Below are 72,089 nucleotides of genomic sequence, written 5' to 3'. Positions count from 1 at the left end.
CTTCAGTCATTTTTAAAGGGAGAACAAAATGCTCAAGGGAGGAAATAATGGAAAAAATAGAGGAACACTGATTGAAGAAAAGATCAATCAGAGACTGCCTCACCAGGGGATCTACCTCATATGTAGCCACTAAATCCAAGCACTATTGCTGATGCCAAGTAATGCTTACTGGCAGGAACTTGGCTCTGCCAGAAACATACTGATACAGAGGAGGATACTTGCACTTGTCCATCAGTCTGAAAATAAGGACCCCAAAGAAGGAGCTAGCACTGAAGGAACTGAAAGGGTCTGCAAACCCATTGGAAAAATAAAATTATCAACTAACCAAACACTCCACATCTCCCAGGGTCTAAAACACCAACCAATGATTTTCACATACAGACCCATGGCCCCAGGTGCATATGCAGTAGAGGTTAGGATAGCAGATGATAGGGGTGCGGGAAGGCAGTAACGTTTGAAATATAAATGCAGAAAATATCCATTTTTTAAAAAAAAATTAAAAATTAAACTAAAATTATTATGATAATTTTTATTCTTAGCCTCATGAAAATACATTTGAAAATGAGCCATTCTTCTCACAAATGTGATTTGAATTTGCACCCAAATGCAGAATAGGTAAATTACACATGAAATGACTATTACCCAAAGAACTAATTTTTGAATCCTACCAATCTAGCTATAATACACACTGTCCAAGTTGGATAGAAGAGTTATAACACTGTCTAGAAGCATATAACTAATGATGATTTTCCAATGTTAGAAGCAACAGGAGACATCTGAACAAATGGAAAGGCATAATATAATTATGGGTACAAAAATTTATTTTGCCCACATTCAACTATAGGTTTTTGGAGTCAGTGAAATATCAAGGTCACAGTAGTACCTTCTAGGAAGCTTGATAAATGCTCATACACCTAAGTTATCTATAAGCTCTGCTACTGCATATGGAAGTGCAAAAAGCACTAAAAATAAACTCTATGTTCAAAAAGCAAAAAGAAAGCATTTTGCATATTTACATAATTAGCAAACTATAAAATTTTTAGAAAGTAGATCAAACTTAAATATTTCAAAATAAATGAAAGTATTTAAAAATCACATGGTGTTCTATAAAATACTGACAACACTTATATTCTTGTGCATTGGTTAAAATGAATTTAATTTAAAAATAAAACTTACAGGAAAAGGTATATACAAATATATATATTGCAAAGACATTTTTGCAGGAAGCTATAAATTTGTAGAATAAGGAGTGCAAGAAAGAAATGATATGATTAGATATTATACTTTCAAAGAAGAAGTAGAAATAATTTATAAAGAAATAGTGTGTGTACTTTGGGGCTAAACTAGCTAATGCTGCTGGGTAATACTGCTGGGTAAGTGAATTTGCAGTCTGTAAGAATACCTTAAATACTAAAAATTATTAACAAATATTTATGTATAATGTACAATTTTCAGCAGGTTTTCCTGATGAACTGTATTAGTCTCAGAGTAAGTGTTCTCCTTGAGGGCTTTGGTTTGATGCACCTGTCTCCCCACACTGCAAAAACACCAAATTGACAGGTTAAAGATATACACATAACATGTGTACTCCAAAATGTGTGTCTGGTAATGTGCTACAATGTATGTGATTTCTATTGTAATATTAAATTCAGTGTTCTCTCTATTCCCCTGCAATTCATATTGTAATACTATTTACTAACTGAAACCAGGAAAGTGGGACATGAACATCTTTGTGACTGAAATAAAATATCCCCAACACACTCCAGAGTTTTAATGCTTTATTCCAGTTGATGAAGCTGTGTACAGACTGTCGAACTTTTGGAAGGAGGGTCCTAGAAGTGGGGTGAGATCACTAAGAGAAGTTCTATAAATGTTTTAACTTGGCCTTCGTTCCAACCACCATGGCATCTTTTCCCTCCACTATGATCTGCTGAGCTTTTGCCATAAACTTTACATCCATATCTTCCCCATCATTGTGGACTGATAGTCTCTGAAACTGTGAGCCAACACCAATGTTTCCTGTATCAAATTATTCAGTCATGTATTTGAGAACAGAGTAACTAAAATCAAATATAATCTTTTAGAACTATCTTCTATACGCAATCATCTCATAAAAAAAAGTATTTAATTTCTTAGTTAATAATTCTTTAGAAAAAGTAAAAGGAATGTATTTCTCTTTTGATTAGATATTTTCCTCAAAAAAGAGAGGAGGAAGAAATAAAATGCTTTCTATATTTGGCCACACAGCTTACAAATTATTTTTCAATTTAAATTAGCATTGCAGGACCAGTGCTGTTAATTGATTTGCTAAATTTCACACAGTAAGTACCACATACACATCAACATTTCTAAGGAACTTCTTAACAAAGTTTTAGAAAGGCTTCTTATCTTATCGGTAGTAGTTGACTAAATGAGTTTTTCAGAGGTAGAAGGGTAGATATTGAACCAAACAGTATCCTGGTCTGCCTAAATTATAGATCAGTAGCATTTGTTTTCCACAAGTCCTCTTTATTCATGATGTTGGGCAAGGCAGAACTCTCCAACTGATAAACAGATTAACTCCCAGTGGTAGTTATAATTTTCTTAATGATAAAACCCTTTGGGGGCAAATTTATACATCATCTTCTTTGGCACTGAAATCTGCCCTAAACATTTCAAAGTGTGTGCTCATACTAACATAAGACCTGAAGCAATGCTTTACAAATATTGTGGCATCATTAAGCCAATTTAAATGTAGGCCACAGCTGTATAAAATTACATAGTGCAGAACATATGTATTAAGTATGGCCTGGATGGTCAACCTAATATTACTAACTGTACAAAGACATATTACCGCCCTTCTGGGTAGTATGAAAGAACGAATACTAACTGTGAAGACTTGTTTAAGGTTGTGTTTCAGGGTGCTTGGTAGTAATAATAGCATTATAGATTACTGGAAAAGGAATATAAGTGGAGATCATGAGTCCAAGGTCACACATGTGTAACTGAAAAGATAGAGGAAGGCAAGTAGAGGGCAAACAATACTTTGATGTAGACAGCCTTTATCACAATTGTGCTAAAGATCTAAATTACCTTGCTCTGACACTGACTTTATTGAAAATATATTATATAGAATGTTCTCTGATAAATAAATGATATTTCCATTTCATAAAATCTCCCTTAATAAGCAGATTTCAAGGTAAATAATTATAGAAGCTCAGACATAAGAAATAGCAAATGTGGTCTACAGATAGACTGAGAATCTCTAGATCACCAGGAATGTCAGTCAAGTCAGGGATCTGTGATCAATCCAGAATTTTCTACCCCATTGTAAATGGTGTCTTCCAAAGTTCTACTTAAAAAGGCTGGTTATATAACTGTGTATATTTGAATAGGATAAGAAAGTAATATAAACGGGAACTGCCAAGAGAAATGTTAGAAACAGAAAGATGTATAATTACTGAACTGAGGATGGACAGCCACAGAGTCTATTTAAAATTCCCCCAAATCGGGCCATAGTTAAATCTAAAGAAGAGAAGCTCTACCAAAGATCATATGTTTGGTACTCAGTTATGAGTTACTGGGATTTGTTTAAAGGGCAGCATCATAACAGCTCTGGTAGATTAAGAAATTAATCCCATGGTGTACTCATAAGTAAAGCAATGAAAGCTCAAGTTCGCCCTAGAGCATGACCTGAAAGTTAATGACATGTTTCTACTCCCCGTCTGTTTCAGTGACTTTATTTCCCTACTACCACAATGCAATAATCCTTTGCTACATGATTCTGCTTCTATAATGTTCTGCCAGATGTCAGCCTCACAGAAAAGCAAAAATACTAGTATGGACTGTGAATCTCAAAACCATGAAACAACATAAATCTTTGCTAAGAAATCTCCTCTCAGAGCTCTCTTAAGAAGGACATAGCAAGATAAATAATTATAGAAGCCTAAGCACTACAAAAATGCTTTAGGTTTCTTAAGCATTTGTCACAGTGACAAAATTAACAATGTCATGATTTCAAATCCTATGTTCTTATTTAGTCCACATCCAGACATATGAGAATGACACAACAATTATACATGGATTCCAACATTGCAAAGCATGACGAGACCAAGTTCTGGGCTAATCAAAACATGACTGAATTCTACAGTATCCTTGTAGACAGGGCATTAAAAAGAAGAGGACATGGTTTAGTGTTAAGCCAGAGAAGAAGTGGGTGAGAAATAAAACACAAAATCAAGAGAAATCTAGCTAAAGTTGAAGAGATGCTCTGAAAGAAGTTTAGCCCAAGCAGAAATCAATAAAGGCAATCATGTACAATCAACACTTATGTGGATTTAAGTCATATGATTCAGGAGCTCCAAACAGAGCTGAATTAGAGCAGGTGGAAGTACTTCGAGGAAGTGGAGGTGTGCCCATGCCTTACTTAAGAGAGATTTCACTGAGGTGACAGCAGCAGTCTTTTACAAGTTAGACAGGATGGGAAATGAGCCACCACTGAAGGAAAAAGTGAGCACAGCCTAATCTTGGCTTTAGAAAGCATTTGGAAAAACTCCTACTTAACCTGCATGCATCACTAGAAAGATTAAGAAAGAAATCTTGAAGGTTTTCTGTCAGGCTACCAAAGTTCTCCTTTTCCCCACTCACAGACTATTTACTTCTGCCCCAAATTTGTAAAGAATAACTTGACATCCATTAAGGGGGATGAAACCTTCATGAACCTCAGCCATATAAATACACCAGCTCAAACTTTCTGTAAGCATTATATGTGCATCTCAGTATTCATGCCCTGTTAATGGTGCAGGATCACCAACCCTACCTCAGCAAGGTCATTTGTTTTGTGTTTCCATTTTACCTTAGCAAGATTCCCTATAGTTTACATACAGTGCAAGAAAAAGAGATCAAAGTTCACAGCTTTTGTAACTCCAGTAAGAAGATAAAAGAGCATGGGGAATAGCTGACTTCTTATGATCCAAAAAAATAAAGTAATTTATATTTATGTATGTACCTTTATATTTCTCCCAACTGAATTTTACACATTTCTGTGACAAAGATCTACAAATCTGCAGTGAAATCCCTAATAAAGTATTTTATTATCTATATTACTTTTATTTTATTTTTTAATTTTTTAAAATATTATACATACAAATTATATAAACATTGTTGATATAGATATAAATATAGAGATAGATTTTGTTCATTTGATTGCTTGATTGTTTCTAGTCCTAGTCTGTTTCACTGATTCTATTTCCCAGCCACTATAAGGAGAATAATGTATTGCTACATGCATCTGGTTCTATGATATTCTACCAGACTTCAACATGCCACAACAATGCAACAATATAAATATGAACTATGATTCCAGAACCCATTAAACAAGGTAAGACTTTACTAAGAATTTTGTACACACACACACACACACACACACACATTATATATACATAGATATACATATATTTCAAGATGCAGTTACAAGTTCCTAGGGAAGGCCAGTGGAGCTTTGGAGTTTATTCTGCCAATTGCATTTTTATGACCACATTTTACAAGTGTATTAATGTATGGGGATCTAAATTGTTGACTGTATGTGTAAAACAGAAATTGATATTTTTATTTACAATTTTACATCATTAACTTGATCTTTTGGACAACCATACTAAATAAAATTCTAAGTTTTCTATATTAAATTTAAAATAATGTGCTATTGACAGTGTCCTTGATCTTAGAGAAGCTTTACAGCTTCATGATGTCCCAATCATAAATTTTTATCTTAGAACTTGGGCCACTGACATTGTCTTCTGAATTTTTTTTTCTATGCCAATGCATTCAAAGCTATTTCTCACTTTTTTCTCCTACATTTAGTGTCTCTGGTTTTATGTTGAGATTCTTGATCCACTTGAACTTGAGTGTGTCTACTCTGCAACAGGGCACCATCACTTGGAGAGTCAGAACACAGGCAATTTGAATGTGGTTACCACTGGTTAGAGTTACACCAAGGTATTTTATATCCTTTTATGGATATTATAAAGAGCATTTCCCCCCTAATCACTTTTCCGAGCATTTTATTGTTTGTATAAAGGAGAGCTACACATTTTTATTTTTTGAGATAATTATGTATTCATCTACTTTGCTGACAGAGTTAATCTGCTGTAGGGGTTCTCTGGTAGATTTTTTTTTGTGTTCACTTTTTTGTAATATCATATCATCTATGTAGAGCTATACTTTTACTTCTTTTTAATTTTTTTCTTTTAGTAATTTTATTTCTCTGACTAGAAATTCAAGTATTATCTTGAAGAAATATCACAAAAGTGGACAGCCTTGTGTTGTATCTAATTTTAATGGGATTGCTTTAAGTTTCTGTCCATTTAATATGATGTTGACTGTTGGTTTAATATTTATTGACTTTACTGTGTTATTAAGAATTTGCTATGCATCTCTGATCTCTTCAAGAATTTTAACATGAAGAGGTGTAACTTTTTATCAAACCACTTTCAGCATCTATTGAGATTGTCATCTTATTTTTTCTTTCAGTTTGTTTATAGAGTTGATTAGGTTCATAGGTTTTCATATATTGTACCATCCTTTCATTTTTGGGATCAAGCTTGATTGATCATATTGGGTGATTTTTAATGGGTTATTTTATTTGGTTCATATGTATGTCATTAATATTTTTTCATTAATGTTCAAGGAGAAATTAGAATGCAATATTCTTTTTTTGTTAGGTCTTTGTGTGGTTTGGGTAGCAGAGTGAATGTGGCCACAGAGAATGAGTTTGGCAACATTCTTTCTCTTTCTATTTTGTGAAATAGTTTGAGGAGTATTGGTATTATCCCTTCTTTGAAAGTTCAGCAGAATTCTGCACTAAAACCATCTGGTCCTGGACTTTCTTTTGTTGGAAGACTTTTCATGACAGGATATATTTACTTAAGAGTTATGAAAATGTTTAATTTCTTTACCTGATATTTATTCAACTTTAGTAAGTTGAATATATAATTAAAATTATATGTTTTATTGATATTTTCCAATTTTATGGAGTACAGACTTTTGAAGTAAGTCCATATCTGATTCTGTTTAAATTTTGGATACTGTCTCTCTGTTTCTTGGTCAGTTTGGCTAGGGGCTTGTTTATCTTTTTTAATTTTTCAAAGAATCAGTTCTTGATTTAATTTATTCATTTAATTGTTCTCTTTGTTTCTAATTTATTTATCTTAGTCTTAAATTCCATTATTTCATGTTATCTTCTCCTCTTGGATGTGCTTGATCCATTTTGAACTAGAGCTCTTATGTTGCTATTATGAGAAATTTTCAGGTTCTTTATGAAAACACTTCGTGCTATGAACATTCCTCTTAGCACTACTTTTTATGTGGGCCATATGTTTGGATGTGTTGGGTATTTACACTGAATTCTAGAAAATTCTCAATTACTTTTTTTCTTCCACAACTGAGTGATCATTGTGTACAGAGTAATCTATGTTTCCATGAATTTTGTAGGCTGTTATTTCTGTTGTTGTTGAAGTCCAGATGTAATCCATCGCAATCTGATAGAATGCAAGGGTCATTTCAATCTTCTTTTATGTACTGAGACTTGCTTTGTGACTGAGTATAAGGTCAATTTGGGAGAACAATCCATGAGGAGCAGAGAAGAGGTATACTATTTTGTGTCTGGAGAAATGTTGTACAGATATTTCTTCATCTACTTTTTGATTCATGACTTCAGTTAGTTTCACAATTTCTTTGGCATCATTGACTTGTCCATTAGTGAAAGTGTGATGTTGAAGTATTCCACTATTCATGTGTTGGATTCAATATGTAATTTAAGCCTTAATAATGTTACTTGTATGAATATGTATGTCCTTACATTTGAGGCACAGATGTTCATGACTGAGACAAACTTTTGGTGGACTTTTCCTTTGATGAATGTGAAGACTCCTTTCTTGTTTCTTTTGATTATTTTCATTGGAGAGTATACTTTATTAAATATTATAACATCTACTACAGCTTTTTTCTTTTGTTTGTTTGCATAAAATTCTTTATCTACATTTGTTTTCTGAGGTAATAGCTACCGCTGTTGCTGAGGTGTGTTTCTTGTAGATAGCAGAATAATTAAGCATCAACTTTTTTTTTGTCTTTTTAATAAGGAAATTTATTCCATTCATATTGAGAGTTATTAACCCACAATGGTTGTTTATTTTTGTTATTTTTGGTAGTGTGTGTGTACATTTATTTTTTTGTTTTACTAACATAAATGTGTGTGTGTTGCTGTTGTTGTTGTTGTTGTTGTTCTCTGTATGTTTGAGTTTTCCTTCTAGTATATTCATTATGGTTTGGTTATTGAAAAAGTATTGTTTTAATTTGACTTTGTTATGCAAATGACTTTTTTAATATCTGTGGTGATTGCAGTTTTGCTGTGTATAGTAATCTGGGTTGATGCTTGTGTTCTCTTAAAGTCTACAAGCCATCTGTCCAGGCACTTTTATCTTTTAGATTTTCTTTTAAGAAGTCAGCAGTAATTCCAACAGGTCTACCTTTGTATGTTACTTTACCCTTTGTTCACACAGCTTTTAATATTCTTTCATTGGTATGTACATTTAGTTTTTTTGATTATTAGGTGGAAGGATGATTTTATTTTTCTCTTGTTTAATGCTCTATAAGCTTCTTGAAATTTTGTTGTAATCTTTTCCTTTCGGTTAGGGAATTTTTTTTTTTCTATGATTTTGATGAAGATGGTTTCTGGGCCTTTGAGCTGGGAATCTTTTTTTTATTTTTAAGCAAACATTAAGTTTTATTTTACATTTAATAGAATCTGTGAAAGGCATAACATTTTCACATATTACAACACAAAAATTCAATGGACTCTTTTTTGCGGTGGGTCTTTTCATAGTGTTCCAAATCTCCTGGATGTTTTTTGTTAGAAACATTTTAGCTTCAATATTTTCTTTTTCTGTTGTATCAATTCTTTTCATTTTAGTCTATGCTCAAGTTTTTATCTTCTTTTGTGTTTTGTTAGTGATGTTTCTGTTTGTAGTTCCTGTTTTATTACCCTAGGTTGTCCATGTCCAAAATTTCTGCATTTGTGTTTTCTTTATTGCTCCTAATTCCATTTTCAGTTCTTAAACAGGATTATTCATTTCCTTCATATTTTAATTATATTTTCATACATTTATTTATATTGTTTAATCATTTTATATTCAAATGCCTCAATCATCTATATAAGATAGGATTGAAGGTAACCTCATAGTACTTCAGCAGTGTTAGTATAAACAGTGCTTGGGGTTAAAGGTAAAGTGAACTCTTGTGGTACAATAGAGACCAGACTATTGTTGAAATGTTCTTACTCTGTCCTTTGCCTGGTGTTCACAGGTATTGTCTGGATGATTATGATTTCAGCAGGACTGCTTTCATAGGCAGTGTGAACTGCAGGCCAGATAACAGAGGTAAAGGGAAAAAGACACAGTTTAGCTTAGTGATTTGATTTAATGCAATTCTCATTAAAATTGAAAAGTACATTTTTACCGATATTGAAAGACCAATTTTCAACTTAATACGGAATAACAAAAATCACAGAGGGCCAAAACAATTATGAACAATAAAAATACTTCTGGAGGAATATCCATCCCTAACTACAAGCTGTAATAGAGAGCAGTAGTGACAAAACAATAGACAGGTGAATTAATGGAATAGAATTGAAGACATTGAAATATACCCACATACCTATGGACATGTGATGTATGACAAAGAAGCCAAAATCATAGTGTTAAAGACATAAATAAAATGTCTTTAACAAGTGGTGCTGTTCCAGCTTGTAGTCTGCATGTAGAAAAAAGCAAATTGATCCATATTTATCACCCTGCAAAAGTCAAATCAAAGCGGATCAAAGACCTCCACATAAAAGTAGCTTCAATATATTTAATAAAGAGAAAGTGGAAAATAACCTTGAACACATTGGTACAGGAGACAATTTCCTGAACAGAACACCAATGACTTGTGCTCTTCTATCAGCAATTGACAAATAGGACCTAATGAAGTTGTAAAGCTTCAGTTATTCCAAATAACTTGAGAACTGTTCTTTCTTAATCTATGAAGAATTGAGTTGGAAATTTGACCAGGAGTAAAAAGACCTTTACCAATCTTATTTCCAATAGAGAGCCAATATGCAAAATATGCAAAGATCTCAGGAAGTTAGACTCCAGAAATCCAAATTACCCAATTAAAAATGGAGTGCAGAGCTAAGCAAAGGATTCTTAACTGACAAATCTTGAATGGATGAGAAGCACATAAGAAAACACTCAACATCCTTTGTCATCAGAGAAATGCAAATCAAAACAATCCTGCAATTCCACCTCACATTAATCAGAATGTTTAAAATAAAAAAACACAGGTGAATTCAAACGCTGGTGAGGTCAAAGAGAAAAAAAAAAATACTCTTCCATTGCTGGTGGGACTGCAACTGGTAAAACCTCTTTGGAAATCAAGCTGGGGTTTCCTAGAAAAATTGGAAATATTTTACCTGAAAACACAGCTATACCACTACTGGATATATATCCAAAAGATGCTCCAACATATAACAAGCACACATGCTATGTTCATAGCCGTCTTATTTATAATAGCCAGAATAGATACAGAAAATGTGGTACATTTACACAATAAAATTCTACTCAGCTATTAAAAACAACAACATCATAAAATTCACAGGACAATGAATGGAACTATAAAATATCATCCTGGGTGAGGTAACTCAGACACCAATAAAACATTTGCTATGTACTCACTGATAAGTGGATATTAGCCCAAACCCTTTTAATGCCCATGATACAACACACAGACCACATAAATCTTAGGAGAATGGAAGACCAGGGAATGGATGGTTCAGTCCTGCAATGAGGTTGTTACAGGTATACATGTCATGAAAGGTGGAGGTAGGAAAATTCTGGGTGGGAGGAGGGAGAGGAAGCACATAAGGGGTACTGGGGAGGGCCGGAGAGAAGTATATAAGGTCAGGAAATCGAATAAAAATATAGGGGATGAGGAACTAAGAATAGTCACTGGAGTATCCCAGAATTCAGGGACACCAAAGGCTCCCAGGATGCAGCTGGCTTGAATTTAGCAAAAATACTCAGAGAAAGAGAGAGATAGAATCTCTAGAGACCACCTCCAGTTGATTGACATGGCCTCTGAATGAGGGATGGGGCCACCCATCCATCTCAAAAATTTTAGTCCAGACATGTTCCTATCCAAATGAAGAACTGGGAGGAACTGGGGCAAAGACTGAAGGAAAGGCCATTTGGGAACTGCGGGATCCATCATGTCTACAGACACCAAACCTGAAACTTTTGCTGTTGCCAAGGTGCACTTTCTGACAGAAACTTTGTGTGACTGTTCCTTGGGAGGTTCAGCCAGCAGCTGTCCAATGCAAATGTGAAAACCTGGAGCTAACCATCAGACTGAGCTCCAGAACCCTGGTGATGGAGCTGGCAGAAGGACTTTTGGGGCAGAGGCATATTGCAAACCCATCTGCTGGCCTGAGCACCCAGTGCCCCAGAGGCAAAACCATAAAACAAGGAGTGTGCATGGAGTGATCTATGGCTTCAGATACATATGTAGCACAGGATGACTTGCATGACATCAACAGGAAGGGAAGCCCTTAGTCTGTTGAAGATTTGATGCTCCAGTATAGATATATGCTGGAGCAGTGGGGCAGGAGAGGATGGGTGAATGGGAGCTCCCTTATAGAGGCAAACAGGAGGGCGAAGAAAAAAGAGCATGTGGATATAAGATGGCACATTTGCGGAGGTGTAACTGAAAAGTGGGATGTCATTTGTGATATAAATTAATAGGATAATTTTTTTCACATACACACACACACTCACACCAAAAAAAAAAAAAAAAAAAAAAAAGTGCAGAACAGAGACTGGCCCATCTGCCATGCAGACCGCCAGCCCCTAGGTGTTGAGAGACTGGTGAGTGGGAGATCTGGGAGAGCAGGGAGCAGAGAGATGACTGCGGAGTGCACATGCGGGGCGCACCCTCCAACCTGCCTGATCCAGGGACCAGGAACAGAACTATGGAAACTCTGTTCCCACCCAGCGACTCTGAGGCATAGAACAGGCTGGGCCCATCTGCCACCTGGACCAGTGGAGATCCAGGGACACAGACCAGACACAAGGGAAAGGCGAGAACATATCACTGACAACAAAATGGAAAGAGGAAAGCGAAAGAGTATATCCCAAGGAAACCAAGACAACCTGGCAACACCAGAACCCAGTTCTCCCATAACAGCAAACATCGGAATTCCAAACACTCCAGTAAAAGTAGACGCAGACCTGAAATCATACCTCAAGATGCTGATAGAGATACTTAAACAAGAAAGGGAGAAAAAGCAAAAAAAAGATTCAGAAGCTTTTAAAGAGGAAACAAGAAAAACACTCAAAGAACTCAAAGAAGTAGAGGAAAACAGAACCAAAGAAATAAAAGAATGGAAGAGGGAAATTAAAACGGAAATTGACACAATAAAGAAAACACTAACAGAGATAACCCTAGAGGCAGAACACCAAAAAAAAAAAAAAAAAAAAAAAAAAAAAAAAAAAAAAAAAAAAAAAAATCAGGAGTCACAGAAACAAGCATTTTCAATAGATGACAAGAGATTGAAGAGAGAATCTCAGGGGTAGAAGACAACATTGCAAACATAGACAAAAAAGCCAGAGAAGATGCAAAAGAAAAAAAAGCTCCTAACCCAAAATGTCCAAGACACAATGAGAAGACCGAACCTAAGGATAATAGGAATAGAAGAGGGAGAAGAGTATCAACTAAGAGGCACAGTAAATATCTTCAACAAAATCGTAGAAGAAAACATCCCTACCTTCAAGAAGGAGATGAGCACGAGCATGAAAGAAGCCTTCAGAACTCCAAATAGGTTGGACCAGAAAAGAAATACCTCCCGATACATAATAGTCAAAACACCAAGTGCCCAAAGCAAAGAAAGAATACTAAAAGCAGTAAGGGAAAAGAGGTCAGGTAACATATAAACGCAGGCCAATCAGAATCACACCCGAATTCTCAACAGAGACTATGAAAGTTAGAAGAGCCTGGACAGACATTATACAGACCCTAAGAGAGCACAAGTGCCAGCCCAAGCTGCTATACCCAGAAAAACTATCAATCACCATCGATGGAGAGATGAAGATATTTCAAGACAAATCAAAATTTACACAATATCTGACCACAAACCCAGCACTACAACGAGCTATACGTGGAAAATCCAATACAATGAGGGAAAAATACAGCCTAGTAAAAACAAGAAAACTCCTAAACAACAAAACTAAAAGAAGAAAAAGACACAGACACAATTCAACCCACAAAAGCAATAATGGCAGGAAACAGAAACAACTATTCCTTGATATCCATTAACATAAATGGACTCAACTCCCCAATAAAGAGACATAGACTATCAGACTGGATACATAAACAAAATCCAGCCTTTTGCTGCATACAGGAATCTCATCTCAGAGACAAAGATAGACACTATCTCAGAGTAAAAGGGTGGGAAAAAAACTTCCAAAAAAACAGCCCCATGAAGCAAGCTGGAGTGGCTATTCTAATATCGAATAAAGTAAATTTCCAACCAAAAGTTATAAAAAACGATAAGGAAGGACACTTTTTACTCATTACCAGGGAAATCTGTCAGGAGGAACTCTCAATTCTTAACATATATGTTCCAAATAAAAAAGCACCCACATTCATAAAAGAAACCCTACTAAAGCTTAAAAAATACATTTCACACCACACAATAATTGTGGGAGACTTTAATACCCCACTCTCACCAATGGACAGATCAGGGAAACAGAAACTGAACAAGAACACTGCAAAACTAGCAGAGATTTTAAAACAACTAGAATTAATAGATATATATAGAACATATCATTCCAAAGTAAAAGAATACACATTCTTCTCAGCACCCCATGGCACCTTCTCGAAAATTAACCACATAATTGGACATAGAAAGAGCCTCAATCGATATAAGAAGATTGAAATACTCCCATGCATCCTCTCAGATCAACATGGTCTACAGCTGGTCTTTAACAACAACAAAGAATACAAAAAGCCTACATACACATGGAAACTAAACAATGCTCTGTTAAACGATAGCAGGGTCAAAGAAGAAATAAAGAAAGAAATTTAGGACTTTCTAGAATTCAACGAAAATCAAAACACAACATACCCAAACCTATGGGATGCAATGAAAGCAGTACTGAGAGGAAAACTCATAGCCCTAAGTGCTTCCAAAAAGAAACTGGAGAGAGCTTACATCAGCAACCTGACAGCACAGCTAAAAGCCCTAGAACAGAAGGAAGCAGATATACCCCAAAAGAGTAGATGGCATGAAATAATCAAAATTAGGGCAGAAATAGACCAAATACAAACAAAAAGAACCATTGAAAAAATCAACAAAACCAAGAGTTGGTTCTTTGAGAAAATCAACAAGATTGATATACCCCTAGCCAGACTAACTAGAGGGCAAAGAGAGAGTATCCAAATTAACAAAATCAGAAAGGAAAGTGGAGACATAAAACTGAAACTGAGGAAATTCAAGAAATCATTAGATCCTACTACAAAAACTTATACTCAAAAAAATTAGCAAATCTGGCAGAAATGGACAAATTCCTAGAGAGATACAAGATCCCAAAGTTAAACCAGGACCAAGTAAACCATCTAAATAACCCTATAACACCTAAAGAAATAGAAGAAATCATCAAAAGCCTCCCAACAAAAAAAAGCCCAGGTCCAGACAGGTTCAGTGCAGAATTTTATCAGACATTTATTGGGGATATAACACCAATACTCTCCAAATTATTCCAAAAGATAGAATCAGATGGAATGCTACCAAACTCATTTTTTGAGGCTACAATAACCCTAGTACCTAAACTACACAAAGACCCTACAAAGAAAGAGAACTTATTCCAATCTCACATATGAACATTGACGCAAAAATACTCAACAAAATCCTTGCAAACCGAATCCAAGAACACATCAAAATGATCATTCATCATGACCAAGTAGGCTTCATCCTGGGATGCAAGGATGGTTTAATATAAAAAAATCCATCAATGTAATCCACCATATAAACAAACTCAAAGAACAAAATCACATGGTCATCTCACTAGATGCTGAGAAAGCATTTGACAAAATCCAACACCCCTTCATGTTAAAAGTCCTGGAAACAACAGGAATCCAAGGTCAATACTTAAACATAATAAAAGCAATATAGCACAAACCAACAGCCAACATCACACTTAACGGTGAGAAACTTGAAGCAATCGCACTAAAATCAGAGCTCGACAAGGCTGCCCACTCTTCCCCTACCTATTCAACATAGTACTGGAAGTCCTGGCTGGAGCAATTCGACAGCAAAAGGAGATCAAGGGGATACAAATCGGAAAAGAAGAGATAAAATCATCACTCTTTGCCGATGACATGATAGTGTACTTAAGTGACCCCAAAAACTCCACCAGAGAATTTCTACAGCTGATAAACAAGTTCAGCAAAGTGGCTGAATACAAAATATACTCAAACAAATCAGTAGCATTCCTATACTCAAAGAACAAACGTGGAGAAAGATATTAAGGAAAAGGTAACCTTCACAATCGTCACAAAAACTATGAAATACCTTGGTGTGACTTTAACTAAGCAAGTGAAGGACCTGCACAACAAGAACTTCAAACCTCTAAAGAAGGAAATTGAGGAGGAGCTCAGAAAATGGAAAGATCTCCCATGCTCATGGATTAGAAAAATCAACATTTTAAAAATGGCCATCCTACTTAAAGCAATCAACAGATTTAACGCAATCCCCATAAAAATTCCAACACAGTTCTTCATGGAATTGGAGAGATCAATGTGCAATTTAATATGGAACAACAAAAGAACTAGAATAGTGAAATCCATCCTCAACAACAAGAAAACATCTGCGGGAATCACTATCCCTGACTTCAAGCTATATTACAAGGCAATTGTGCTGAAAACTGCATGGTACTGGTACAGAAATAGTCATGTGGATCAATGGAATAGAATAGAAGATCCAGAAATGAGCCCTCACATATATGGTCACCTGATTTTTGACAAAGGAGCCCCAAACATTCATTGGAAAAAGGACAGCCTATTCAACAAATGGTGCTGGCCCAACTGGCACTCAACAAAAGAATGAAAATAGACCCTTCCTTATCTCCTTGTACAAAGCTCAAGTGTAAGTGGATCAAAGATCTCCACATTAAACCAGATACACTGAAACTATTAGATGAGAAAGTAGGGAAAACTTTAGAACATATAGACACTGGAGAAAATTTTCTGAGCAAAACACCAATGACTCAAGCTCTAAGGTCAAAGATTGACAAATGGGACTTAATGAGATTGCAAAGTTTCTGTAAGGCTAAGGACATTGTCAAGAAAACAAAACGGCAGCCAAAAGAATGGGAAAAGATTTTTACCAACTCCACATCAGATAGAGGCCTAATATCCAAGGTGTACAAGGAACTCAAAATCTAGACACCAGAGAATCAAATAACCCTATTAAAAATGGGGTACAGAGCTAAAGAAATTATTCTCAGTTGAGGAATATCGAATGGCTGAGAAATATCTGAGGAAGAGCTAGACATCCTTATCCATCAGGGAAATGTAAATCAAAACAACCCTGAGATTCTACCTCACACCAGTCAGACTGGCCAAGATCAAAAACGCAGATGACAACAGATGCTGGCAAGGTTGCGGAGAAAGAGAAACCCTTTTCCACTGTTGGTGGGGTTACAAACTAATACAATCACACTGAAAATCAGTCTGGCGATACCTCAGAAAATTGGACATAACACTACCTGAAGACCCAGCTATTCCACTTCTGGGCATATACCCCAGAGACACCTTAGTATACAACAAAGATATATGCACCACAATGTTCATAGCAGCTCTACTTATAATAGCCAGAAGCTGGAAAGAACCCAGATGTCCTTCAGAAGATGAATGGATACAAAAATTGTGGTACATTTTACACAATGGAATACTACTCAGCCACCAGAAACAATGACTTGACCAAATTCTTAAGAAAATAGCTGCATCTAGAGAATATCATTCTGAGTAAGATAACCCAGTCACAAAAGAACAGACATAATATGTAGTCACTGATAATGGGATGCTAACCGCAGTGGCTCACAGTGCCCCAGAAACAACTCACAGACTATATGAAGTCCAAGAAATAAAGAAAATAAAACAAAACAAAACAAAAAAAATCTCTATACATCAAGAAAACTTTGACTATTTCCATGTTACATTTTGTTTTACATGTCCTTTATGCTCATTGTAACTATTAAGTTTTCAATGCATACTATCAAACCTTTAAAAAATCAAGTACTGACTAAAAAATATATTCATACAGTTTTATGTAAAATTATTTTAAAATCTGAAAAAAAGTACTGACAAAAATGTATTGTATAATTTTATGCAAACAATGCTTAAATCTGTACATTTATCTTTGTTTTGTAAATAATGTTGTTAAAAAAAAAACAATTGATAAATGTGTCCCCATGAAATTGAAATGCTTCTGTAAGGCAAAAAAACGCTGTCTATAGAACAAAACAGCAGCCTACAAACTGGGAAAATCTCTTTATAATATTGGTCATAAGGCAAACAACATATAATGAACTTAAGAATTTAGACCCCCAAAACCAAATAACCAGATTTTGAAAATGAGATACAGTCCCAAATAGAGAATTTTGAACAGAGGAATCTCAAACTGCCAATAATCACTTAAAGAAATGTTCAACATCTTTAGTCATCTAGGACATGCAAATTAAAACAGCTCTGAGATTGTACCTTACACCAATCATAATGGCTAAAATTAAAAACTCAAATGACAGGACATACTGGTGAAGATCTGGAGAAAGATGAGCATTCCTCCATTCCTGGGAATATTGCAAGGTAATACAATAACTTTGAAAATTAACCTGGAAGTTCCTCAATAAATAAGAAATAGTTCTACCTGAAGACCAAGCTATACTACTCCTGGGCATGCACCAAAAGGTGCTCTGCCATATCACGAGGAAATGTGTTCTACTATGATTACAGCAGCCTTATTAATAAGAGGCAGAAACTAGAAACAACTCACCTGTTCCTCAACTGAAGAATGCCCACAGAAAACAGGTTCCTTTGCACAATGGAATAGTATTCAACTATTAAAAAAAAGGACATCATAGATTTTGCAGGCAAATGGAAGCAAGTAGATAATACTATACTGAGAGGGTTAATCCAGTTTCAAAAGATCATGGTATGTATGCACTGATAATAGCCAAAAAGTACTGAATAACTAAGATACACCCTACAGACCTGAAGAAGTTGAAAAAGAAAGAAAGCTCATCTGAGGATGCTTAATACTACTTAGAATGGGGGACAAAATAATTGTGTGAGGCAGAAGGAGTGGGGGACCTTGGTGGGAATAGGGAGAGGAGAAGAGGGAGAGAATGCAGTGAAAAAGGGGAGATAAGTGAAAGGCCCAGAGGGCCAGAAGAATGAATGGACATATGCAGGTGCTTAGACTGGAGGTTGGAGAAAAATCCAGAAAGTCCCAGAGACACAGGATGAAAGTGACCTTGGCCAACATGCCCAATGTGGGGAAATGGAACCCGAAGGGACCAGGTCCTGAAGAGTAGTCAGACAGGTCCCCCAGTGAAGGGATAGGGACAGTAACCCATCTCCAAATCTTTCTATCCATTATTGTTCCTGTCTAAAAAAAATGTAGGAAGAAAAAAAAATGGATCAGAAAATGAAGAATTGGCCAGTCATGAGCCTACCCTGTAATACATTTCATGGGCTGCAGGGAATCCCCGATACTATTACTGATCCTATTTTGTTGTCTTGAAGACAGGAGCCTAACATGGCTGTCCTCTGAGAGGATGTGCCAGCTGCTGACTGATACAGAGGCAGATGCTCACAGACAAACATTTGGATGGAGGTTTGGGACCCCTATGAAAGAGTAACTGGAAGGACTGAATGAGCTGAAGGGGATGGCATTCCCATAGATTGACCAACAGTGTCAATTAATCTGGCTCCTCAGTTAATTTTTTATTTCCTGTATTTTCTATTAGGCATCAATTGTGTTGTACCAAATTTTTTTATCTATCATTTTATTCAGTTTAAAATATTGCAAAATTTTAGAAAAGTTTTTCCATTTCCTACATATTACCAAACATGAATGTTTCTTTTGTTATTAATCATTTGATTCCAGGTGAGGAGTCTAACAGGGCTGTGAACAGAGCTCTTCTTCAGCAGTCCCAGCCTCTTGACTCTCAGCCTTTGTAGACTGTTCTTCAAGAAATTCAAACTCTATTAACTCAACATGGAACCTCAACAGACTGTGCCCACACCTCCATTCTTGCAGTTTAAAATTTTTCTTTACTTACCACAGTTATCATCGACCTTAACAACTTAATTTCCCAAATTTCATGGATCCCCACTCTTATTACCTGATTTCTTTATTTCTTCATACACTGTGTGACATTTATGATTATTTGGGTGTGGGGGTGAGTGAATAACTTAGTCACTGACTCTTAGCCAGAGATTAAAAAAATGCAGCTATTACTTTAATATTTAACTTATTCATTTAATCAAAATGATAATTCTTTGTAAATCAAAATTTTATTATATCTGCATGATGATCACTTGTATGTGATCAGTCTCTTGTTGGCCTTAGAATCCTCTTTGGAGTTTTGAACACTGACTGACTCATATATCCTGTCTTATTTGTCTTGGGGTTTACTGAGCCTCTTAGGGATCTCATCATTTTTTTTATCTAACATTGTGATTTAACTGGATTTAGGTAACTTGACAGATACTAAACCTATGAGCATCATCTGTTCATTCTCAATAAATATTTCAACTGAATAAAATAGACTATCCTTATGTCAAAATAACCACAGAAAACCAAAATCATAGTAATTACATAAAGCATATTAATGTGAACATCTTAGAACAAGAAATCAAATTAAGCGAAAAATGAAAAACCAAACACACACACACACACACACACACACACACACACACACACACTCTCTCTCTCTCTCTCACACACACACTAGTTGTTAACTATATAGTTGTGTTAACTGTAACTTTTACCTGCAATCTCACAGCTTGAGAATTTGAGGAAAAAAGACTAAATTTAAGTCCAGCCTAGGCTGCAGAGAAAATTTCATGACAGTCCACTCTACATGATGTCCAGACCTTTTTTCAGTGAGAAAAGTAAAGAGAAGATTGAGGAAGAAATAACCAGCAATGAATAAAATAATACAGGGATTATGAGGTAAATTGTAAACAACTTGTAAGAATGCATTATTATACTATTAGTATTCAACTCTTGTTTAAATGAATTATTTTATAGTTAAAATAAGGATGTATTTGAAGTTAAATAAAATCTTTTTACATTTAACTTAAAGCAGGAGTTTACAAATCTGACAGGGAACATAGAAAAGTAAGAAACAGGAGAAATTTTGTGTGCCAGAAACACACAGACAGTATAGCTATGCCAGTATAAGGGCACAGAATCTTTGCCTTATGGAAATATTATCAACTCATATGTGAAGAAAAATATCATGTACAAAACTATAACTTCAGTATAGTAAACTCAAACAATATTAATAGAAGTGCTAGGAGAAATATTATGGTAGTATCTAAACATAAACATTCTCTGTAATTAATAGAACAATCAAAGAGAATGGAGGGAATTTGAAGTGTGCACTTAACCAGATAGGCCCATGGGCCATCTGCAGAGCAGGGCTTGTCTTAAGCACAGAAAACACACATCACCAAAGCACACACTTGACTGTAAAACAAATTTCAACAATCTTAGAATGATTGATATAATGTAAACCACAGTCATGGCCACAATGCACTTCACTCACAAATCAATAAGAAAGGCTACACAAAGAAACCACATGCAGTTGGAAATTAAGAAACACATACAAAATAACTTATGAGTCAAAAAGAAAACAGCAATAAAATGTTTGTAGTATATCCATTCCTTAAAATTGCAGAATTTACTGTATATTAAAAAAAGGAAAACTTACAAGAAGTCCCAATGTAAGCATGTGTTGGAAAAATGAAAGAATAGAACAAGATATGAACATTTATTAGAAGAGAGACAAAAAGTAAAAAATGTAATTTTTAAAAAAATATATAAAGAAATTAATCAAAGGTAAAGTACTATTACTTTAGGTTAGATGTATATATGTGTGTCCACAAATATAACCAGGCACACAAGTTCACACACCCACACACACACACACACACACACACACACACACAAAGAAAAAAGGAGAGATTCCCATTTGCATCTGTGTGTTCAATAACAAACCCCACATATGTGCATGCTTGACTTTGCATTTAGTTTTTCGTTGAACTTTTATCTCTCATAGTAAGAAATATTGTCATTATCCTCATTAGGTTTGTTCAACCATGGTATCATGTAAAATATTTTTTCCAACTACAGTATACATTTTGTTTTATTCTTTTATGCCTAACTTATTTGAATTTAGTAAATTCACCATAGTTTCAAGTCCTTGTATCTGCCCTCTGATAATGTACTAAATGGAATTATAATTTATATCAATTAATGTATACAACTAGTATTCTCACAGTCTACATTTTACTCTAGGTTGGCTGATCACAGTTTTTAATTTTCTACCTATTTTTTCTCTGATTTGGATATTTCTACACATTCTGATACATTCCCAATATCTTGTGTCTATCACAATGGTAGATGTCTTATAGAAGCATTCATTACATTAAAATGTTCTATACAATTTGTTTTCCTTTACACCCTTTTACCAACAACTGGTAAACATTCAATTGTTTTCTGGTTCAGCAATTTATCTTAGTTTACTAGAATATTACTAAATTAGGATACTTTTTTTTGTTTTTGCACTTGTCTAATTTTATCTGATAAACTACACTTAAAACAAACCCCCACCATTATACAAAATCTAGTCTGGTTCATTTAAATCCTGACTATCATTTACTTTTGCAGGTCCTTACAGAGAGCTTGACTCTTCCTCTGTTGAATAATAATTTTTAGCAGTCATAATTATAAATGAAACCCCCTTACATGTTCACATAATGGTTATTGAATGAACAAAACCAATTTTTATTTACTTCATTATATATAATAAAGAGACTCTGATCTACAAATTTGTGATGCTTGTTAATAATTCGCTACCAAATTTAATTGCCAAAAGAATGTCTGGCATCATATAAGCATCATCCATTCATAGGGTTATTACTTGGGATTTATAATATATTATGTTTAATTATTTGTGGCAAATTGATTGGACTCTGTAATCCATGATAGCATATAAAACTTGATTTTATTTTTCTGAGGATATCTGACAAGTAAATAAATGTATATATACATATCTACACACATCTACCCCTTAAACACCATCTCTGAATTCTCACACCTTGTCTATTCCCAGCCTCATGTCTTTACACTTGGTTTTATAATCCACTAAGTACAGTTAGTGGAGCACATATGTACACTAATGTTGTATCATCCACTGAAGCCAAAGAGAGCTCTTTAAATACACTCAATAAAGAGTAACTCTCAGTGTTCCCAAAACTATCCATATATTGACAATCACTATTCAGAATGGGCCTGAGTGTCATCCACTCTACATATTCTGAAACTTTGGCTGTACTGATCTTCTACTGGTCTTATGCTGGTAACTGTATCTGATGTGGATTAATGATTGCAATGTCTATAAGCAATTTCTATACTAGTTCCTATCCACTGGCTCTTACATTCTTGTCTCTACCACTTCTATATTATCCTCTATAGCTTGGTTGTGGTGAGATTAATATATATGTAGGATTTAGAGCTCACCATCTGTCTCTTATTCATGGCAATGTGGAATTATCAATATCTAGATTGAATTCTACACTCTGCAAAAATTAACCTTCTTTGACTTAGGTTAATAAAATGCTCACTTTATAGGTACACACACCCATTTAAGGGGTGACTTGACAACGTGGTCATCTAATGAAATGATAGCACCAGATACTAAATTTAGCCAATTAATATCCACCTACCTGCTATGGGTTTCTGACCTGAATTACAGTATTGAGCATTATTTCTCTTCGTGTAAAATCTAGTTGCATGTATCAAATCTAGTTACAATCCAAGTATTTATCCCATAACATGCCATTATTGCACCTGTTGGGTCATCTTGGTTATCAGAACAGTGCCACAGGATGCAGGTTTCAGCAAAGGGTGAGACTATGGATTTTATTTTTTTTCCCAAAGAGGCTTCAAAGCACCTTCCAGTTCTATGAAAACTAGCCAAAGCAACTTTCCTGCTTGGTTTAATATGTATGGGAAACCACAGTGTGTTTGGCAATAGAGATTTACCATGCAGGGAAAACTAATATCCAAGAGAAATACCAATAACCTGTGTTTTGGAAGAAGGTTGCTCTGAATCTTCCTAGACCAATAATTCCCAGGGAAATATTCTATGTTTTGTACTGTGAATTTAATTTAATAACTCAGGATTTTTGAGAAATGCATTGTCTGCACATGACAAGTAATTTGTTTTTAATTGCATTTTTAATGAGTTTGCAAATAAGGCAGTTTCTTAGATCTTTAATCAGCAACATTTTCTTCCATCATCTCTTATGATACCTGCTTAATCCTATGGTCTTCATTATTCCCAACTCCTCTTTCCTTTTATGTTATCTGCTGTACCCTCAGTTTACATTGGAAAAATTGGGTTGTGAGACATTAGCATTAGACGTGGCATTTTATATTTCCCTTCAATTGGGCTAGCATTCCCTTTTAAACTTTAAATGTCCACTACACAGTCACACCTAGAGGCTTAGTATTTCCACCTCCAGCATTCTACTCTACTTTCCTTTTATCTATCTTTCTTAACAAGGCTCTCAGAAGGTCCCTTATTACTTTCCTGGTTTATCTCTGGCTTCAAGTTACATGAGAGAGAACATGTGGTATTTGTCTTTTTGGGCCTTGGTTACTTCACTCAATATAACTCTTTTTTCCCAGTTATAGTCGTTTCCCTGCAGAGTTCACAAGCTCACATCATTTACAGTTGAGTAATACTCCATTGTTTTTATATTCTCTATTTTGTAAATCCACTTCTTTGTTGTTTATCTAGGTTTATTCCATTTATTATTTGCTTGAGAAAATCAGTGAGCATGAACGTTCACATTGGCACTAGTTACCACCATATCAACTGTCAATGGATTTATCCTTCCTGATTATCCACTCCAGCATATATTGTCATTTATAGCTCAGATGATAATGTTTCCAGATGGTGGTGAAATGGAATCTTTAACGGATTTTAGAGTCCATTTCCCTTATGGCCAATACAATATTTTCATGTATTTCCTAGTTATTTGCATTTCTTCTGAAAAGTTCTGTTCAATTCCATAATACATTTGTTATTTGATTTGATAATTTCTTAATAGTGAGCAGCTTTTGGTTCATTTTCTATTGAATAACTTACTTAAATGGGATTTTTATCAATGTGTGTTAAGGTATCTCTTGGAGAAATTAGTATTCAGTAACTAGTAGAAAGATGTAGCTCTCTTCAGTGTTCTAGTTTGCTTCTCTGTTTTGTAATGAAGCTAACTAAATGCAACTGAAATGTGGAGTGGGTGTATTTGAACTGAAAGTTCCAGGTAACTGAATTTATTGAGTGAAGGAAGGGCAGAAACTTAATGTAGGTGCCTACAGTAAAAACCATGGATGAACATAGCATATAGCATTGCTCTGATTTGCACATAGGCTCATGTTCAGCTAACTTTCTTATGGGACTTTTCTGGCCCACCTAATTATGGATAGTAATGACCATAGTGGGGAGTTTTGTCTATGGTAGCCATCCACCAAAAAAGCTATACAGACATGAGCACAGTTCAACAGATTTGAAGTAATGGTTTAACTAAATTTCTATACTGATGTAATTTGATTCATTCCAGGATCTCAGCCCTGTGGAATGGTGGTTTTTACACTTAGGGTACAGTTTCCAAAATCAATATAAAACATTCCTATGGAAATGTTCTCATTATTTGGTTTGTCTCCATGGCAATTCTGTGTCCCTTGAAGTAGACAATTAGCTTTCATACAAAGTAAGACAAAGGTTTTAGCTGAATGTCCAACACTAACATGAAATTGAGATCAGAAAGAAAAACACATGAAAGGATGGATATTTAATACAATAAGATTCAGAGAGAATACTAGGAGGTATTTCATCAACAGAAAGTCTCTTTCGGCTAAGAACAATGTTATTCATTGATATCAAATTTTGTGTATTGAAAGCTAGAAGTATAGAGCATCTTAAGGTAAGTGGAAAAAATAGAAATATGATGGATGTCTTCCAAAAAACTAAGTACTTTGGTTTCTCCTCTAGATGAGAAGCTATGGGCAATAGATAGCTACTGGAGAAAAGGAAGTAAGTTTTCTCAATAGAAGAGTATTCCCCTAATATGCTACATAATACTAAATTGTCAGCCATAAACACATGTATAAATGGGCAATACATGTGTGTGTGTGAAACATTAATAAATATAGAACAAAAAGATCATAAATTGATCTAAATACAGTATATCTATAAAAGTAATTTTCAAAATATTTAAAAAGTGTTATGGCATTTTTAAAATATTTATTTTGCATCTTAGAGGCTCTAGGTTCAATCCCAAGAATTAACAAAAATATTAACATCCAGAGGGAAAATATCAATATTATTTTGTATTTTAACTGAAAATGTTAAACAATTAAATAAAAGATTATAGGATTACAGAATAACTTTATAACTTTTTTGGCAACATAAAATACCACATTTTACGTTTTGCTTTTCCCTCTCAAAACCTTCCTGAATAACTCTCCCTTTTCCATTCAAATTCCTGATCTCTGCTTTTATGAATAATTATGAAATACATACATATATGTCTGTATATTATATCTCACAAAATATAGTTTGGTCAGTCCATATAATCTTACAAGTTATGTATGCTTTCATGAATGACTGGTACTGTACAACAACTCGATTTCCTCTTCCCTGTAGACTAACACTTCTACACCAAGATTTTCTCAGTTGCCTAAAGTTCATAGTTTGTGGTTGAGGCCTTAGTGCTCTTCCCATCCAATTTGGTGTGTATATTGGTGTCATCCTTACTGAGCTCCTGCTTTGGCAGTTGTGTTTAAAGATTTATGCATTTCACAAGTGTATTATAGTATTTATGTATATGAGTGTCTGTCAAAATGAATTTGCACATACTACATGCATGCCATACCCGCATAGGTCAGAGGAAATCTTTATATTCTCCTAGACTCAGAGTTACATGTAGTTTTGAGCAGCTGTGTTGTATACTTGGGACTGAATTCAGGTCTTCTGAAGGTGTGTTGAGTGCTCTAATCAGCTAACTAACTTATCTCTTCAAATTCAGAGAATTCTTGGTTTACTTTTAATTTACTAACAAACAAGTAGTCACTTCAGAAAAAATATAGTGCATTCAGTTCCACTATTGAAGACATATGAACTAATACTGGTCTGTCATCAAGCATTTCATCCTTAATCAGACCTGATGAACTCATGTGTCCAAGTGTACTTTTGTGAGTGTGCGTGCTTTCTGAATAGATTTTCTTTTATAAACTGTGTTCTCAGTTTTTAAAATATCATATATTTATTTAGTGTGGAGAAACATATAACATGTGTATGACACAAAAGACTTGTGGAGGTCAGAGAACACTTCACCAAGTTTTTTCCTTGTACAATGGTTGAAAGGTGAGGGATTTCAGCACTTCAGTTTTGACAAGTGTCTTTGTCTACAGATTACTCACTGCCTCATCTGGATGCTACCCCAAAATTAAGTATAAACAAGACAATTTTTGTTTCATATAAAAATTGTAAATTTTAAAACTTGTACCTGACATATTGGTATTATTTAGAAAAAACTTCAAAGTTTGTATATTTTATCTTATTTTTCCCATTTAATTTTTCTAAAACATCTTTTCAAAAATTAATTTCTCCACATTTTCAAAAAGAATATATATATATATATATATACATATATATATATATATATATATATATATATATATATATATATATATATATATATATATATGAATATATATCATGGACTTTATACCTAGTGTCTTATTAATTAGTATTTCTATTGTTGTGAAGAGATGCCATGACCACACTGACTCTTACAAGAAAAACACTTAATTCGGACAAGCTTACAGTTCAGTGGTTCATACAACTGTCATCATGGTAGGAAACACAGAATGTAGGCAGGTAGTCATGATTTCTGAGAGTACTACATTTAGATGAGCAGGCAGCAGAAAGAATAAAACACTGAGTCCAACTTGAGTAAAGCCCAGTGTACAATGACACAATTTCTCCAAACACTACATCTATTTCAACAATGTCATACCTACTAATCGTGCCACTCCCTACGAGCCTATGGAGGCTATTTTCAAAGAAGCCAAAGTACCTAACATTTACATACTATCATGGATTAAAGATTTGAAACATTTGTCCTAAAATATTCTGCTTGCAATCAGTGGTGAACAGGGAACATAGACTGAAAGGTTTATTATAATTTCTTTTAAAATCTCAAACTGAGAAAATGATTCGACTGAGTATAGCAGAAACTTAGAGACTTATGAAAGGTGAACACTACACAACCCCTTTGCTCAAAAGCACAGAAAAGCAAAGCATGTGATGTAAATATATTTTTCTAACTACCTGTTGCCAGACACATAGCCGAAGATCAACCAGGAGAGATAGTGAGGGAACTGCTCACTTTCCCCTTCAGTATGTTTTCTGTCAAGCTTTGATCCTGACCAAGGCTGCGACCTTCTAATGTAAATAGGGATTTTTGGAAAACATAAATAGAATTTTTGTCTTAGCCAGGTTCAGAGACTGATTTTGTTACCTTAGTTCTCACTTGATAATCACTTGGAGAATTTTATTATGAAATGAAAATTAAGTAATCAGAAAAAAAAAAGCACTCTAGCAGAAAAATCCTCAGAAAGAGAATAAAGCTGAGAGAAAAAAAATAATAAAGAAGGCCAAAGTGAAGTGAGGCTGGGGGGAAGGGGAAAGCCATGGAAGGCTTCAGGTGACCACGAATACATTTAAAGATGCCACTGCACCTGGCCTCCTTAGGTGGGAGACACTGAAGACTGGTGTAAATAAGGACAACACGTTCAGCCAAATAAAAGTATATTTTGATATTTGACCCCATGAAATTTAAACTCCAATGAAAGTATACATGATCATCTTTTATTATAGAGCAATCTGTGATGTGATTTTATTGGTAAGAAGAAGGAGACAATGAGCCCTTATAAAGGGGTAACTGGCATACCAGGGAAAAGATTCTTATCAGTCCAGCTTGATGGTCCAGAGTTTAGCAGAGTATTTTTATAGGAGAATAGGTAAGTTTTAAGCAGCTCAAACAGCCCCAGTAAGATTCAGTTCTGTGAATTCATGTTCACTTATAGATTGATTATTAGGGTCTTGAGTAGAAGTAGCTACTGATAAGGCTATATTGAAGTTCTGCCTACTGGATTTATGAGAAATTTGTGAAGGCCCACTAATGGTCTCCTCAACCATGTAACTTAGGCAAGCTTATTGTGCCTTTCATTAGAAACAGTCAAGGTTCCAACTCCTCAGAGTATCTGTTTCAAGAGGATGATGACCATATGCACCCTATGGGAAAAAGGTATATAACATAGTCAAAGCTGGACATATCTACTTTTAAAACTCAAAATAAGTTCTAAAAAAATTGAAGGTAACAAAATTGAAAATGCATTGCTTAACATTCATTTGAAGTCCCTCAGCTCTTAAAATCTATCTTACTTATCCTTCTTGTCTTTCCACTTATATGACTTTTATAGACAAGAACTGACTATGCAACCTTCCTCTTTCATTTTCCCATTTTTTTCTATTCTCCATCCAGAAAAATCCCTTTCTGCTATTAAAATACAGAGAGATAAGACCAATATTATAGCGATGAAGAAATTTTGCATAGCAATGTATTAAGGGACTTGCTGCAAGTGATTTTTTTTTTATTTAATAAATGCAGAGACTAAAAATGTTGCATACCCATATACAGAGCTAACGACATATATGGTTAGTTTTATCCCATTGTATTTTATAGCAAAGAGAATTTTCTCTGTTGCACAAAAGAAGGGATATGTTCTCTTAATGCACTGACCTTTTGTCAAGGGCCTACATCTCCCATGGTTATCAAGCATCTCCTACATGATTTGGAATTGATTTCCTTTGCCCAGGCTTGGTTGTTATTCTTTTAAATACACAGCAATCTTGAGCTTGATCTTTTGATCCTTATCAGACACTTTAGCAAATCCTATGACTTGCTCATCACACTGACCCTGTGGCAGGACAATCACCAGGCATGAACTAACAATAACATTCCTTAGGTCATCATGAAGGAGTGCATCTCAGAAGGCTAAGTGGGCTTCTTAAGAAGATTCAAATGATAGGAGCCATCCTACTATCAAGGGGTTAATCCCAGCAACATTGTTGCACTGAAGATAAACTGCTACCTTTCCTAAATTATCTGCTGGCCTGTGAAATACATCATATCTGGTTCTACGGAATACCACAGGGTTTAGATGGACTTTGGGCTTTTGTAAATGTTACTGATTCTTTCAATTTTGGCACAAGTTATGACCTTGTATAGATAAAAGGCACAGATCCATTTCTATTTGCAGGGACTTGCACCAAAGAAAATATAACTATTAATTGGAACTGCAGATGGAGGCGAACATACTAAAAATATTGTGGTTATTACATACTTTTGGAAAAGTATATGGGTCCTGTAGTGGTTAAAATGTAATTTTCTAATGAAAAATGGTAATTGTAGGAGGTGTGGCCTTCTTGTAATAGGTGTGACTCTGTTGGAGGAAGTATGTTAATGCGTAGGCAGGCTTATATATGGCAATTTTTGTTACTCAAAGATCATAATGCTTAATTTATACTCACCAAGAAAACTGAGAGTTTTCGTATTATTTTCTGTCCTACATGTACTTTATGCTTATGGTAACTAGTGGGATTTCAAAGCATGCTATCAAACCAATAAAAGAATTAAGTACTGACAAAAATATATTCATAATGTTATACCAAAATGCCTTTAAAAATATGTTTATGTATCCCTCTTTTTTTACATCAAGTTATAAGAGAGAAGAAAAAAATGGAAGTGTACTCCTTTTCCTAGGCTTTACACAGCGTAGAAAAGATCATCCTTCTGACTTTCTGCAGAATTGAGTCTCTCCCTGGTTTCCTGCAGATCACCCAGTACCATGTCTGCCTGACCTGCAGAATGCCCTGCTTCTGACCATGATGATAATGGGCTGAACCTATGGAACTGTAAGGCAGCCCCAAGTAAATGTTTTCTTTTATAAGAGCTGCATTGATAGTAGTGTCTCAGAACAGCAATGGAAATCCTAACTAAAACTTGCCTGAAATGAAGCATTTCTGGAGAAAGCAACACTATTTTAAACTGATAGAAAGAATGGGTTAGCACCCAGGAGTTTTATAACCTAATATACAAGGTAGTTGTGGCAGATATTTTGCAAATTTGCAAAGGTGAAGTTAGAATTTGTAGCTATGAATTTAAAGCTTGTTTAAAATGGCACCTAGAAAATTAATTTTATATCTTTTTTCTACATTTTACAATTACAATTATAAATTCTTAACTAATTTTTAGGCATTTGAACTTAGATATTTAATGAATAAACAGCTGAAAAATGGATAAGTTTCTTACCCCCATACCCACTCATCATCCACAAATCTTTCACATCTAGTTTGTCCTAGATTCCATGTTAGTCTATGAGGTACAATGATCATCACCTAATTCTTGTTTTGTTAATTTTTTGTTTTGTTTTTAGATGTTATATCAAAATATATTAGGAACAATATAAGGGTGTGTTTATTTTGACTTATATTTAAAAAATAGTCCTTGGCGAAGAAGGCATAACACAAGGACCATGAGACAGCTTGTCACACTGGGTTTCTCTCACGAATCAAAGTAAAAATGCTGGTGTTTGTAAATGTAACTTATATTCTCTTGTAGGAACTGTTGTCTCTGAGGCTTAATTAATCCTTCTGCTCATGTAGGCTTAGTCCTGGAAGCTTCTATCTTCCCTACAATACAATCTAGGCCTAGAATACATTGAATCTTTGAGATTTATGGCTAAATAAGGCTACCCTTTCTAGTTCTTTCTGAATGCTGTTGGCTGATTTAACTTGAGTGTTAGTGCTCAAACTCCTATTCATTATAACTGATTCAATCTTGCTTTTCATGGCTTCTAACTGAATTGCTCTGCCTGTCTCTTACTAACTTTGAAAATATGTTCAAATCTTCTGTCTCTTTCTCATTTCCTGGCTTGCTCTGTCTCTAAGTGTGTCTATGCAACCTGTCTCTGTACAACTGTCAGAGGGAAACAGTTTCCTCTCCCTCCACCACCACCACCACTCTCTCCCCTTGCTCTTTTATATCACTTTTCTTTCCTGTGCTGCGTTATGAGAGTTGAATGTATCACATAATTCTGTCAAATCTTTCTTTGATTAGTCACTTTATATGTCCCTCAATTAGATGTCACTTGCAAACATGGAAGCTTTGTTCTACAAACTAACTAACCTTGTGTACAATGGAAGCAGTCTACTAAGTGTATGTTTATAATCTAGCCAGATAAATTACAGGTAGGTCAGTCCATCCTCATCACATAGACATAGGAGGTCTTAGAATAGGATCCCTCACCAGAAGAGCCATGTTGGCTATATTAAAATCCCCCTAAAGGTGTTCTTCTTGGTTGCTCTTTTCAATATGTTTAGAACTCTAATACATTAGTGGTGCCACCCACATTTATCCCACATTCATAGTAAGAGCTCGACCCCAGCTAATTATGTCTCAATACATCCTTCAGACACACAAGTCTCTTTTCATGATGATTCTAAATCCAGTCCAGTTGAAACTGGACAGTAGCCATCACAATTATTTATTCCTAAAGTTTCACTGGCATGTAATTCATTGCCAGTCTAGGTAGCACTTTTTTGAATTCTGAGATGGATGCCAGGACTGACTGCACTGCAACATGGCCCAGACATGTGTTGCTGCAACAGAAGACAGATCTCAGAGAGGTGGACCAACCTTCACACTTTGATTTACAGTTAATACCATTATGAGTTTTTATAACACATCACCAGCCTGGCCTTGGTCATGGGCATCAATCTTAGGTGACAGTCATGCATGATGAAAAGTTGTATATCTTATGTGTCCCCATCTCACACTTGACAGGGTTTGAAATGTTGACCAGAGATAAAACAGAAGTGGCTTGTTTACTAGCCATTGAAGATCAATCACTGCGGCATGGAGAACCAGTGCTTAATTCTTCACCTTAGTCTTACATAACACCTACAACAAAAACCTCTGCTGTTCTTGTTTAAAAAATTAATATAAATGTTTTCTCTCATTTTAAACAGGGATAGTTTCTGACAAAATATGGTCAACTAGAGTCTCAATAGCTCTTCACCAAACTTATTAATTAATAAATGCATGGACAAAAACTTAAACATTATGAAGAGAAGATTTGGGGAGCTGTCCTCTCTTCTAGAATCTTAAAAATAAAGTACGAAGAATAAACTCAAAAATAGTTTTCCTTAAAATCTCATTTGAACATATGGCAACTGGCAATCAATAATAAATGGCTCTGAAAAAAATATTTTACTAAACAAAAGAAGAGGGTATTAAATGCATATTTGCCAACCACAGGAAGGTTCTTTATTTAATCATACTGTTTTTCATCTTGAACAGTCAACCTTTTAAATGAAATTGTGATATACTGGTATGCCAGCATACATTTGTTACCCAATAGGTGAGAAGGAAAGATAGGCAGATTTCCTAGAGAATTCTGCCTGTCAAACTATCCCACATAGAAAGTTGTAGGCTAGTGAGAAAAATCTGTCTTATTAAAAATGAAGACTGTTTCTGAAGAACACTAGCTATGGTTGAGCTTTATTCTCATTGTACACAGTCTTGTACATATTCACACACACACACACACACACACACACACACACACAAATATATGCACTCAAGTCAGAACAAAATACCTTCTTAAAAAAAATCAGATATCCAGGAAATCTTTGCTTTTATCTTAATGTTAAATAAAGAGCTTCAAGTCAAGTCTGATGCTGCATGTAAACTTGTGAAAGTATCTTTTTAGTAGCTTATCTGCTTCTTACACCAGATATCACTTCCTTTCCCATGTAAACTCTGTCTATGTAAAATCCTTTTCAATCATTTGTGTTGTGCAGAGATGAGCTCCTAATGCCTGTTCTGGGAATGGCTAGTCCCCTTGTGCCCATTTGCTGATACTTTCTTGACCAATGCTTGGAAAGTCTGGGGAAGTATAGCAGATATTCGCAAATATAGAAGAGCATGACTATAGAAAAGGCTGGAGACCAATTATTCTCATTAGTCAACAAGGACAAAGTAGGCACTAATGAGGCTTCAGTTTCAACAGAGGGAGAATTTAGGTTAATTATTAGTAAAATTTTTCTAACTATTAAGACAGTTAAGATTGTAAAAACAAGGTCCACAGGGAGGAAGCAAAATCACCTTCATTTAGAGAAACCTCAGGTAAGGTTGCTTGACAATTTATCAGAAAATGTTACAGAATGAAGCTAGTATCTCTTAGAAATACGGAAAAAAAAAAAAAAAAAAAAAAAACTTGTCTATGGGAGTTATCTGTCACTACCAGACTACCAAACTTTAATGTGGGCAAATGGAATAAAATAGAAAACAAAATCAAATTCTGCCCCTTGAAGTTATTGAAAACAGCAACTTTTTACTTGGGCTGGTAGATGTCCAACAATACACTAGAAATAGGATAAATGGTGGTCATGTATGCCTCCATTTGACCTGTCTCCTTTTTTCCTGATTAACTGTGCATATATTAAACAAAATTCATTTAAGATTTTTAATCCATTCCCTGTAAAGTGAACACCAATTACTACGAGGTCTTCTTAGAGACAATCACGATTTGGTTTAGAAGTCCCCAGTCATGACCCTAAATTTCAAGACCTGTCATCTTACTGACTTCCTGACTTGATCTTTTCTCTATACCATCTTTCCCTATACTCACCATGTACTTAGCAAAATACAAATCTAACTGATGAGAACCTTGTACTATTTCAACCACAGAGGCAGAAAAATAAATTCTAGCACTTGGAAAGCTTCATTTAATCACCCTGAGACGCAGGCTATCAGACCAACAAACATCCAAGGCTTGTGTTATACATATTTCTTGTCTTATTTTGTTCTTCCATTACATGATTCTAAAGATTTTAGCAGTGTCCAAAAGACAGTGTTTTGGCACTAACCTTCAAGTTTTACCCATGCAAGATCAAATGCGTCAATTTGCATTCCTAATTATACCACCACCTGACTCCTGATATATTAATGACACCTAGTACACTGAAAAATTAAGGCTTTCTGAACTGGTATTCTGACTGAGTGATGGCAATGATGAAACAAACAGAAAAAATAAGTTAATGTACCAAACTAACAGTCCTGGAAACACACATAAAAGTAAAATTATATGGACTTACACAGTTATATTTCAAAATACATATATGATTTTCACCTTGAAGGGAGAGAATTAAGTGTCTTCATTAATAGTGTTTAAATGCTTAGATTCAGGATTAAGTAGGAAAAAAGGAGATGTAAGTTAAATGAAGACATAGAGGAGAACCATTTATCCTATTGCAAGTTTGTATTGAACATTGGTTAGCCCAAGTAAAATATCCATTATTTTAATTTTTGATGACTTCCAGAAGAAACAAAAGTTCAATTTTGGCTTCCATTTTCTTCCTTTGGTTTAGACCAATTGTATATATAAATAAATGATTTTATATATATATATATATATATATATATATATATATGTGTGTGTGTGTGTGTGTGTGTGTGTGTATGTATGTATGTATGTATGTATGTATGTATACATGTGTCTGTGTATGCATGCAATATGAAATGAAAAGGATACCATGAATTTGAAGGAGAGTGCAAAGGGGTATATGGGAAGATCTAGACTGGAGAAAGGAAAGGCAGAATTGTTGTAATTAAAATACAGCCTCTAAAACAAACAAAAGATGATTTCTGTAAAATAAGTATAGTCATGCAAGAGAAAAGCAAAGCTAGAGCGAATGGTAGATGGAATAAAAGAGAGAAAGAAGTATGGGAGGAGAACAGTCCCAGGAATCCTGGGAGTATGATGTTCTACTGAGGAAATAGTAAATAAGAAGCACTGGTATAGAAGCCTAATCAACATTTGGTTATACATTTTGGTTACTGCATGTAAATTTGTACTTGTACAGATAGATTCTTATATATCACTAGGTTCATGATTTAAGAAGTAGCAGAGAGACTTAGAGGCTGGGAATTAGAGAGTTTTTTATGAGATTGCATATCTTGGTGACATCATAAGCTACCCTGTCCCATGGAAATGACCATCTAAACATGACCTGAACATAGAGGAAACCAAGAAACATGTTTAATTTAATGGAAAAAGCTTCTGAAGCTTCAGGTGCTAAAGGAATCTGAGTAATGATGGAAGCATGTGGATGATCCTCCTGAGGAAATAACACACTTAGAGTTGTCTGGGGCCAAATGGTTAGACATAAAAACACATAAAAATGACAAGGATAGACTCAACTCCTACATCCAAAATATACAAAGAACTCAAGAGTTAGACGAGAGGGAAAGGTGGCTCGTACAGGCTGAGCAACTGGTGAGTGGGAGACCTAAGCTGCTGGGGAGCAGAGGGATCTCTGCGGAGTGCACACGGAAAGGGCAACCCCTGCCCTGACCTGCCCTGTCCTCCCCGGTCCAGTGACCGGAAACAGATCTTAGGAACTTCTGTTACCACCCGGAGACGACCTCAGGATGCAGAGCGGAGCCTGGCCCACCTGCCAGCCGGAAAGGTGGCTCGGAGAGGCTGAGCATCTGTGACCAGGAACAGATCTTAGGAACATCTGTTCCCACCCGGAGGCGACTTCAGGATGCAGAGCAGAGCCATGCCCAGCTGCCACCCAGAACTTGGGCTGCCAGGGAGTAGAGAGATCTCTGAGGAGGGCACACGGAAAGTGTACCAGGGACACAGAGAAGATACAAGGAAAAGGCAAGAACATATCACTGACAACAAAATGTCAAGAGGAAAGAGAAAGAGTGTATCCCAAGGAAACCAAGACAATCTAGCAACACCAGAACCCAGCTCTACGATAGTAGCAAACATCGGATTTCCAAACACTCCAGAGAAAGAAGACACAGACCTGAAATCATGCCTCAAGAGCTGATAGAGTTACTTAAACAAGAAAGGGAGGAAAAGCAAAAAGATTCAGAAGCTTTCAAAGAAGAAACAAGAAAAAAACTCAAAGAACTCAAAGAACGAGAAGAAAACAGAACCAAAGAAATAAAGGAATGGAAGAGGGAAATTAAAACAGAAATTGACACAATACAGAAAGCGATAAAAGAGATAACCCTAGAGTCAGAACACCAAAAAAAGAAATCAGGGGTCACAGAAGCAAGCATTTCCAACAGATTACAAGAGATCAAAGAGAGAAACTCGGGGGCAGAAGACAACATTGCAAACATAGACAAAACAGCCAGAGAAGATGCAATAAACAAAAAGCTCCTAACCCAAAATGTCCAGGAAATACAAGACACAATGAGAAGACCGAACCTAAGGATAATAAGAATAGAAAAGGGAGAAGAGTATCAACTAAGAGGCACAGTAAATATCTTCAACAAAATCATAGAAGAAAACTTCCCTACCCTCAAGAATGAGATGACCACGAGCATGAGAGAAGCCTTCAGAATTCCAAATAGGTTGGACCAGAAAATACCTCCCAACACATAATAGTAAAAACATCAAGTGCCCAAAGTAAAGAAAGAATACTAAAAGCAGTAAGGGAAAAAGGTCAGGTAACATATAAAGGCAGGCCAATCAGACTCACACCCGATTTCTCAACAGAGACTATGAAAGCTAGAAGAGCCTGGACAGACATCATGCACTCCTTAAGAGAGCACAAGTGCCAGCCCAAGCTGCTATACCCAGCAAAACTATCAATCACCATCGATGGAGAGACAAAGATATTTCAAGACAAATCAAAATTCACACAATATCTGACCACAAACCCAGCACTACAACGAATTATAGGTGGAAAACCCAATACAAGGAGGGAAAATACAGCCTAGTAAAAACAAGAAAACTCCTAAACAAGAAAACAAAAAGAAGAAAAAAACACAGACACAACTCAACCCAAAAAAGCAAAAATGGCAGGAAACAGAAACTATTATTCCTTGATATCTATTAACATAAATGGTCTCAACTCCCCAATAAAGAGACATAGACTATCAGACTGGATACATAAACAAAATCCAGCCTTTTGCTGCATACAGGAAACTCATCTCAGAGACAGAGACAGACACTATCTCAGAGTAAAAGGGTGGGAAAAAAACTTCCAAGCAAACAGCTCCAAGAATCAAGCTGGAGTGGCTATTCTAATATCGAATAAAGTAAACTTCCAACCAAAAGTTATCAAAAAAGATAAAGAAGGACACTTTTTACTCATTACCGGAGAAATCTGTCAGGAGGAACTTACAATCCTTAACATATATGCTCCAAATAAAAAATCACCCACATTCAAAAAAGAAACTCTACTAAAGCTCAAAAAATACATTTCACACCACACAATAATAGTGGGAGACTTTAATACCCCACTCTCACCAATGGACAGATCAGGGAAACAGAAACAGAACAAGGACACTGCAAAACTAGCAGAGACTTTGAACCAACTAGAATTAATAGATATATACAGAATGTACTATCCTAAAGTAAAAGAATACACCTTGTTCTCACCACCCCATGGCACCTTCTCGAAAATTTACCACATAATTGGAAACAGAACGAGCCTTCATCAATATAAGAAGATTGAAATACTCCCATGCATCCTCTCAGATCACCATGGTCTACGGCTGGTCTTTAACAACAACAAAGACAACAAAATGCCCACATACACATGGAAACTAAACAACGCTCTGTTAAAGGATAGCAGTGTAAAAGAAGAAATAAAGAAAGAAATTAAGGACTTTGTAGAATTCAACGAAAATGATAACACAACATACCCAAACCTATGGGATGCAATGAAAGCAATACTGAGAGGAAAACTCATAGCCCTAAGTGCTTCCAAAAAGAAACTGGAGAGAGCTTACATCAGCAACCTGACAGCACAGCTAAAAGCCCTAGAACAAAAGGAAACAGATATACCCAAAAAGAGTAGACGGCAAGAAATAATCAAAATTAGGGCAGAAATAGACCAAATAGAAACAAAAAGAACCATTGAAAAAATCAACAAAACCAAGAGTTGGTTCTTTGAGAAAATCAACAAGATTGATAAACCCCTAGCCAGACTAACTAAAGGGCAAAGAGAGTGTATCCAAATTAACAAAATTAGAAAGGAAAGTGGTGACATAACAACTGAAACTAAGGAAATTCAAGATCCTACTACAAAAACTTATACTCCACAAAATTGGAAAATCTGGCAGAAATGGACAAATTCCTAGACAGATACAAGTTCCCAAAGTTTAACCAGGACCAAGTAAACCATCTAAATAACCCTATAACACCTAAAGAAATAGAAGAACTCATCAAAAGCCTCCCAACCAAAAAAAGCCCAGGTCCAGACAGGTTCAGTGCAGAATTTTATCAAACATTTATTGGGGATATAACACCAATATTCGCCAAATTATTCCAAAAGATAGAATCAGATGGAATATTACCCAACTCATTTTTTGAGGCTACAATAACCCTCGTACCTAAGCCACACAAAGACCCTACAAGGAAAGAGAACTTCAGACCAATCTCACTTATGAACATTGATGCAAAAATACTCAACAAAATCCTTGCAAACCGAATCCAAGAACACATCAAAATCATCATTCATCATGACCAAGTAGGCCTCATCCCTGGGATGCAGGGGTGGTTTAACATAAGGAAATTCATCAATGTAATCCACCATATAAACAAACTTAAAGACCAAAATCACATGGACATCTCACTAGACGCTGAGAAAGCATTTGACAAAATCCAACACCCCTTCATGTTAAAAGTCCTAGAAAGAACAGGAATCCAAGGCCCATATTTAAACATAATAAAAGCAATATACAGCAAACCAACAGCCAACATCAAACTTAATGGCGAGAAACTTGAAGCAATCCCACTAAAATCAGGGACTCGACAAGGCTGCCCACTCTCTCCCTACCTATTCAACATAGTACTGGAAGTCCTGGCTGGAGCAATTAGACAGCAAAAGGAGATCAAGGAGATACAAATCGGAAAGGAAGAGATAAAAATATCACTCTTTGCCAAAAACATGATCGTGTACTTGAGTGACCCCAAAAATTCCACCAGAGAACTCCTACAGCTGATAAACAAGTTCAGCAAAGTGGCCGGATACAAAATTAACTCAAACAAATCAGTAGCCTTCCTATCCTCAAAGGACAAACATGTGGAGAAAGAAAATAGGGAAAAGGTACCCTTCACAATCGTTACAAAAACTATGAAATACCTTGGTGTGACTCTAACTAAGGAAGTGAAGGACCTGTATGACAAGAACATCAAACCTCTAAGGAAAGAAATTGAGGAGGATCTCAGAAAATGGAAAGATCTCTCATGCTCATGGATTGGAAAGATCAACATCTTAAAAATTGCCATCCTACCAAAAGCAACCTACAGATTCAATGCAATCCTTATCAAAATTCGAACCCGGTTCTTCATGGAATTGGAAAGATCAATGTGCAATTTCATATGGAATAACAAAAGACCTCGAATAGCGAAATCCATCCTCAACAACAAAAAAACATCTGCGGGAATCACTATCCCTGACCTCAAGCTATATTACAAGGCAATTGTGCTGAAAACTGCATGGTACTGGTACAGAAATAGGCAAGTGGATCAATGGATTAGAATAGAAGATCCAGAAATGAGCCCTCATGTATATGGTCACCTGATTTTTGACAAAGGAGCAGTAAACATTCAATGGAAAAAGGACAGCCTATTCAACAAATGGTGCTGGTCCAACTGGCACTCAACATGCAAAAGAATGAAAATAGACCCGTTCTTATCTCCTTGTACAAAGCTCAAGTGTAAGTGGATTAAAGATCTCCACATTAAACCAGATACACTGAAACTATTAGATGAGAAATTAGGGAAAACCTTAGAACACATAGGCACAGGAGAAAATTTCCTGAACAAAACACCCATGGCTCAAGCTCTAAGGTCTAAGATTAACAAATGGGACTTAATGAGATTGCAAAGTTACTGTAAGGCTAAGGACATCCTCAAGAAAACAAAACGGCAACCAACAGAATGGGAAAAGATCTTTACCAACACCACATCAGATAGAGGCCTAATATCCAAGGTGTACAAGGAACTCAAATAGCTAGACAACAGAGAATCAAATAACCCTATTAAAAAATTGGGAACAGAGCTAAACAAATCATTTTCAGTTGAGGAACACCGAGTGGCCGAAAAACATCTGAGGAAGTGCTCGACATCCTTAGCCATCAGGGAAAAGCAAATCAAAACAACCCTAAGATTCCACCTCACACCAGTCAGATTGGCCAAGTTCCAAAACTCAGATGACAGCAGATGCTGGCGAGGCTGCGGAGAAAGAGGAACACTTCTCCACTGTTGGTGGGGTTGCAAGCTAATACAACCACTCTGGAAATCTGTCTGGCGATACCTCAGAAAATTGGATATAGTACTACCTGAAGACCCAGCTATTCCACTTCTGGGCATATACTCCAGAGACACTTTAATACACAACAAAGATATATGCACCACAATATTCATAGCGGCTCTATTTATAATAGCCAGAAGCTGGAAGGAACCCATATGTCCTTCAGAAGACGAATGGATACAAAAATTGTGGTACATATACACAATGGAATACTACTCAGCCACCAGAAACAATGACTTAACCAAATTCTTAAGAAAATGGCTGCATCTAGAGAAGATCATCCTGAGTGAGATAACCCAGTCACAAAAGAACAGACATAATATGCAGTCACTGATAGTGGGATGCTAACCCCAGAGGCTTGCACTCCCCCAGAAACAACTCACAGACTGTATGAAGTCCAAGAATTAAAGAAAACAAAAAATATACATATATTCACAAAACAAGAAGACTTTGACTATTTCCATGTTGCATTTTGTTTTGCATGTACTTTACGCTTATTGCAACTAGTAGGTTTTCAATGCATACTGTCAAGCCCTTTCAAAAAATCAAGTACTGACTAAAAAACATATTCACATGGTTTTATGTAAAATTTATTTTAATGTCTGAAAAAACAGTACTGACACAAATGTATAATTTTAAGCAAAAAATGTTTAAAATCTGTACATTTATCTTTGTTTTGCAAAATAAAGTCGCTTAAAAAAAATAAATGCTAGCTGAGAAGAGAATTAGTCTTCTCCAGTGCTAATCATCCTAATTGGTTATCCAGTATAAAAGAGTCAGCTCTTAAGTTGTATAAATACACTAAAACTGTGCAATATTAAATTATATTTATATTCAGTGTGTATGTATGTATGTATGTATGTATGTATGTATGTATGTATGTAACAAGGATAATTTTAAAAAAACTCTCAATTTGAGGGAAAGTTTTCTTTTTCTACTACAGTAGTGTGTCTTTTAGTATGGTCCATCTTTATTCAGCAATATGCCTGAGATTTCAGTGGTGTTGCATCTCTGATATATCTAGAAGATACTGCTAACTTTCTCTCCCTTGGGCTATTATAATCCTTCTGCTCTTTCTTCTGAAAGAATTTCTGAGCATTAGATGCAATGGTTGTATTGTAGATATATCTGCTGAACAAAGGACCACTTAGTGATTGAATCTTTGAATTTTGAAAAGTTGTCCTTTTAAAATTGTTTATTATGTGTTGCAAAGAGGTATCTCTTTGATAATATATAATGTTTATGGCTATAAAACAAATACTTAGAATGTATTTAAAGATTACATTTTAGTAATTTGGTGGTTGAAGGTCTGGTAGGGTGGGTAGGATGGGGATATCTGCATGGAGACAGGGATTATGGGGAGGAGGTATGAGATGTGGAACAGTCAGAGGGTGGAATGGGAGCGAAATAAAATCTGGAGTGTAAAAAATAAATTATTTTGAAAAAGCCTAAAAAAAAAAAAAAAGTTAGACCAGAGAATCAAACAAGCCTATTAAAAATGGGGTACAAAGATTAACAAAGAATTCTCAACCAATGATTACTAAATGGCCCAGATGTACCTAAATAAATATTCAACATCTCTAGTTATCAGGGAAATGCAAATCAAAACAACCCTGAGATTCCACCTCATACCAGACAGAATGGCTAAGATCAAACACTCAGGTGACAGCAGATGTTGGCGAGGACGTGGAGAAAAAGGAACACTCCTCCACTGTTTGTGAGGTTGTATGTTGGTACAACCACTCTGGAAATCAGTCTGGGTGTTCCTCAGAAAAATGGACATAGAACTAACTGAGGACACAGCAATAGCACTCCTGGGCATGTACCCCAAAGATGCTCCTACATATCAGAAGAACACATGCTCCATTATGTTTATAGCAGCTTAATTTATAATAGCCAACAACTGGAAAGAACCAAATTTCCTTCGACAGAGCAATAGATACAAAAATGTAGTACATTTACACAACAGAGAACTACTCAGCTATTAGAAACAATGACTTAATGGAATTCCTACGCAAATAGATGGAACTAGAGACTATCATCCTGAATGAGGTGACCCATGCATAAAAGAACACACATGGTATGCCCTCACTGATAAGCAGATATTAGCCCAAGATTACCTGAATACCCAAGAAATAACTCATAGACCTTATGAAGCTCAAAAAAGAAGAAAGGCTAAAATGGAAATACCTCAGCCCTTCTTAGAAGGGAGAACAAAAACATTCACAAGAGGAAAGAAAAGGTTAAATAGAGGAACAAAGATTGAAAAAAGGATCATTCAAAGGCTGTCTCAGATGGGGATCCACCCCATATGCAGGAACCAAACCCAAACACTATTGCTGATGCCAAGAAGTATGTATGAGCAGGAACAAGATAGAGATACCTCCTAAGGGGTTATGCCAGAGTCATACAGATACTGCTGAGCATATTTGCAGCTAACCATTGGACTAAACACAGGGACCCCAATGAAGGCACCAAAGAAAGAACTGAAGGAGATGAAAGGGGTTGCTACCTCATGGGAAGAACAACATTATCAACAAACAAAACCCTCCAAAACTCCCATGAAGTAAATCTCCAACCACTGAGCACACATTGAGAGACCTAGGGCTTCAGTTGCATATGTAGCTGAAGATAACAATGGCTGGAATCAATGTGAGAAGAGGTTTAGGGAGGGCACATTTTATCAAGGTAGTGGAATGCCAATGCAATGTGATGGAGAGGGTGATTAGGAGGGAGTGGACCTTCTTGAAGGCAAGTAGAGGGGGAGGGAGCATAGAAGCAAGGTCAGGAATGGGGATGATATTTCAAATGTACATACAGAGAATATCTAATAAAAATTGAAAAACAAAGATAAGATAGGCCTATTAATTTATATTAAACACACTAAGTGAGAAAGTCACAAAAATTTAGCTAAAAAAACAAAGGGATATAGTTTGAGCAGGTTGTCAGCCTGGGCATGTTCTAATAGGACTGTGGCCTCTGTGAGAAAGAAGAAAATAGTAATAATGTGAGATATTCAACAGGATCTTTGGATTTTAGGAATGCAATAGACTGAAAAGTTCCCGAAACAGAAACAAATGAGTAACATTCAAGTCCTTTACAAAGCTGAGAGGGAAGTAGCAGTTACTGGGATAGTTACATAAACTAAAATTCAAAGGAATCAAATGGTTGATATAACTTACAAGGCAAACAGTTGAATTTAATGAAGCAGCATGAGTCTTTGCTTAAATATGTTAAGAGAGAAGTCAAAATGGCATCCGAAGTTCTATCCTTTTTTCGTCAGAATTTGGAGTTTGATTGTGGCCTTATAACAGCATAAAATCCATTTCCGAAAACTTTGATATGTGAGAAGATATGGGTATAGTTCATGAAACTAGAAAGAAGAATACAAGAGTGAGGGGAAAAAGCTGAAAGAAAATGAAAACATAAAATAGCACACATCATAATGTATACTAATATAAAAAATAAAATTATAGTACCACTGAGGTCTGCTCTTGTACACATGACCATAATTTAATCTACAGTATTTCACGACATTATTATCATATTGTGCTCTAAACAAATTTTACACAAAATCAATATAAAATGTTATAATTAAAGTCAATCTAATAATTAAAGGTAAACCTAAACATTAACAAGACAAGTATTATTGTGGTAATGAATGGAGAGCTTCATTCATCTCACTGTAAAAACACAAGCTAGGCAAGATATTAGAGAATGGGTAAGTATCTAATGTATATGTTCAATGATCTAAATGTGATAAATAGTTATGACAGTAAACCATGCAACAAGGAAATATACATTCTTCACAGTCATAGGAACTATTCTTCATAAGAAAGCATTTATGTGCAAGAAACCAAAAAATATTAAAAGCCTGCTATTTTAGGACATAGTTTTTGAACAGAACAGAATAAATGAAGAATGAATTAGAATATACACATAGAAAGCTGCTACTTGAACTATGTAAGCACTTTATGTACTTTGACCACATTTGACTCACAATATCTCTCTCTCTCTAAAGATCCTTTCAATATCTCTATAAAAAATTTCATTTCTTTGGCTAAAAATATTTTTTTTTCGAAAATCATACAATAGCTCAAATGCCCTCTGTAGGATTTTTTCCAAGTCCCCATAAAATATATCCATAAGAAAATAGAAAGATTTTTTTAATAACACCACATGAATGTTTCATTTACAGTTTTATAAAGACAAGTCTGAAATTGGGGACTTTCTCTATGTGTTCTGAAACGATTTAGGAATTCTCTCCCCTCATCTAATCTTAACCTAATACTACCTTCCTGACATACCTACTCTCTGTTATTACCAGGTACCTAACAAAGCTGAAACCAGATGGTTTTTCTACATCAGTACTGACTTTTGTCATGGTATTGGTCATATAAGTATTTATGACCTAAACAACACATTTCTACATAGATTATGAGGACAAAGAAGAGGTAGAAATAAATATGTCAGAAATCAAAAGAAAATTTATTAATGGTCATGACAACACAGTTTGTGAAATCTATAGTTGTATCGGACACAAAACTTACAAAATTAAACTATCTCAATATAAAACAAAGTGATTATATGAAAGTGTTTGGTTTCAAAATAAACACATTAATAATTAAAATAATAAAATATATATCTAGGAAAACAGAAAACAGATGGAATAAAAAAAAGAAACAAGCTAAACCCTAATTACTGGGAAGGATCAATAAGGAAATAAATGCTTAGACAGACAATTTTCAAAGAAAATAATTGCAAAAACTGGAGCCTACTGTTATGAAACCCATAGAGAGCAAAAGGTTAATAAAACACAGGACTAATATTTGACAATAAACTTGACAAATTTGAGGAAACTGTAAATTGTTTTGAAAAAATGACTGAAAAAGAGAATTTAATTTCTTGGCATTTATCAATAAAGTAATGTTTTAACCAAAAATGACATAGTAATATATACAAATCTCACCTTTTTTAAAATAGGAGAACTGTAGAAACTAGTTTCTTAAGGTAAGCACGTTTTAGAACATAGTGTAATAAACTTTCTACCTATTTTAGGATGTAAAAACAAAAATATTTCAATATGTGTGAGAGATATTAATAAAAAACAAATCACCAAGAGCTGACATCCAACACACAGACATTAAAAGACTTGCTAATAAAATTTGAACCCTGTTTTCTAAAAAGCAAAAGGAAATTATTGAGTTTGTTTCCTCTTCCTATTTTAGTCCTAAATTAACAAAGGATGGCAATTCTATTAAGAAGGCAAGGAATTTTGAAATCAGGAATGAACAAAAGGACAATGTGAGGAGAGAAAATATGCTATGTGTTTTCTTTCACAGGTAAATATTATGTGTATGTAGATAGATGACAGAGAGATGATTATGACATTTAGGTAGATAATAAATGATAGATTATATACATAGGCAGACAGAGAGGCAGACAGGGCATGGGAACAGAAGTAGATTTCTATTTGGAGTTGAGATATAAGACCAGAAGGAAATTGAAGAAGATCTCAGAAAATGGACTGATCTGCCATACTCATGTATTGGAAGTATCAACATCGTAAAAATGGCCATCTTACCAAAAGCTATCTACAGATTCAATAAAATCCCCATAAAATTCAAACCCAATTTTTTATGGAGTTGGAAAGAGGAATATGCAATTTCATATGGAATAACAAAAGACCTAGAATAGCGAAATTCAACCTCAACAACAAGAAAACATCTGTGAGAATCACTAACCCTGACCTCAAACTATATTACTAGGCAATTGTGCTGAAAACTGCATGGTACTGGTACAGAAATAGGCATGTGAATCAATGGAATAGAATAGAAGATCCAGAAATGAGCACTCACATATATGGTCACCTGATTTTTGACAAAGGAGCTGAAAACATTCAATGGAAAAAGGACAGCCTATGCAACAAATGGTGTTAGTCCAACTGACACTCAGCATGCAGAAGAATGAAAATAGGCCCTTTCTTATCTCCTTGTACAAAGCTCAAGTGTAAGTGGATCAAAGATCTCCTCATTAAACCAGGTACACTGAAACTATTAGATGAGAAAGTAGAGAAAACCTTAGAACTCCTAGGCACAGGAGAAAATTTCCTGAACAGAACACCAATAGCTCGATCTCTAAGGTCAAAGATTGACAAATGGGACTTAATGAGATTGCAAAGTTTATGTAAGGCTGAAGACACTGTCAAGAAAACAAAACAGCAGCCAACAGAGTGGAAAAGATCTTTACCAACCCCACATTGGATAGAGGCCTAATGTCCAAGATATGCAAAGAACTCAAAAAGCTAGACACCAGATAATCAAACAACCTTATTAAAAATGGGGTACAGAGTTAAACAAAAAGTTCTTAATGGAGGGATATCGAATGACTGAGAAACATCTAAGGAAGTGCTCAACATCCTTAGCCATCAGGGAAATGCAAATCAAAACAAACCTGAGATTCCACCTCACACCAGTCAGATTGGCCAAGATCTAAAACTCAGATGACAGCAGATGCTGGCGAGGATGTGGAGAAAGACGAACACTTCTCCACTGTTGGTGGGGTTGTAAACTAATACAACCACTCTGGAAATCAGTCTGGCGATTCCTCAGAAAATTTGACATAGTACTACCTGAAGATCCAGTTATTTCACTTCTGGGCATATACCCAAGAGAAACTCCTATATACAACAAAGTCACATGAACCACAATGTTCATAGCAGCTCTATTTATAATAGCCAGAAGCTGGAAATAACCCAGATGACCTTCAGTAGATTAATGTATACAAAAATTGTGGTACATTTACACAATGGAGTACTACTCAGCTATCAGAAACAATGACTTTATGAAATTCTTAAGAAAATGGATGCATCTAGAGAATATCATCCTGAGTGGGATAATCCTGTCACAAAATAACAGACATAATATGCAGTCACTGATAATGGGCTACTAACCCCAGAAAGCTCTGAACACCCCTGAAACAAGTCACAGACTGTGTGAAGTTCAAGGGAAAAAAAACAACAGGAAAAAAGGCTTCTTTAAGAGAGGATCTTAGCAAATTTTCACAGGTGATTTTTATTCAGGGTATAGCCTTTAAAGAATGTTTATCTCATCCAAGTTGTCCTTATCTTTGGTATCATGCATTTTGTAAACATTTCTCCATGGTTGTGTTTTTCTCTCTCCTTAACCATTTTTGTTTTGGAGTTTTAACCAATATTCCAAAAGATTGCAAACTCATTTTACTTGATGGCAATTGTGTAATTTTGTAGCTGTTTGTGTTTATTATATTATTTAAGCAAGATAAATTTTTCTTTAGGCAAAAAAAATGTGGAAAAAGAACTTATGGTATGCTAGTGGGAATTTTATTTTGTACATTGACCATGTAAATAAATAAAGGCTTTATTAATAAAAAATAAAATAAAATAAAGACCAGCAGGTAGCACTGAGGACATGAAGAGAATTGTTGGGAGTATACATATAAAATATAATTGTGATATTACATTACTTATTACAAAAACTAATTTTCAAATAAAAAGTGAACAAGTACAACATTCCAGATTATAATGAAAAACCCCAGAAACCCGTATAAATGAATTAACTGTTATATAGAGTAGGTACAAGAAAGCTGTCAACATTAAGTATCATATACACAATGACTGGCTACCAAACAGGAGAAGATAAAACTTTGGAGACTGTAGATAATAAACACAGAAAATGGCTGTTTGCTCTTTTTGGAACACAATTTTTTTTCTATTTTTATGAACAGTGGTAAAGTACATTTTGTTACATTGATTTAAGTGCTGATTATTTATAACCCATTGTTTTACTACTATGTGTCTTCCCATGGTTAGTGAAAAATAAAACTCAGAACCATCAGACATATATACATGGAAACTTAACTCAGTTAAGCACTAAAACATTGGATACTTATCAAAAATATAAAAAAAAATTGTTGTATATTAGTTGATATAATGAAAACTCAGGAATAATAATTGAATGACCTCTTAATAGATTCAAAAGCATACACAACCTCCAAATTAGGAGTTTTCATTAGTAATCGACTAACTTATGAAACTTAAAATAGTCATAATTTGAGAATAAACACATTAGCATATAACCATCACTCAGAAATTGTACACTTGAAAAATGTTTTCTTTAAACGACTTTATTTTGCAAAACTAAGATAAATGTAAAGATTTTAAACATTTTTTGCTTAAAATTATACATTTTTGTCAGTACTGTTTTTTCAAACATTAAAATAAATTTTACATAAAACCATGTGAATATGTTTTTTAGTCAGTACTTGATTTTTTTCAAGGGCTTGACAGTATGCATTGAAAACGTACTAGTTGCAATAAGCGTAAAGTACATGCAAACTAAAACGCAACATGGAAATAGTCAAAGTCTTCTTGTTTTGTGAATATATATATATTTTTTGTTTATTTCTTGGACTTCATACAGTCTGTGAGTTGTTTCTGGGGGAGTGCAAGCCTCTGGTGTTAGCATCCCACTATAAGTGACTCCATATTATGTCTGTTCTTTTGTGACTGGGTTATCTCACTCAGGATAATCTTCTCTAGATGCAGCCATTTTCTTAAGAATTTGGTTAAGTCATTGTTTCTGGTGGCTGAGTAGTATACCATTGTGTATATGTAACAAAATTTTTGTATCCATTCGTCTTCTGAAGGACATCTGGGTTCCTTCCAGCTTCTGGCTATTATAAATAGAGCCGCTATGAACATTGTGGTGCATATATCTTTGTTGTGTATTAAAGTGTCTCTGGAGTATATGCCCAGAAGTGGAATAGCTGGGTCTTCAGGTTGTACTATATCCAATTTTCGGAGGTATTGCCAGACAGATTTCCAGAGTGGTTGTATTAGCTTGCAACCCCACCAACAGTGGAGAAGTGTTCCTATTTTTCCGCAGCCTGCCAGCATCTGCTGTCATCTGAGTTTTGGATCTTGGCCAATCTGACTGGTGTGAGGTGGAATCTTAGGGTTGTTTTGATTTGCATTTCCCTGATGGCTAAGGATGTGGAGCACTTCCTCAGATGTTGTTCGGCCATTCGGTGTTCCTCAACTGAAAAGGATTTGTTTAGCTCTGTACCCCATTTTTTAATAGGGTTATTTGATTCTCTGGTGTCTAGCTTTTTGAGTTCCTTGTACACCTTGGATATTAGGCCTCTATCTGATGTGGTGTTGGTAAAGATCTTTTCCCATTCTGATGGTTGCCGTTTTGTTTTCTTTACGATGTCCTTAGGCTTACAGAAACTTTGCAATCTCATTAAGTCTCATTTGTTAATCTTTGACCTTAGAGCTTGAGCCATTGGTGTTTTGTTCAGGAAATTTTCTCCTGTGCCTATGTGTTCTAAGGTTTTCCCTATTTTCTCATCTAATAGTTCCAGTGTATCTGGTTTAATGTGGAGATCTTTAATCCACTTACACTTGAGCTTTGTACAAGGAGATAAGAACGGGTCAATTTTCATTCTTTTGCATGCTGAGTGCCAGTTGGACCAGCACCATTTGTTGAATAGGCTGTCCTTTTTCCATTGAATGTTTACTGCTCCTTTGTCAAAAATCAGGTGACCATATACATGAGGGCTCATTTCTGGATCTTCTATTCTATTCCATTGATCCACTTGCCTATTTCTGTACCAGTACCATGCAGTTTTCAGCACAATTGCCTTGTAATATAGCTTGAGATCAGGGATAGTAATTCCCGCAGATGTTTTTTTTTTTTTTTTTTTGTTGAGGATGGATTTTGCTATTCTAGGTCTTTTGTTATTCCATATGAAATTGCACATTGATCTTTCCAATTCCATGAAGAACTGGGTTGGAATTTTGATGGGAATTGCATTGAATCTGTAGATTGCTTTTGGTAGGATGGCCATTTTTAAGATGTTGATATTTCTAATCCATGAGCATGGGAGATCTTTCCATTTTCTGAGATCCTCCTCAATTTCTTTCTTTAGAGGTTTGAAGTTCTTGTCATACAGGTCCTTCACTTCCTTAGTTAGAGTCACACCAAGGTATTTCATACTTTTTGTAACTATTGTGAAGGGTACCTTTTCCCTAATTTCTTTCTCCACATGTTTGTCCTTTGAGTATAGGAAGGCTACTGATTTGTTTGAGTTAATTTTGTATCCGGCCTTTTTGCTGAACTTGTTTATCAGCTGTAGGAGTTCTTGGTGGAATTTTTGAAGTCACTCAAGTACACTATCATGTCATCGGCAAAGAGTGATGTTTTTATCTTTTCCTTTTCGATTTGTATCCCCTTGATCTCCTTTTGCTGTCTAATTGCTCCAGCCAGGACTTCCAGTACTATGTTGAATAGGTAGGGAGAGAGTGGGCAGCCTTGTCGAGTCCCTGATTTTAGTGGGATTGCTTCAAGTTTCTCGCCATTAAGTTTGATGTTGGCTGTTGGTTTGCTGTATATTGCTTTTATTATGTTTAAATATGGGCCTTGGATTCCTGTTCTTTCCAGAACTTTTAACATGAAGGGGTGTTGGATTTTGTTGAATGCTTTCTCAGCGTCTAGTGAGATGACCATGTGATTTTGGTCTTTAAGTTTGTTTATATGGTGGATTACATTGATGGATTTCCTTATGTTAAAGCATCCCTGCATCCCACGGATGAAGCCTACTTGGTCATGATGAATGATGGTTTTGATGTGTTCTTGGATTCGGTTTGCAAGGATTATGTTGCGTATTTTTGCATCAATGTTCATAAGTGAGATTGGTCTGAAGTTCTCTTTCCTTGTAGGGTCTTTGTGTGGCTTAGATACGAGGGTTATTGTAGCCTCCAAAAATGAGTTGGGTAATATTCCATCTGATTCTATCTTTTGGAATAGTTTGGCGAATATTGGTGTTATATCCCCAATAAATGTCTGATAAAATTCTGCAGTGAACCCGTCTGGACCTGGGCTTTTTTTGGTTGGGAGGCTTTTGATGACTTCTTCTATTTCTTTAGGTGTTATAGGGTTATTTAGATGGTTTACTTGGTCCTGGTTAAACTTTGGGACCTTGTATTTGTCTAGGAATTTGTCCATTTCTGTCAGATTTTCCAATTTTGTGGAGTATAAGTTTTTGTAGTAGGATCTGATGATTTCTTGAATTTCCTTAGTTTCAGTTGTTATGTCACCACTTTCCTTTCTGATTTTGATAATTTGGATACTCTTTCTTTGCCCTTTACTTAGTCTGGCTAGGGGTTTATCAATCTTGTTGATTTTTTCAAAGAACCAACTCTTTGTTTTGTTGATTTTTTTCAATGGTTTTTTTTGTTTCTATTTGGTCTATTTCTGCCCTAATTTTGATTATTTCTTGCCATCTACTCTTTTTGGGTATATCTGCTTCCTTTTGTTCTAGGGCTTTTAGCTGTGCTGTAAGGTTGCTGATGTGAGCTCTCTCCAGTTTCTTCTTGGAAGCACTTAGGGCAATGAGTTTTCCTCTCAATACTGCTTTCATTGCATCCCATAGGTTTGGGTATGTTGTGTTATCATTTTCGTTGAATTCTAAAAAGTCCTTAATTTCTTTCTTTATTTCTTCTTTGACCCTGCTATCCTTTAACAGAGCGTTGTTTAGTTTCCATGTGTATGTGGGCATTTTGTTGTCTTTGTTGTTGTTAAATACCAGCTGTAGACCATGGTTGTCTGAGAGGATGCATGGGAGTATTTCAATCTTCTTATATGGATGAAGGCTCGTTCTGTGTTCATTATATGGTCAATTTTCGAGAACGTGCCATGGGGTGGTGAGAAGAAGGTGTATTCTTTTACTTTAGGATAGTATGTTCTGTATATATCTATTAATTCTAGTTGGTTCAAAGTCTCTGCTAGTTTTGCAGTGTCCTTGTTCAGTTTCTGTTTCCCTGATCTTTCCATTGGTGAGAGTGGGGTGTTAAAGACTCCCACTATTATTGTGTGGGGTGAAATGTATTTTTTGAGCTTTAGTAGAGTTTCTTTTATGAATGTGGGTGATTTTTTTATTTGAAGCATATATGTTAAGGATTGAGAGTTTCTCCTGACAGATTTCCCCAGTAATGAATAAAAAGTGTCCTTCTTTATCTATTTTGATAACTTTTGGTTGGAAGTTTACTTTATTCGATATTAGAATAGCCACTCCAGCTTGCTTCTTGGAGCTGTTTGCTTGGAAGTTTTTTTCCCACCCTTTTACTCTGAGATAGTGTCTGTCTCTGTCTCTGAGATGAGTTTCCTGTATGCAGCAAAAGGCTGGATTTTGTTAATGTATCCAGTCTGATAGTCTATGTCTCTTTATTGGAGAGTTGAGACCATTTATGTTAATAGATATCAAGGAATAATTGTTTCTGTTTCCTGCCATTTTTGCATGTTTGGGTTGAGTTGTTTCTGTGTTTTTTTTTTTTTTTTTTTTTTTTAGTTTTCTTGTTTAGGAGTTTTCTTGTTTTTACTAGGCTGTATTTTCCCTCCTTGTATTGGATTTTCCACCTATAATTTGTTGTTGTGCTGGGTTTGTGGTCAGATATTGTGTGAATTTTGATTTGTCTTGAAATATCTTTGTCTCTCCATCGATGGTGATTGATAGTTTTGCTGGGTATAGCAGATTGGGCTGGCACTTGTGCTATCTTAAGGAGTGCATGATGTCTGTCCTGGCTCTTCTAGCTTTCATAGTCTCTGTTGAGAAATTGGGTGTGAGTCTGATTGGTCTGCCTTTATATGTTACCTGACCTTTTTCCCTTACTGCTTTTAGTATTCTTTCTTTACTTTGGGCACTTAACATTTTTACTATTATGTGTCGGGAGGTATTTCTTTTCTGGTCCAACCTATTTGGAGTTCTGAAGGCTTCCTTTATGCTCGTGGTCATCTCATTCTTGAGGGTAGGGAAGTTTTCTTCTATGATTTTGTTGAAGATATTTACTGTGCCTCTTAGTTGATACTCTTCTCCCTCTTCTATTCCTATTATCCTTAGGTTCAGTCTTCTCATTGTGTCTTGGATTTTCTGGACATTTTGGGTTAGGAGCTTTTTGTTTTTTGCATCTTCTCTGGCTGTTTTGTCTATGTTTGCAATGTTGTCTTCTGCCCCCGAGATTCTCTCTTCAATCTCTTGTAATCTATTGGAAATGCTTGCTTCTGTGACTCCTGATTTTTTTTTTTTGGTGTTCTGACTCTAGGGTTATCTCTTTTAGGTTTTCTTTATTGTGTCAATCTCTGGTTTAATTTCCCTCTTCCATTCCTTTATTTCTTTAGTTCTGTTTTTGTCCCGTTCTTTGAGTTCTTTGAGTGTTTTTTTGTTTCTTCTTTAAAAGCTTCTGAATCTTTTTGCTTTTCCTCCCTTTCTTGTTTAAGTAACTCTATCAGCGTCTTGAGGCATGATTTCAGGTCTGTGTCTTCTTTCTCTGGAGTGTTTGGAATTTCGATGTTTGCTACTATTGGAGAGCTGGGTTCTGGTGTTGCTAGATTGTCTTGGTTTCCTTGGGATATACTCTTTCTCTTTCCTCTTGCCATTTTGTTGTCAGTGATATGTTTTTGCCTTTCCCTTGTATCTGGTCTGTGTCTCTTGTACACTTTCCGTGTGCACTCCGCAGAGATCTCTCCTCTCCCCTGCAGCCCAGGTTCCGGGTGGCAGCTGGGCCAGGCTCTGCTCTGCGTACTGAAGTTGCCTCTGTGTGGGAACAGACGTTCCTAAGATCTGTTCCTGGTCACAGATGCTCAGCCTCTCCGAGCCACCTTTCCGGCTGGCAGGTGGGCCAGGCTCTTCTCTGTGTCCTGAAGTCATCTCAGGGTGGGAACAGAAATTCCTAAGATCTGTTCCCGGTCACTGGATCGGGGAGGACAGGGCAGGTCAGGGCAGGGGTTGCCCTTTCCGTGTGCACTCCGCAGAGATCTCTCTGCTCCCCTGCAGTCTAGGTCTCCCACTCACCAGTTGCTCAGTCTGTTCGAGCCGCCTTTCCGGCTGGCTGTTGGGCCAGGCTCTGCTCTGTGTCCTGAAGTTGTCTCCGGGTGGGAACAGAAGTTCCTAAGATCTGTTCCTGGTCACAGTTGCTCATCCTGTACCAGCCGCCTTTCCGGCTGGCTGTTGGGCCAGGCTCCGCTCTGCGTCCTGAAGTCATCTCCGGGTGGGAACAGAAGTTCCTAAGATCTGTTCCAGGTCACAGTTGCTCAGCCTGTATGAGCCGCCTTTCCGGCTGGCTGTTGGGCCAGGCTCAGCTCTTTGTCCTGAAGTCGTCTCTGGGTGGGAACAGAAGTTCCTAAGATCTGTTCCCGGTCACAGTTGCTCAGCCTGTTCCAGCCGCCTTTCTGGCTGGTGGTTGGGCCAGGGTCCGCTCTCGAAACATGTTAATTTAAAAAATTCTATATGTATATTGGGTATTTTGTCTGCATCTCCTGCCTGCCAAAAGAGGCTGCTGAAGCCTCTGATACTGATGTTACAGATGGTTGAGCTATCATGTGGGTGCTGAGAATTTATTGAACATGGATCTTCTACAAACAGGCAGAGCTCTTAGTCTCTGAGCTAAGCTGCCTCTCCAGCCTATAAAATTATTATATTTCCACATATATTTTACTAGAGAATTAAAAGAATAAACACAATCAAACAAAAACTAGCATTTTATGTAAAATTACTTGAAAAAAGGATAGAGCTACAAGGTTTCATTACATCATCTACTTTACACAGGACTGAGAAATTTGTCATCTAATAGAATCTAACTTCTTTAGTGACATCAGTGTTCAGAGGGTTGTTTTTGTTTTTGTATTGGTTTGAACAATAAAACAAGTCTGAGAGCTATATTTCATTCAGGTGAATGAATTAGAATCATTTGTAGACATGCTGAATTTTAAGTTTTGGCTTTGACATTATATCCATTTGCAGATCCACAGTTCATAAATTTCTAAGTTCTATTTTAAACATAATCTGAGAGTCAACAGTGTAGACATTTTAAAGGCTGAAAACTGGTTCATATTATGTGACCAATAAATACAATAACAAATAATAAAGTCTCAAAAGTCGAAGTTTAAAATCCAAGTGATTAGTTTAAAATGTGCCGGTTTAAGGTTGGTAACCTAGTTCAGTGAGTGCAGCCAGTTGCTTCCAACTATCATGTCTGGAGTCCAGTCCTTGAGCCCCAACATGTAAAAGAAATTTATTCTCTCAAATTGACCCCAAACTTTAAACCACACAAGTGGTCATGTACACATGCCCCATAGTACATACATACTCATTAGTAAATTAATAAATTAATAAAAAACATGTCTTTTATTGACATTCAAAATTTAATACTCAAATCTTAAGAACAAATACTGGAACATGTATTATATAAGGAATATTAACTTTTTTATAGTACTCAGAATAATCATCCCTGTCTTGAATTTGATTAAGATGTATAAAAATGTATCATTAATTTTTATTTAATGAGTAAATACTGTAACAAAAGCTTCATCTTGTGTATTTATCAGACATTTAATTGGAGCAGTGTAATATACACTTACATAAAAACTAATTTTCAGATACCAATATTTTTCTTATAAGAATAACTTGACAAACAAATATGGAAGTGCACTCAACCATATAAAATATGGCATTACAATATGATATGAGTTATTCGAGAAGGTTTTAGATAAATACCAAATAAATGCCAAAGAAAGACAAAATCTCAAAAGTTCAAATAAGTTAAAGTTCACTGTGGCTAGGAGTTTCAAGCAAACCTTGAGCTGAATGAGGTGATCTAAGCTGACTGAACTTGTCTATGAAAAATGCCAAGTGTACAGAGAGAACAGGGAGGAGGAGAAATGAGAGAAAATTCTTCCTCATTTTCATAAGGTATTATAGAGAGAAGTGGGTAGGCAGTGAAATATGCAAATAAATCAGGAAAAGAAATGTGACTGAATTAAATAGAAATGTGATTCAAAAGACTGATAATTTGAATAGATGAGTAATAATTTGATTTCTTTAAAGTGTTCTAAGCATTGTTAAATCTGAAAGGTGTCAATCATGAATCATCCTCAAAAGGGGGTAGACAAAGTCTGTGCAAAGTTGTAACCCCTGGGGTCATTCATGTTTGTGAGAATACTATTAATCCCAGGTTGTGATATTTTATGTTGTTTCATTTTTATTTCATTCATGTTATTTACTTATTTTTATTCAATTTGCTTACATTACAAGAGGTAATTCCATTACAGAACTCCCTGAATCAATTCCCATTATATTACCTACTTTTACTAAAATAACTTAAATATCTACTAGATTTTTTTTCTTTTCTTTGCATTGTTCAAACTTTAAAATTGAAATACAGTTGCTTGATGGGCATATCAGCCATTTTTGTGCTGAATCTTGGTAAGAGAGTGTTAAGAAATACAATGTAAGCTGGTGTGTCTCCTGTTGTAAGCAAGGTTTGTGGTATAAGGCAATTGTTTCCTTAAAGGAAATACTCAGTTTAGATGACAGAGTCAAACAGTATATGAGAAGCTTCCCCAGTGTGAAAAGGTGAAGGAGTGATCTCGGGATCAAAAGTAAAATTTCAGACAGACTGACAGATAATAAGGAAGTGATAGAGGGACAAAGGCACAGAGGGAGACAGGAAGTTGAAAAAAATAAATGAAAGGAGGGAAAGAATAAGAGAAAAATGAAAGGAAGAAAGAGAAAGATAAAGAGAGAAAGAGAGAGAAAGAAAAGAAAGGAAGGAAGGAATATTGGCCATTAAGAGAAAGAGTGTCAAGAGAGTACTCACATAAAAGACAAGACAAAAATCCAAGGATAAACTCACCTTTTATATCTTGCATCCACCTGAACCTATCTTGCTCACACAAAATCCTAAAAGAAGATTTCAGGGATTGTTAGAGGAGAACAGACAATTGGGATAAGCAGTACTTTGGGAAGGACTCCAATAGTACAGGAATTACTAACACAAGTTCACAATGTGGTTTCATGAATCGATCAGCGTTATTTAGTGATAGAAACAATCAAGAGAGTAAAATCTGGATGGAGAATGATAGATAACTTTATTTTTGCCAACTAATTATTTGACAGGGCATTATTAGCTAGAATATACAATAAACTCATAATATGTGAAACACATAGAAAATAATTTGGCCAAGAATTTGACACATGAAAAGTTTCCACAAGAAGAAATACAAATGAGAAATAAATGGATTTGAAAAAGTAACATTTGACATGGTTACTCACCAGAAAAATGAAAACAGTGAAACATAATTATATATTTCACTTGATCCAGGATGCTTTCTTTCTCAAAAATAGAAAGAAAATAAGTTTTAGTTTGAGATTATAATTACATTTCTCCCTTCCATTTTTTCCTCTAACCCCCTGATACATACCTTTCACTCTCTTCAATTTAATGGCTGATTTTAATTAATTATCATTATACTCACATATAGCACACACACTCACACACCAACACACACACACACACACACACACACACACACACACACACACACACACACTTCACATCACATCACATCACATTTTATTTTTTTAATTTAATTTAAAGTTTTTATTTTCTTTCCATCTCATGCACTGCCCCCCTATCAATAATTCTTTTATTCAATCCTTCCCCCACTCTCTCCTCTGCCCCTCTAAGAGGGTGGAGAACCCCTAAGTATCTCCCCAAACCTGGCACGTCAAGTCTCTGCAAGAGTAAATTGAACTGCTCCCATTGAAGCCAGACAAGGCAGCCCAGCTAAGAGAACATACTCTACATACAGGCAACAGTTTTGGGGATAACTCCCACTTCACTTGTATCTGCTACATATGTGTAGGAAGACTTAGATCCGGCCTATGTATGTGCTTTGGTTGGTGGTTCAGACTCAGGGAGCTCCAAGAGTCCAGCTTAGGTAAATCTGATGATCTTCCTATGGAGTTCTTATCCCTTTCAGGGCCTGCATTCTTCCCTCTTATTTTTTCACTAGAGTCCCCAAGCTCCATCCAGTTTTTGATTATCTGTATCTATCTTAGCTGTTGGGAGGATCTCAGAGGAGAAATTCTTCCTGTCTGAAAGATTAACACAATATAATTAAATAGTGGTAGGGATTGGTGCTGGCACATGGGATGAAACTCAAGTATAGCTCGTTAGCGGTTGGCCATTCCCTCAGTCTCTGCTCAATCCCATGTGTCTGTATTCCTGGTAGACAGGATAAATTTTGGGTTGAAACTTTTGTGGGTGGGTTGGTGTTCCACTGACATTTTTGCCTGGCCAAAAGACATAGCCCCTTCTAGTTAACTATTGCCAATGTAGTGAGTAACAGCTAAGGTCACCCCCATTAATACTTGGATGCTTCCTTATCCCAAGTCTCTGTGTTGTCCTCGAGATGTGCTATACATCCTCAGCCCCAGAGGTTGAACATTTCAGTTAATTTTCATGACCATCTAGTAATTTCTCCTATCTTTCTGGATACCTGATCCTGAACTCCCTGTTTTCCTGTTCTTACCCACTCCGACTCAGTTCCCTTCATCTAACTGCCTCTTATGACTAATTTGTTTCTCTGCTATATATGTGCCAGCTTATGTATGCTCTTGGTTGGTGGCTTAGGCTCTGGGAAATCCCACTGTTCCAAGTTGCTGGTCTTCCTATTGGGTTGCCATCCCCTTCAGCTCCATTGAACTTCTTTCTGATTCTATAGGGGTCTCTGACCTTAGTCTAATGGTTGGGTACAAGTATCTGCATCTACCTAAGTCAGCTACTGGTAGAGTCTCTCAGGACAGCCACCCTATTACCCTGTTTGCAATCACAGCACAGAATCAGTAATAGTGTCAGGATTCAGTGCCTGTGTATGAGATGGATCACAAGTTGGGCCAGTCACTGGATAGCATTCCTTCAGTCTCTGCTTCATTTTGTCCCTACTTTTAGATGGCAATAATTCTGGGTCAACATTTTTGAATGTATGTTATTAACCCCATCCCTCTACTGGGGTCACTCTCTATCCACTGGATATGGTCTCTTCATGTTTTATGACACCACGGTTGGGCATTTGGGATAAGGTCATCCCCACTGATTGTTGAAAGCCTCTCACATCCCAAGTCTTTGGGACTTTCTAGAGGTTTACCCCAGTGAACTAGTCCCTGAAGCTGCATATTTCCATTCATTTTCCTTTAAGTGTTTTTTAGCAATTTGAGATACCTAAGTTGAGAATTCTGTATAGGTCTGTATTCTATTTTTAATTTGTTTATTTGAGTTGTTAGTGTCTAACTTCCTAAGTACTTTGTATATTTTGGATATTAGCTCTTGTTCAGATGTAAAGCTGCTGAATATCCTTCCCCAGACTGTAACCTACAGATCTGTCCTATTCACAGTGCACTTTGCCTTATATAAGCTTTGCAATTTCTTTTCTTTTTTTTAAATTGGATATTCTCTATATCTACATTTCAGATGTTATCCTCTTTCTCCCAGTCCCATCATTCCTCCCCTTCACATCAACTCTATGAAGGTGCTCCCTCTCCCAAACACCCTATCGCCCCTCAACACCTTGGTATTCCCCTACACTGGAAAAATGATTCTCTGGACCAAAAACCTCTCTTCCCACTGATGGCAGAGAATGTTATTCTTTGCTTCATATACACTTGGAGCCATGAGTCTCTCAATTCTAACTCATTGGTAGGTGTTTTAGTCCCTGGGAGCTATGGTGGGTTTGGTGAGTTGATAATTTTGTTTTTTGCATGGGGTTACAGATCCTTTCAACGCCTTCATTCCTTTTTCTAGCTCTTTCATGTGGTCCCTGTGTTCAGTTAAATGGTTAGCTGTAAGCATCCTCCTCTGTATCATTATGGCTCTGGCAGAGCCTCTGAGAAGGCATCCATATTAAATTACTGCCAGTAAGCACTACTTAGCATTAGCAAGATTGCTTGGTTTTATTGGCTGCATATGGGATGGATCCCCAGGTGAAGCAGTTTCTGGATGATCCTTTCTTTAATCTCTGCTCTTCTATTTGTCCCTATATTTCCTCCCATGGGTGTTTTGTTCTCCCTTCTAAGAAGGAATGAGGTATCAAACTTCTACCCTTTCTTCTCTTTGAGCCTCATAATTTCGGTGAATTGTTTCATGAGTATTCTGAGCCTTTGGGTTAGTATTCACTTATCAGTGATTACATACCCTTAGTGGTTTTTTTTTTTTTTTTTTTGTGACTGGGTTACCTCACCCAGGGTGATAGCTTTAAGTTTCATCCTAGGAATTTCACGAAGTCATTTATTGTAGTAGCTAAGTAGTACTCCATTGTGTAAATGCACCACAATTTCTGTATCCATTAGTCTATTGAAAGACATCTGGTTTCTCTCCAGCTTCTGGCTATTATAAATAAGACTGTTATTAACATGGGGGAACATGAGTCCTTGTTAGAGGTTGGAGGTTTTTTTGAGTATAATCCCAGGAGTGGTATAGCTGGGTCCTCAGGTAGTACTATGTCCAATTGTCTGAGGAACCCCTAGACTGATTTCCAGAATGGTTTTACCAGCCTGCAATCCCAACAACAGTGGAGGAGTGTTCCTCTTTTCTACTTCTTCACCAGCATCTACTGTCACCTGAGTTTTTGATCTTAGCCATTCTGACTAGTGTGAGGTCTATTCTCAGAGTTGTTTTGATTTGCGTTTTCCTGATGACTCCGGATGTTGAGCATTTCTTTTTTTTAAACAACTTTATTTTACAAAACAAAGGTAAATGTACAGATTTTAAGCATTTTTTTCCTTAAAATTATACAATACATTTTTGTCAGTACTTTTTTTCTTTTGGTGCTTCTTAGCCATCAGATATTCCTCAATTAAGAACTATTTGTTTAGCTTTTAACTCCATTTTTAATAAGATTATTTGATTCTTTGGAGTCTATCTTCTTGAGTTCTTTGTACAGATGGAATACTAGCCCTCTGTCAGTTGTAAGATTGGTAAAGATTTTTTCCTAATCTGTTGGTTGATGTTTTGTCCTTTTGACAGTGTCCTATGCCTTACATAAGCTTTGCTATTTTATGAGGTCTCATTTGTTGATTGCTGATCTTAGAGTACTTTGTGAAGCTGTTCATCAGCTGTAGTAGTTCTCTGGTAGAATATTGTGGATTGCTTACCTATACTATCATGTCAATCAAAACTAACAATACTTTGACTTCTTCCATTGAAAATTTTATCCACTTTACCTTCTTAAATTTTCTCATTTCTCAGTTTAGAATTTCAAGTACCATACATAGGGAGTTTGTGGGCAGCGTCATCCTGACCCTGATTTTAATGAAATTACTTTATGTTTCATATTGGCTGTTGACTTGCTTTATATTGCTTTGATTATGTTTATTGTATTTGCCCTGAATCCCTGATTTCTTTAATATCATTAACATAAAGGGGTGCTATATTATATCAATGGTTTTCTCAGCTTCCAATGATATATTATTTTTCTTTCAGAGTCTTTTTATTTTGTATTAGGTTGATGGGTTTTCAAATACTGAAACACCCTTGCATCCCTTAGATGATCCCTATGTTGTGTTTGTTGTGTTCTTGGTTTCAGTTTAAGAGTATTTTATTTAGTATTTTTGCATCAATGTTCATAAGACAAATAGGTCTGAGATTCCTGTTTTGAATCTTTATATGGTTTAGGTATCAGTGTGACTATGGCCTCAAAGGAGTTTGGCAATGTCATTTGTGTTTCTATTTTGTGCAGTAATTCGAGGAGTATTGGTTGCAAGTCTTCTTTGAAAGTCTGGTAAAGTTCTTCACTAAAGCCATTTGGCTCTGTCCATTTTTGCTTGGGAGATTCTTAATGACTGCTTTTAATTCTTAAGGCTTATGGGGCTGTTTAGTTCATTGGATTTTGATTTAACTTAGGTAAGTGGTATCTGTTTAAAACAATTGTCCATTTGGGTATGGCTTTTTAAATTTTGGAGTACAGACCTTTGAAGTAAATCCTGATGTTTCTATGAAGTTCATCAGTGTCAGTTGTTATATCTCCCTTTTTTCACTTCTAATTTTGTTTATTACAACACTGTCTCTCTGACTCTTGGTAGTTTGGCTACAGGTTTCTCTATATGTTGATTTTATCAAAGAATCAGCTCTTGATTTTATTGGTTATTCACATTGTTGTTTTCTTAGTCTCTAACTGGTTTCAGCCCTAATTATTTCCCGCCTTCTTCTCCTCTTTGCTGTGCTTGATTATTTTTCCCCTAAAGCTCTCATGTCTACATTTAAATTTTTAATATGATAACTTAAGGGTTTTGGGGTTTTTTTCTGTTTATTTGTTTGCTTGTTTTTTTTTTTTCCTGAGGTACTTAGTGCTATGGGCATTCTTTTTAGCACCGTTTTCATCGTGTCCCATAACTTTCGGTATATATGCCTTAATTATAATTGAAGTCTAGCAAGTCTTTAGCTTTTTTCATTATCTCTTCCCTGATCCAGACATCACCAAATAGAAATTTGTCCAATTTCCATGAGTCTGTAGGCTTTCCAGTGTTTCTAGTGTTGTTGAAGTCTAGCTTTAATCCATGGTGGTCTAATAAAAAACAAGGCAATACAAGTCATCATTTCAGTTTACTTGTATCTGTTGAGAGTTGCTTTGTGATTGAGTATATGGTCAATTGTGGAGAAGAATTTCTGAGTTTCTGGGAAGAAGCTGTTTGGGTGAAATATTCTATAGACACTTGTTCAATCAAACATAACACACACACACACAAACTATACATACATACATATATATATATATATATATGTATATATATATATGTATATATATATATATATATATATATATATATATATAGAGAGAGAGAGAGAGAGAGAGAGAGAGAGAGAGATAGAGATAGAGATGGTAGAGATAGAGATAGAGATATGTCACCTTTTCTTTTTTCTTTTTTTTTTCCTTTAAGGCCTAATTTTATTGTAATTACATATTTAAATTAAATATGAGGATGACAGGATTACCTCAGACTACTACTGGTATGAATAATTACAAGAAGGTGCTAATAACAAGTATAGTTTGAGTTTTTTGAGTCTCTCAAAAAGCTCATCTAACAGATTATTTAGAATATGTGGCTGGATGTATAACTTTTTACTGCACCGAATCCATGACTATTTTCTCCCTGTCCACTCTTAGTTCTCTCCATTTCTGCTTTCTTCTTCATGTGTGACTCCTCTTTTTTTAAACAACTTTATTTTACAAAATAAAGATAAATGTACAGATTTTAAGCATTTTTGCATAAAATAATACAATATATTTTTATCAGTAATATTTTTTTTAAAAATTTGATAGTGTGATAAAGATCCCACCAGTAACAATGAGCATAAAGTACATGTAAAACAAGAGGCAACCTGGAAATAGTCAAAGTTTTCTTGGTGTGTAAAGATTTTTTTTTTTTTTTACAATGTGCAGACAGTACATGTAATACAGGGTACAATCAGGAATTTGTCAATGTGCTCTTGGTGGGTAAGGATTGATAAAGACTATTTTTTTATTTGTTTTGTTTTGTTTTTTTCTTAGACTTCATACAGTCTGTGAGTTGTTTCTGGGGCAGTGGGAGCCACTGGGGTTAACATCCCACTATCAGTGACTGCATATTATGTCTGTTCTTTTGTGACTGGGTTATCTCACTCAGGATGATATTCTCTAGATGCAGCCATTTTCTTAAGAATTTGGTTAAGTCATTGTTTCTGGTGGCTGAGTAGTATTCCATTGTGTAAATGTACCACAATTTTTGTATCCATTCGTCTTCTGAAGGACATCTGGGTTCTATCCAGCTTCTGGCTATTATAAATAGAGCTGCTATGAACATTGTGGTGCATATAACTTTGTTGTGTACTAAAGTGTCTCTGGGGTATATGCCCAGAAGTGGAATAGCTGGGTCTTCTGGTAGTAATATGTTCAATTTTCTGAGGTATTGCCAGACTGATTTCCAGAGTGGTTGTATTAGTTTGCAACCCCACCAACAGTGTAGAAGTGTTCCTCTTTCTCCGCAACCTTGCCAGCATCTGTTGTCATCTGAGTTTTGGATCTTGGCCAATCTGACTAGTGTGAGGTAGAATCTCAGGGTTGTTTTGATTTGCATTTCCCTGATGGCTAAGGATGTTGAGCACTTCCTCAGATATTTCTCAGCCATTTGATATTCCTCAATTGAGAACGTTTTGTTAAGCTCTGTACTCCAGTTTTTAATAGGGTTATTTGATTCTCTGGTGTCTAGCTTTTTGAGTTCTTTGTATATCTTGGATATTAGGCCTCTATCTGATGTGGAGTTGATAAAGATCTTTTTCCATTCTGTTGGCGGCCGTTTTGTTTTCTTGACAATGTTCTTAGTTTTACAGAAACATTGCAATCTCATTAAGTCCCATTTGTTAATCTTTGACCTTAGAGCTTGAGCCAGTGGTGTTTTGTTCAGAAAATTTTCTCCTGTGCCTGTGTGTTCTTAGGTTTTCCCTACTTTCTCATCTAATAGTTTCAGTGTATCTGGTTTAATGTTGAGATCTTCGATCCACTTACACTTGAGCTTTATACAAGGAGATAAGAAAGGGTCTATTTTCATTCTTTTCCATGCTGAGTGCCAGTTGGGCCAGCACCATTTGTTGAATAGGCTGTCCCTTTTCCATTGAACGTTTATGGCTCCTTTGTCAAAAAGCAGGTGACCATACACATGAGGGCTCATTTCTGGATCTCCTATTCTATTCCATTGATCCACATGCCTATTTCTGTACTAGTACCATGTAGTTTTCAGCACAATTGCTTTGTAATATAGCTTGAGGTCAGGGATAGTGATTCCCGCAGAGGTTTTCTTGTTGAGGATGGATTTTGCTATTCTAGGTCTTTTGTTATTCCAGATGAAATTGCACATTGCTCTTTCCAATTCCATGAAGAACTGGGTTGGAATTTTGATGGGGATTGCATTGAATCTGTAGATTGCTTTTGGTAGGATGGCCATTTTTAAAATGTTGATTTTTTCCAATCCATGAGCATGGGAGATCTTTCATTTTCTGACATCCTCCTCAATTTCCTTCTTTAGAGGATTGAAGTTCTTGTCATACAGGTCCTTCACTTGCTTAGTTAGAGTCACACCAAGGTATTTCATAGTTTTTGTGATGATTGTGAAGGGTACCTTTTCCCTAATTTCTTTCTCCACATGTTTTTCCTTTGAGTATAGGAAGGTTACTGATTTGTTTGAGTTAATTTTGTATTTAGCCACTTTGCTGAATTTGTTTATCAGGTGTAGGAGTTCTCTGTATCTCACCTTTTCTTTATCATTTTTTTCTATAGGCCTCTGGCTTTGGTCTTTACAAATAGTATCACAATAAAATGGATGTGCATTAAAATTATTTTGTCAGTATTTTGTCTTTGATTTTTTCAGTTATGAACTGAGAAGTGATATAGTTATTTGGTAATATATTTTCTCTCATATGCAGTATAAATATTTACATATGAATATATTTATAGAAATAATTGACCTGGAGTCAAGAGTATTTTAAAAAAGATGAAGAGGCTTTAATTGAAGTATACATAGCAGTGATAATGGAGGAACAAATATAATTGTAACGTGCTGTGTGAAATTTGCTTAATCTATCTATCCACACAAATGTTATAAGGGTATATAAATGTATCATAAGGGCTGAATCTGGTACAAAAAAAAAATACCGGAGACCTCCATGAGGCAAAGTGAAGGGACAGTGAGAATTACAATGTAGTAAAATATGCACAAGGTGCAAAAGGAAATAGATCATAAAATGCTAAAATAAGCTATTTTATTTACCAAAATTTATTTTTAAACTATGGATTTTCTTTATCTTTCACTTTAAATTCTTTCTTCCAAGTTTAACTAGATCAAATATATTACTGTTGGGAAATCAGTCCATAAGCCCACCTAAGCAGATGTTTTACAATTGAATAACATTCTCAAATGTATGTCTCATTACTGAACTCTTCTTGGTTATACAGAGCTCAGTAAAGACTTCACTTTGTGATGTTTGTCTTTCTGACTGGATATGTATTACTTTGAGTGAAAAAACACCTCAAACATACACACACACATACATGCATACACACATGTAAAACCCTATGTATAGAACAGCTGCCCAGAACATCTTCATTGAATGGACAGAATTAAACTGGAGTCAAGAAAGTTCTACACAGGAGGAGGTTTTAACAATAAAGAAGCTGAGCAGCAGCTGTTGGAAGTTATAACGTTAGCATCGATCCAAAGATTGTTTAGAAGCTTCTTTCGTTTTATTGCTAATGGCATTAGGGGCTCTGCAGCAGATAACAGGCACTGACATCAAGACCTTAATCCAGGCAGTCTGCAGAAGCCTTGACCTTCTAGGAGTGCAGACATTGATCAGCACAGGGAAGGTGGAGGGTCAGAGATTGAGAGCCATACAGAACTGAAAAACACAAAGCTGCTGACCCTCTACCTTAGGGAGAGCCATATTCAGTCAAACTTCTGAAGAGATACATGCAGAGGTGGCCTGTAGAAGAGCTACATCAACACCCTGGATCATCTCTTGAAATTTAATGAGACCTCAGGTGTCTTAATACCAGACCAGTCCTACCAAAAGGGAATCAGACAAATACTTTGATACTAAATCAAATCCTTTTATGCATATCCAATGTCTCCATTCTGCAGATGTGAAGTAGAAAAAAATGATTGGATTTTAACTTTTAAAAAGTTAAGTCATTTGAACTTAATTAGCTTTCATGAAAATTGTCTTTGCCCAGGTTTCATCCTTACACTTTTCTTTACGTGTGCCACATTGTCTGAATTTAGTGGTTCTTTCATGTTAACTGCTTTTCTGTCACAGAAGTTCACATAAAAAATAATTTTATGCTATTTCTTTTGAGATCTATATGTTATTAAATGGAATTTAGTTTCTCATAGTCTCATATCTCTACTAAATCTGAAAACCCTTCATTTTAATTTGCTAAACAATAACTGAAACAGGTTGAGGGTTTTCCCCCAAAGAAAGAATGCCATTGGTAAAGAATGTTTTTAAGAAACCAAGACCATGGAGAAAATAGAAATCTAATCTAAATGTGTATTGCAGTTATTGAACAAATATGTTATTTATATATTAACATTTAATTATAGAATAAATAGTGATCTATATCAAATATAATTTTCTTCAACAAACTACGAATACTTTGATAAAGTATCACTAATAATAATAATAATAATAATAATAATAATAATAATTACAAAGACTCACTACACTGTGATGTATATTTTTGCTTTATTGTATTCTCTCTAACACACACATGTGCATACATACACTAAAACGCCTATGTATTTAGAGTACTTAGATAATATGTTGTTAAATGAGCCTATACTGTAGGCAAAACAAAAGCATTTAGTTATAGTTTTATTAGATTATTTCACAAAATTAGCATGTTTAGGCAAGGCTTGTTATATACATCCATGTACATAAAATTTTACAAAAGTACATTAAACAGAATACTGTTTAATGGCCCATTTGGACCACAATCAGTATGTAAGAAAAATAAACCTTTGAAAGCTATGATGCTTGCAAAGAGCAACCAATAAAGATAAATACAAGATAAACAAGTTCTAGAATTGATCCATCATATTAGCAACTAAATGAGAATCATCACATTTTTATATAATAAAGAAATTATATAGATTGAATAGAATAGCAAGAATTATTAAATATTCTTTGGTAAGAAACCAAAATAATTTTAAAAACATATAAACCTAAATGGGTCAAAGTTCTCCCAAAATCAAGAAAAGTACTAACTTAGCAATGAACATTGTATAATAATAAAGAAATCAATGAAAGGTAGACCTAAAAATCACAAATATATGTTTTCGATAATGTTACCTCAAAATACGTAAACCATGAATCATTCAAAAAAATGGGGAGACACTATATATAAAGCTTTATTGTTTACTTAATCTTATATAAAATAATCAGAAAGTAATTCACTAAGAATATAAAAGTCATTGAAGCAATTTTTTATAAAGTTTAATAGATTAGTCTATCCCACCAACAAAATTTATAAGTTATTTTCCTGTGTTCTTTAATAATTGTTTAAATGAAGAACTTACACATTTCTACCTTAGTATTTCCTGTTAACTGACAGTATTTCTCATCACATAGTAATAGCACAAAGGAAATGAAGATGTTGTGATGGTAGAGAGAAACTACTGTATATAAATAGGAATCAAGTTTCCTCATGGGGTTCTAAGACCTCAGCCATGGGGTTTGAATGGAGGTTGCAATAGTAGGCATGGAGTCTTCTGGAATAAGTTGGAAAAAATCACAACTAATTTTTAATATTAGGTTTAAGCCAGAGACAAATACTGCTGTCAGGTAAACTTGTATTTATAGCAAAATGGCAAATACAGAGGCTGTGTGCTGCCCAAGATAATCAAAGTAAGCAATGGTCATGTATTCAACCCTAAATAGATTGTTCTTATCACATCTTCTAAGTATCAAGATTGGCAAAAAGAACATCTCACATGCTCTAAAACTCAAAGAATCTAATTTTCTTTCAGTATCCAACATATACTTCAGAGACTAAAGATGGTACAAAGAGATGAAAACAGGTGCCTGTGAGAACTCAGTAATAATTGGGACATCTGGGGTTAAAGCAATGAGTCAGAGCTTCAGAGCATTGGCTGCTCTTCCAGATGTTGTAAGTCCAGATACCTGAAATCACATAAAAATATAAATAAGGTCTGGTGCACTCTTCCGACCTTCAGGTATGCTTAAAGGCAGAGCATGGTATACATAACAAATAAATAAATCTTTAAATATAAAAATTGTGATATCTGAATAAATACCCACCCAAGTAGAGCTTAGGAATACCTCAGAAAGTGAGAGTGGAAATTATGTAAGATATAGAGAATGGAAAGGAGTGCTTCGGAATGCTTTTTTCTGGACATGACATGTCTATTACATTTATGAACTCTCAGAAAATATGTTTACCTGTCTGAGACCTACACAAGAGAAAGCCAATCAAAATTCAACTATAGAAAAGAAGGACACAACAAGATAAAGAGATACTGGCTGTTAGTGACACTTGAAGGAGAGTCCATTTTCTTTGTCAGTGAGGTCACTGGGCTACAGACATGTTGCCCCTTACCTAGTAGATGACTCTATGTACATACGAACATGGGCAGCTCAAACTGGATAAAGAGGGAAGGGAAAGGAGAAAGTCAGGGAGATAAAATTAGAAGGGAGACATGATAGAAGCCTGTGTGGAGTTGGTAGGAAATACTAAGAGATGGCTGTGACAAAAATTATACTAAATACTAGTAAGGTATTCTCAAAGATTAACACAAGAGGAAAATATACAGGAATATAATGAACTTTACACAAATATTTTAGTAGCATTATTTTAATACCCACAATACAACCAAAAATATAAAAAATAAAAGTGCTTATTAATTAATTAATGACAATTAAATGTTGTCATATTTATACAATGAAATATTGTTTGTCAATAAAAACTCATGATTTAATGATATATAATAAAATCTAGATGGGATTGAAAAATGTTTGCTGTGTGAAAAACTGTCATAAAATATTGAATACTACATACTTTGGATCAAATGGAATTGAAGGAACAGGCTTATCAATATAGGCAGAAGAAAAAGTAGCTACTGTCTATGTCTGGGGATATAATGAAAGAAAATAGTAAAATGAAGGTATGGTGTGTGTGTGTGTGTGTGTGTGTGTGTGTGTGTGTGTCTGTGTGTGTATGTAATGTAGATGATATTGATATGAGAGGGAAACACCAAAGGCTGGTGTGCATGAGTGCACACCTATGCACATATGGTTGGAGAACATAGTAGGGCAAGAGGTGTCTTTATTTTGGAGCAATATGGTTTATCCAATAAAATAGTAAAATAATGTTACGTGAAATAAATGTTGGAGGACTTCAGGACGCAGAGCGGAGCCTGGCCCATCTGCCACCCAGAACAGCGGCTTGTAGAGGCTGAGCAACTGGTGGGTGGGAGACCTGGGCTGCCAGGGAGCAGAGAGATCTCTGCGGAGTGCACACGGAAAGTGCACCCACTACCTTGCCTGCCTGCCCTGCCTGATCCAGCTACCAGGAACAGAAATTTTTAACTTGTTTCCACCCGGTGGTGACTTCAGGACGCAGAACGGAGCCTAGCCCATCTGCCACCCGGAAAGGCAGCTCGTAAAGGCTGAACAACTGTGACCTGGAACAGAACTTAGGAACTTCTGTTTCCACCCGGAGGCGACTTCAGGACGCAGAGTAAAGCCTGGCTCAACTGCCACCCGGAACAGCGGCTTGTAGAGGCTGAGCAACCGGACACAGAGCGAAGCCTGGCCCATCTGCCACTTGGAACGGCAGTTCGTAAATGCTGAACAACTGGTGAGTGGGAAACCTAGGCTGATGGGAAGTGGAGGGATCTCTGCAGAGTGCACACAGTAAGTGCACCCCCTGCCTTGAACTGCCCTGTCCTGCCCAATCCAGTGACCTGGAACAGAACTTAGGAACTTCTGTTTCCACCCAGAGGCGACTTCAGGACACAGAGCAGAGCCTGGCCCACCTGCCACCCGGAATGGCGGCTCATAGAGGCTGAGCAACTGGTGGGTGGGAGACCTGGGCTGCCAGGGAGCAGAGAAATCTCTGCGGAGTGCACACAGAAAGTGCACCCCCTACCTTGCCCTGCCTTGCCCTGCCCGATCCAGCTACGAGGAACAGAAATTTCGGACTTGTTTCCACCCGGTGGCGATCACAGGACACAGAGCGGAGGCTGGATCATCTTCCACCTGGAACGGCAGCTCGTAAAGGCTGAGCAACTGGTGGGTGGGAGACCTGGGCTGCCAGGGAGCAGAGAGATCTCTGCGGAGTGCACATGAAAAGTGCACCTCCTACCTTACCCTGCCCCGCCCTGTCTGATCCAGCTACCAGGAATAGAACTTTGGAACTTCTGTTCCCACCCTACAACTCTGAGTCATAGAACAGGGCTTGACCCATCTGCCACCTGGACCAGTGGAGATCCAGGGACACAGACCAGATACAAGGGAAAGGCAAGAATATATCACTGACAACAAAATGGCAAGAGGAAAGCGAAAGAGTATATCCCAAGGAAACCAAGACAACCTGGCAACACCAGAACCCAGCTCTCCCATAATAGCAAACATCGGAATTCCAAACACTCCAGAAAAGGAAGACACAGACCTGAAATCATACCTCAAGATGCTGATAGAGATACTTAAACAGGAATGGGAGGAAAAGCAAAAAGATTCAGAAGCTTTTAAAGAGGAAACAAGAAAAACACTCAAAGAACTCAAAGAACTAGAGGAAAACAAAATCAAAGAGATGAAGGAATGGA

The sequence above is a fragment of the Micromys minutus genome (genome assembly GCF_963924665.1).
Source record: "Micromys minutus genome assembly, chromosome: 8".
In the NCBI taxonomy this organism is placed as follows: Eukaryota; Metazoa; Chordata; class Mammalia; order Rodentia; family Muridae; genus Micromys; species Micromys minutus.
This window is presented reverse-complemented; position numbering follows the sequence as displayed.